Genomic DNA, 72,089 nt, shown 5'->3' with positions numbered 1-72,089 from the left:
TCCGGACCAAGTTCCTGAATCAACCATTGCCACTTCCTCTCTTTTCTTCTTCTCAATCCCTCCTATGCCGCCTTGAATAGCCTAAAAAAACCCCTAAAGTGGGCTACTGGATCACCGTTCCCGTTGTATAGATCGAACTTGGGAATCTTGGAACCGGCCGGTAATTGCACACTTGGGAACAGACATAGGTCCTTGTAGGCCACACTGACTTGCCCTCCTAACCCCCGCATGTCTCGGAATGATTGTTCTAAGCTTTTAACTTTCCTGAACATCTCCTCATGTTCGGTATTTTTTACTGGTTTATCAGCTTCTATTGGGAGGTCAAAGCGAGGAGTATATGAATGGGTTTCTGAAGCTTTGAAAGTAGGCTCTGAAGGGTAGTATTGGTTGTCCTAGGCCTGGAATATAGGCTCGCTAGGAGATTTGTGGAGTGTAGCTGGTGGAGGTGCTACGAAGATAGGAGTTACTGGTGGAGGAGGGTATGGAATTGGTTTAGGGGGTGGAGATTGTGGTGTATGAGAAGTGGTGCCCCGGTAGTGCTGGTAAATGGGAAAGCTCGGGGATAGATCGGTGGCAGGATGATCCTGAGTTTGAGCCAGTGGTGGGGTGGAAGTAGGGTTAGCAGGGTAAGCTGGGGGTGATTGTCCTTTAGACCAGGCCTGATACATCTCGACCATCTGTTGCTTAAGTTTAAGCATCTCCTCTTTCATTTTACTGACGGCCAGCTCCTCTACCTCAACACTTGTGTCGACATCCAGGATAGACATGATTTCTGGTATTGGTCCTTTTGATCTGGTTTGGTAATGATAATGTGCCAGTATACTCTAGATAAACTAACTTCTTGAATTATCTGGAAAACAACAAACTTGTTAATTTTTAGAGTTTAACACATATGCAATTACACGTTGGGATGCAATGCACCTAGGTAATTAACCATTTTCTATCATGTATTTGATCGGTTGCTTGTGTCATCCCAGCTTTTCCTGATCTTTCCTTTTATTGTCACTCATGCCTATCTTTATTTCCCTCCCCTTTTTCATTTTATTCTTTTCTTTTAGTTGTGGTCGAATCTTATAAAGATTGCCTACGTATCAGGTCCCCGCATGAATCAGACCATGCGTAGTTCTGGCGGAAACAATTATTAATACTATTATATATTTTTTAACAAACGAAACGGTACAAAGACAGAAATGACATTACATTTGGACAACACTTTAAGAAAATGGTTTAAAAGACTTGACACGGACTCAAACTAAAACATAACTATTATATAAAAAGTTCCAACAACTATGACTACGCTCCACTCCACAATCTTTGCTTTCAATCACTGGAATATCTGCTCATGGTGGGGCTTGACCCGGCTGACCTCCTAGTGTACGGTACATTCTTTATAACTCCATTGCAAGATGACGGGCAAAAGTAGGTGCATGCTCTAGAAACCTTTCATAATCCATCCCTTGGCAGTTTACATAACTTTGAGAGGTGTAAACAGCCAAATCATGGATTTGTGCTCTGAAATCTTGGAGATTTTGGTCTTGGTTTTGCAATTGTTGTTGGCAAGTGGTGGCTATATCTCTTATGCGGTCTTCACGATCTAAAGCTGACTCCAATTGAGCTCGAAGTCTGGCCTGATCGAGTCTTGCTTGTGCTCTTTCCCTATCAGTATCTGCATGCTGATGTTCTCTATTGTACCTTCTTATTTCTTCCAATTGTGCATGGAGTTGAGCCTCTGAATGTATCCAATGGTCTTTCTCTCTCTTGAATTGATCCATGTCTTCTTCGAATCTTGTTACTTGGCGTTCCTTACTAGATTTGGCCTCCTCATTTAACTGTATGATTTTTTCCTTAGCTTTATCTAACGCCTTTTCAGTCTTTGTCAAGATGGAGTCATAATCTTGCATTTTTTCCATCAGATTGGCAATGATTTTCTGATCTTTCCAACTTCTCACTGGCGTTTCAGAGTCTTTCTTCATCTGTTGAAACTGAGCGCGGAGAGTTTTATTCTCGCTAATCAGACTCTTCTTTTCAGCTTCTGCTTCTTGTGCTTGTAAGTCTTTCTCCAAATTGAGGTTCCTTAGGCTTTCTTCTAAGGCATGAATAGTTGCTTTGTACCCCTTTTCCTTTTCACCCCAAGCCAATCGTTCTTGGATTTTGTCATAAAAGGTTTGAACATGCGGTCTTTTTATGGGCCTTCTAAGATCAGGTTCTGGTGCATCATCCATGCGGGATCTTTTCTCAAACCACCTAGCATATCCCGGATTTATCTCGCCTTTCGCAGGATCTGGAAATTGAGTATCATCTTTCAAGTATCGACAACCATTCCAAATCTGCTGGATTAAAGCCTCAGGGAGAGTGGCTTCGGGGTGTAGCTCGATCACTTGCACACTCAAATCTTCATCATCAGGCACCACTTGGTATCTCCCTAGCTGTCTTAGAACTCTCTGTGGCGCATACGGCTAGACGCTTCGTAAACCCAACAGCAGCAAATAACTCTTCAAGGTTGACATGTGTATCACCTCTCTTATCGGGAGCCATCCCAAAGTCCACTCAACTTGACTTGCTATTAAAGATCTTAAATGGGATATCCAGGCTTCCACCCCTTCGGGAGATTTATAGTCTTTTATTCTTTCTTCATAACTCTCGATGAAACTGTCCTTGCTTGGACCATAATGCATGAACTTGGGGTGACATCGGAGATGTTCAGTCAACCACATTTGCAACAAAATATTGCATCATTCGAAGAATTTTGCCCCGGATTTACATAAAGTCAATGCCCGATAAATGTCTGAGAGAATGATTGGGGCAAGGGTGTGACGTTCCTTGGTAGTGAGGACTTGTACGACTCTGGCTATGCGAATATCAATCGTCCGCTCTTTGTTTGGGAAAACAATGATTCCCAGAAAAGCCACCATGAAAGCGAAGCGTCGGTGAATCTGCCAGGTGTCCTTGTTTTGTTTGTTGGTAAGGCCCTTTTCATAAATTTCAAATCCATCCAGCTTTCCAAACCTTGAATATAGGATGTTGAAAGAACAACACCCTTTGACAACGTTGCTTTTTCTAATTTGATTACTGACATTCAGAAGACTAAAGAATCAGTGTACTGAGGGAGCCTTTGGGAATATAAGATTCTGGTTTCTCAAATCTACGTCAAAACCGGAATATCCAGCTATTTCTTCCAATATGGGAGTAAGCTCGAAATCAGAGAAGCGAAAGACATTCTGAACAGGGTCCCAAAAAGTCACTAGCGCCGTAATCAAATCATCGCGTGGTTTAACGTTCATAATGTCTGTGAGAGCTCCCAAATACTTAATGACCCATTTCTGACCATCTCCTCCTAACTCATGCAACCACATCTGAAGCCGAAATAGAAACTCATCTACATATATGAACGGTGAGTTTTGGATGGTGCTCATTTTGTACCTATGAGCGATGTTAATTTTAAAAACCCAAAATCAAGACTCATTTTGAAAAACAAATAATTAATATTAAAAAAAATATTTCGATGAAGAAGGTTTAAAGGCTGTGTTTGCTGCCCGGTAAAATATTTTTTTTGAAGAAAAACGACCAAAGACGGCTGTTCTTGCAAAAACAGCCTTCCGGCGCCCTTTAGGGGACATTCGGCATATTTTGGACAAGAATGACATCGCCTTACTTATGACAACATAATGACATTTATGTACCCACACTTTTAATTATTTATTATCTATTTTTTTTTAAAAAAAAAAAATAAATAGTTGGGCCTGATGTGGGTTGCCTACGTATCTTACATCTAGCGAGAATCAAACTTACGTAGTTCGAAATAATAAAACCATTTTTTTAAAAAAAACACGACATTTCCTTTCCTTTTCAGAATTTCAAACTATTTTGGAAATTATAATTATTATTATTTTATTTATTTTTCGAAAACAGCCAATTTTCTCTCTCGGTTCTCACATTGATTTTCCTTTTCTAACTTTTCCTATAAGCTGGTCAACATGCAAATACGAAACAAATGAATGCACAAATAGCAAGTAAGATGCATCAGGATGGTCTTTTCATTTCGGGTGCACCTGTCCTAGACAGACCCAACCCCTGTGTTGAGTCTCCGAAGTCAAATGCACATGATGCAAACAACGTTCCTACTAGGGATCCGGCATGAAGCTGAGTTATTCAAAGTGTAAAACCTGGGGTATATTGTTCTAGACCGAGCTTACCCAAGCGGACATCTTGAGCCGAAGAGGGGGAAACGTACCGGGAGCACGAAAGTCTACCCGGCCTAGTTACTTGTTCCAACTTCGTTCTATTTGGTATGACTTCTAACAGAAAGGTGGGCCACGCGCACGTGTGCACCATAAATTCAGAAGACTCAGAAAGAAGAAGGGTTTCGTAGCAGTTTTATATATACAATTCAGATAATATCAAAGCGGTAAAAAGCAACATTTAGCACATTAGACACAAACATGTAAAAATCAAATAATAAATAAAGCCAAATAATACAATTATTTTAAGCTCGAATTCTTGAACCCTATACCAGAGATTCTGGGTTAGGTCCCCAGTAGAGTCGCCAGAGCTGTCACACCTCCTTTTTTCCTACACCCGAAGGTAGGGGTGTAAGTGGAGTTTTTTCAATTAAAGGACAATCGAAATGGGATTATTTATTTATTAAAAAATCAGAGTCGCCACTTAGGATAATTTATGGTGTCCCAAGTCACCAGTTCAAATCCCGAATCGAGGAAAGGATTGACTCTGTTTACAGCCAGCGAGCCAGAAATCTAGGTAAGGAATTCTGTTAACCCGGGAGTAGGTGTTAGGCATTCCCGAGTTCCATGGTTCTAGCACGGTCGCTTAACAATTTATACTTGGCCTAATTATCTGACTTATCGTGTATTTTTAGCTTTTATAACCGCTTTTAGCTTAATTATAGAATTGTCTTGAAACGAGTCACGCGTACGTATATTCGTTTTATTTTTGTATGTAAGGAATCATGTCACGCGTACGTGTACATAATTAAATTAATAACATTTTTTATTATAAAAATGAATTTGGCAGAAGTTGCGCGTGCTTAAAACAAACTACGAACATTTGTCATTTTGTATGATTAAATGGTAGGCGGCGCCCCTCGGACTATATGAGCTAAATTAATTTAATAACCTCCGAAAACCCATTTTTATTGAGAAGATTTGCTCGAAGTTGCGCGAACGCATACCCCGAATTGTCTTTAGAATTGTAATCATGTCACGCGAACGTGTCCACAACCACACTAATATTTTATTGAGATTAAGATTGTTTCGCCCGATGTTGCGCGAACGTATACTCTGATTTTTTTTTTCTTTCAAGAAATCGTAACCGTGTCACGCGGACATGTCCACAATCACGATAATATTTTAAATGGCCCTAAAGGTTTCTCTACAAATGTTTATTATTTTATATCTATATTAATACGAGAGCCATGGGAATTCGCTGAATGGCGCGCCTCGATTTCCAAACGATCAAGATTTCATTAAGTGATGGCCATAGGTTATATTATTTAAATGTGTGAATGGCACGCCTCAAAACTATTAAACTAGAAGAATTAAGGAGATAATTAAAACTAATTTAAATTAAAAATCACAACCACACCGCGAAAACATTATCCGTTATTTAATTATGTGCCTAGAGCTTGATCACCATATTCACAAGTTGTTTGTTCTCTTCCTATGCTTGAGACCAATTGTATGTGTTTTAAAACTTGCAAAGTGGTTTACGTGTAAAGTTGGGAGAAATTTAGCTGATATGCATACCATTTGTTTTATGAAATAGCCGTCACTCCAACCGGAGCAAACTCAACTTTGTATATCCTCTACTTAAAATGCCGAAATCAATACTCATAAACCCAATCCTCTCCTAGCATTTATTTTTTAGTCCAAGTCCTAATTATTCTGTTAATTCGCTTATGACGATTGAGTTTTAGACGAACAAAATCAAACTAATTATTGTCCAAACTTGTGAAAACTATTTACAACTACCAAATCTACATCTTGTAATACTGTTGACATTATTTTTGTGATAAGAAATGGGCTAATAGCACTCCTAAGTTAAAATAGGCAATTTATTATTAAGAAAGAACACTAGTTTACAAATTGATTTGATAGACAAATTCACACTACATATACCATGAATACACAACTGAACCTTTCAGAATACTCCAATACTTTAAGCATAATGGATTATATCAATTTACCTCTAACTTATGGTTATCCCAATAGTTGTTATCATACAAGATTACATACAAACAAGAACACTTATTTCAACTAGAATTAAAACAAAATTCCGATGTTTGACGAAATATACTATTGTGGTTTCCTGGTATTTCCATACTACCATGCACTTAGTTAACAGGGCTTAAACACAAAATTTAACTAATGGTCAACCTTCTACCAAGTTCCCCATCTCAGCAGTTCGAAAGCAGCCATAACCAATGAGCTTCAGAAATAAGTAAAATTACTGTAGAGCTTATACTAACTTCAACAGAGGCAAGTTGACTAATAGCTCCCATGTCTAGCATATGATATGTTAATTAACTACAAAAAAACAAAACTAAAACTTAAACTAATATATTTAAATGAGCAGAAGACATATTTGGAACTCCGGATTGCATTTCATTGCGATATCGAAACCTTGTATGAGATAAATCTAAAAACATATACCTGGAAATGAGAGTAAAAAAGGGTAAGATTCAGCAGTAGCAACAGCAAGACCCAGCAGCAGAAATACACCAAGGAAAACCAATTTTTGAGCCAAATTCAAACCAGTAGAAAGATCAAATGATGATCAGTTAATCAAAAATGCAGCCAACACTTGAACCAAACACTTGAAAACCAACAAGTTCAAATCATTTTTTAACATCTGATTATTCAGGAATTATTTTAGAAATGAAAAGCCTTAAGAATTTCAGAAATTTTAATGGAACAGTAATATTTTGTATCCTTTCCTGTATTTTCCTGAATATTTTTCTTTGTCTTTTCCCAGTACCCCCTTTCTAACTCTTAAACTCTATCTTTGTATCTTTTTTTCTATCTCCCTCCCTCTCAGAATGTTCCCTTAGAATGTCCTAGCCTTTTCCAATGTTTTTCTTTTTTCCGAATGCCCTCTCTCTCTCTGAATGTCTCCCCTCTTATACAGACCAGCCTTACCTTTTAAAACTACTGCCCGACCCCTTTTTCCCACTAAAATCTGAATTTTGTTCACTTAAACCCCACTAAGGAAAACTTTTCCTTATTTTCAGCCTCCATTTCCTTTTGTTCCCCATTACCATATTAATCTGAAGACATTAATATCCCACTAACAAAACACTAACATTAAAATATTATCCTAACTGTTTCATTCCCAAATCACCCTTAAAACCCTTTAATATTACCGCCTCTAATACAATTATTCAACTGTATTTAAACTTTTAATTCTGAAATCTGTTCAAGCTAACAAAGATTTAAAAACTAAATCTGACTAATAGCTATAACCAAAAGTATTGACAAATGAATGACTAAGGTTGAGTTCCCATTGAATCCCATGGACTGAATTTAAATCACAACACAGAACTTAACAAAATCATTATAACTGAAACTAAAAACTGAATTAAAAAATGAACATGAATGCAGATTCATTGTCAGCCTATTGACAATGCCCTGAAGCTAAGTGTCCACAGATCAAGCATACACAACAACCATTTGACGAACTTATTGGTTTACAAACAAGAACGAATTAATCGACGAAAACTAATTAACCGATTACCTACAACAAGTGATAACAATCAATATGAAAATAGATAATCAGGCAATTTCAATCGGCATTGACAAGAACAGAGGCTTATAATAAAATAACTAATCGACGAACTTATTCGAATCGATTACACAGCCTATAATTATTCACAACAAAGAACAAAAACAAATTCGACCAAATAAGAAGGTCTGATGGAGAAGGATGAATAATCGATAAAAAGACAAATTCCAACTCATATTAAACAGAAAAACAACAAAACATGAAAAACAAACAGAGAAACAGAAGAAATACCTCCAAACTCAGACCTATATCTCACTCGCTCTGCTCGTAACTCCGACTTGAGCCTTTTAGGGTAAAAACGGACATTAATCAAGTGTTCTCGACTAAGAACACTCGACTAAAGTCGATTGAGACCCCAATTTCTTTTTTTTTCTTTTTTTGTTTTCTTTTCGGACAGACTCCAGGTTTGGACTTTTAGGGTTCTGTTTGTTTGATTTGGGATTAGAATAGTTCTGGCAAGGTTCGATCCAAACCAAGGGCGTTTTAGGCACGAGGGAGGTCAGGTGGATAGCTGGTGTGAGTTTGGGGTTCATTAGATGAACTAGGGTTTTGGGTCCTGAGCTTCGATCGAAGATTCGAAGAAGCCGGTGATGATTCGAGGACAACGGAGTGGGGATTCAGGTTGAGGGTGGTTAGAAGGCTCAGGGGTGTTAATTTGGGAAGGATTGGAGTCGGAGCCGCCACCGAAAGGCTGTGGTGAATGGTGGAGGTTGCTAGGGTTCGTCCCTTTAAATCTAGATTCGAACCGTTCTAGGGATGTTCGAGGGAAACTAACTACGGAGTATGAAAGAGGGGATCAAGGGGGTTCTGGGGGGTGAGTTTGGTGGCGAACGGAGCCGGCGCTGCCGGCGACAACCAGTGGAAATTAGGGCAGCGGACCTCTAGGGTTTGGGGAATTTGAGAGAGACGATGGTGACTGAGAGGGGGTGGGGTCTGTTTGGTACAAATATATACTGGGGTGAGATTGGATCCAGGCCATTTGATCAAATAAGATCAACGGCTTGGATCATCTGACTAATTGGAACGACGTCGTTTGAGTGATGTAAAGACCGGATTGGTCTTAGATGAAGTGGGTCGGGGTCGGGTAATGGGCAAAGCTTTGGGACTGTTTGATCGGCTGAGATCAACGGTCCAGATTGAAACGTGTCCAAGCGATGTCGTTTGGTTCTGGTGGGTGTCGACCAGGTATGGTAAACGGGTCTGGGCTGGTTTGGCGTGGGTTTGGACGGATTTTGTTTGGGCTTGAGGATCTTCTGGCCCAAATTTGATTTCCTCTCTTTTTATTAACTCTTTTCTTTTCTTTTCTTCTTTTTCTCTCAAAAATTAAACTTAAAGATCCTAAATTAAATTATAGAAGACCTAAGTTAACTTAAAAATATTAATTAACTTTAAATAACACCCATCACAAACAATTAAACACTTAAATTAAAAGAAAATCACACAATTTGACCAAAATATAAATAATATGTTATTTTTGTGAATTTTCATTTTTTGTAAAACACCTAATTATTAATTAATTCCAAAAATATAAAAATCTAATTCTAAATGCAAATGCTATATTTTTTGTATTTTTAATGCATTAATAAAATTAAACATGCACACAGATCTATGTAAACAAATAGAAAAATCACACAATATTTCCTAAAAATAACACATAATTAAAGAAAAGACCTAATTTTGGGAATTATTTTGGAGTAATTCGTATGAGGCAAAAATCACGTGCTCACAGCTGCCCCTCTTTGTCCAAAAACACGAAGAGTTTTCGTGCAAAGATAAAGTGAGCGGATACGAGCGATTTTTGCCTGTTTGAATACTCCGTGGGAAGCATTTTTGAAAGATTTGACCGAACCTCTGCTTCAAAGGTTTCCTACATATCCTTGGCTATAAAGGAATCAGGTCAATGTAGTTCGGGATGTTTTGGATAGCTGGGACTCCCAGGGGACTGCCTTTTGCTATTACTGTTGTTGCTGCTGATGTTACCTCTTACTGACCTCCTTATTACACCTTGACGAAAGATAAAGAAGTTATACTAAGCTATGATCTATGCATTACAAAAATTTATTCTCAAACTTGGTCATATGACTGGTGTTGCCTCGTTGCCTTGTGTTTCCTCTGATGTTGCTTTTACTTCTGACTTGACTTGTATTCTCCCTTGATCTCCGATCTCGAACTGTTTATTTCCTTCACGTTATTTTCCTTCGAATCTTGAACTGCCTTCCTATGCTGGGGATTTTTGTTGTTTCCCGCTGCTTTACTGATTTCAACGACAATTACTTCTTAAAATATAGCACCTCCATTCTCCAGGCGGGCTCCTGACTTCGATATAACTTCTTAAAGATAGCATCTCCATTCTCCAGATGGGCTCCTGATTTCAACAACTCCTTGAAATGTAACATCTCCATTCTCCAGGCGGGCTCCTGACTTCAACAACTCCTTAAAAATACAACACCTCCATTCTCCAGGCGGGCTCCTGACTTCGACAAACTTCTTAAAAACAACACCTCCATTCTCTAGGCGGGCTCCTGACTTCGACAAACTTCTTAAAAATACAACACCTCCATTCTCCAGGCGGGCTCCTGACTACTTGAAATTTGAATTGTATTCCCTTGTTCTCTAGGTGGACTCCTGATTGCTGAAACTTCAACTGTTGTTCCTTGTTCTCCAGGTGGACGCCTGATTGCTGAAACTTGAATTGTATTCCCTTGTTCTCCAGGTGGGCTCCTGATTGCTTAAACTTGAGTTGTATTCCCTTGTTCTCCAGGTGGGCTCCTGATTGCTGAAACTTCAACCGTTGTTCCTTGTTCTCCAGGTGGACGCCTGATTACTGAAACTTGAATTGTTGTTCCTTGTTCTTCAGGTGGACGCCTGATTACTAAATCTTTAACGATTGTTCCTTGTTCTCCAAGTGGACGCCTGATTGCTGATACTTCGACTATTCTTCCTTGTTCTCCAGGTGGACGCCTGATTGATGATACTTCAACTATTCTTCCTTGTTCTCCAGGTGGACGCCTGATTGCTGATACTTCAACTATTGTTCCTTGTTCTCCAGGTGGACGCCTGATTGCTGAAACTTGAATTGTATTCCCTTGTTCTCCAGGTGGGCTCCTGATTGCTGAAACTTGAGTTGTATTCCCTTGTTCTCCAGGTGGGCTCCTGATTGCTGAAATTTGAATTGTATTCCCTTGTTCTCCAAGTGGGCTCCTGATTGCTGAAACTTGAGTTGTATTCCCCTGTTCTCCAGGTGGGCTCCTGATTTCAACAAAATAGACAAAAGCAAAGAAAATTTTCTGCCCCAGTTTGGTAGTTGGGGACGGATGTGATTGTAAAACTAAATCATATTACCAAATATTATTAAGAATTTGAAAGTTATGTCCCATTATCCAGGGGGGTCCTGACAACTCTTAACTAAATGACAATTTTAAATCTAAGCTATATCTTTTAAAGGCATGACTTCTGCTAAATCTTGTTATCTAAACAAGTTTTAAACTATGTCCCATTATCCAGGAGGGTCCTGATAACTCTTACGCGAACTTTGAAGCCAACTTATATTCCCTTTGGTGCACATTTGTCCTACATTTACTACGTATGATTGTTTTAGGGTTTAACCTAGGTCCCATTTTCCAGGAGGGTCCTGAAGTTTCTAATGAGTCTTGTCTTAAAAAATTCAAACCAACTTATCACGAAGTAGAGTTTATGCCAGATCTTGTATTCATGAATGTTTTAAATTAAGGCTAAGTCCCATTTTCCAAGAGGGTCCTGAGAATTTATACGATCAAACCTGCATGGTACTTGCTTTCCTCACAGGGTGCTTCCTGAAACAAATGTCGTCTTTGCCCCTGTTTTCAAATCATAGAAAATCTTGTCAGTTTAGTTGTGGCATTCTTGCTGGGGAGGGTTTTCTCTTTGCCCTGCTTTGCTTCATCAAACTGCCTTGAACCGGTCGGAAGGACTGTTTTGACCTCATGATTGATCCTTAACTGTAGGATCCCCAACTGTTGTTTTCACTTCTGACCCTTCTATTCGTAACCATACATCTCTCATGACATTACTGAACCATTTCACCGATTTAACTTTTGCTTACACCCTATGTCTCATTTTTCATCATATTACCTCCAGCATATCCTAGCCGTATTTTGCCTTGTGCAATTTTGAATCTTGGTAGTATACCTTGACATTCCTTCTTATTTGTTGGAACAAGGCTAACCTCAGAAGAGCTTTAGAGGAGTAAAAATTAACAGTAATGAAATATGGCGATTTTGAAAATTAAGAATAAAGAAGAAAATCCAAATTTGGATGATTGTTGGAGATAGGAACGAGGAACTTATCTGAGTGGAGTCACTGGCACTAATGATCATTGTATGCATTTTGGATTAATCAGCCCAGTCTATTTAACCAATCTCCTTTCCAATTGTTTTACTTTGTTCTCCAAGATTTCCACAACCCAATTTTACTTTCCGCCAACTTACAGACCTTGTTCGACTTGCAGTGCCCTGAAGGGTTTTCACCGACAAACCTCTCCCATTCATTTGTTCCTCAGTTCCTTGTCGCCTTATGGTGTCCGCGAAGGTTTTCAGCGATAAGACGCTCTCATTTTTACTTTCTCTCAACTTTTGCCCCATGGTGCCCATGAGGGTTTTCACCAATAAGACTCTCTTATTTTCATTACTTTCTCTCAGTTTTCGCCCCATGGTGCCCATGAGGGTTTTCACCAATAAGACTCTCTCATTTTCATTACTTTTCCTGCTTGGACCAGAGTGTTATCCTGATATGAATCACCTTTATTTGCTCAACTTGGCATCTCTCGAAGATTGATCGGAAGGTCTTTCTTTGGACCGTAATGTGGGCTTTTGGATAGGGTTAGAAAGAAAGGGTATCAAAGGCTCAAAGCAATTTGACATGAGTTCAAAATTACAACTCTTGGAATCACATTTCTTATTACAAGTACAACTTCTACCCCAGTTTCTTGCTTGGGGATCTTTTGATATTTTATTTTACTATGACTGAGCCATGAGGCTGCCTACGTATCCTTAACAGGAATCAGGTCAAACGTAGTTCACAACTGAATTTCCTTGTTGTTATACTCTCTCTTTTCACTTCTTTTCTTTTCTCTTTTTCTTTCTTTTCCTTTTCTTTTTGTTATTGATTCCGAGAGTGGGGTATGAAAGAAATAAATGCGGCTCAAAAGGGGGAACAAAGGGTAAAGTGTTTAGATAGCAAAAAAAATTGTCTTCGTCATTCCAATCTTTGAAACAATGCCAAGTACAAACAATCAACAATTATAACAAAGAAATCATACATAATATCTCTTGACCGCGTCGGAATTGATGGCCATGTCTATGCATTTTCCTTCAAAATTTGTTAAACATAAAGCGCCATTGGATAATACTCTGGTCACAATGAATGGCCCTTGCGAATTCGGGGCGAACTTGCCTTTTGCTTCAACCTGATGTGGAAGAATATGTTTCAGCACTTGCTGACCCACTTCAAACTTTCGGGGACGCACCCTTTTGTTGTATGCTCTTGCTATTCTTCTTTGATATAACTGGCCATGACATACTGCTGCCAATCGTTTTTCATCAATCAAGTTCAACTGCTCCAAATGGGTTTTGACCCACTCATCATCATCAATTTTAGCCTCAGTGACAATTTGAAGGGAAGGGATTTCAACTTCTGCAGGTATTACTGCTTCAGTGCCATATACCAACAAATAAGGAGTTGCACCTACCGAAGTGCGAACAGTAGTGCGATATCCCAACAACGCAAATGGTAATTTTTCGTGCCATTGCCTTGAACCTTCTACCATTTTCCGAAGTATCTTTTTTATGTTTTTGTTGGCTGCCTCGACTGCTCCATTTGCCTTGGGCCGATATGGGGTAGAATTGCGATGTGTAATCTTAAACTTTTGACATACCTCTTCCATCAAGTTACTGTTAAGATTAGCACCATTATCTGTGATGATCACCTTTGGGATTCCGAATTGACAGATGATATTTGAGTGAACAAAATCGACCACTGCTTTCTTGGTCACCGATTTGAATGTTTTGGCCTCAACCCACTTGGTGAAATAATCAATGGCTACCAGAATGAACCTGTGCCCGTTGGATGCTGCTGGCTCAATTGGTCCAACGACATCCATGCCCCAAGTGACGAAGGGCCATGGTGCCGACATTGTGTGCAATTCCGATGGTGGAGAATGAATCAAATCTCCATGTATCTAGCACTGATGACATTTGCGCACAAAATTGATACAATCTCGCTCCATGGTAAGCTAATAATAGCCTGCTCGGATAATTTTCTTTGCCAACACTAATCCGCTCATATGTGGTCCGCAGACTCTCGAATGTACTTCGGACATGACAACCGTAGCTTGTCTAGCATCTATGCATCTTAATAATCCAAGGTCCGGTGTTCTCTTATACAAAACTCCTCCACTTAAGAAGAATCCATTTGCCAACCGTCTAATTGTTCTCTTTTGATCCCCGGTGGCTTGCACTGGATATATCCCCATTCTGATGTATTACTTGATATCGTGGAACCATAGTTCACCATCAAGTTCTTCTTCAATCATGTTACAGTAAGCGTGCTGATCTCGGACTTAAATATGCAGTGGATCCACATATGCTTTGTCCGGATGGTGCAACATTGATGCCAGGGTAGCCAATGCATCGACGACCTCATTATGGACCCTTGGAATATGCTTGAACTCCACTGATCGAAACCGTTGACAAAGATCATGTAAACATTGTTGGTACGATATGATGTTCAAGTCTCGCGTTTCCCATTCTCCTTGAATTTGATGTACCAGAAGATCCGAGTCTCCCAAGACCAAGATTTCCTGGATATCCATGTCTGCAGCTAGCCTTAGACCCAAAATACAGGCTTCATACTCAGCCATATTGTTGGTGCAATAAAACTGCAGCTGAGCTGTAACAGGATAGTGATGCCCTGTTTCAAAAATAAACACAGCTCCTATCCCGACTCCTTTCATGTTGGTAGCCCCATCAAAGAAAAGTTTCCAGCCTGGTTTTTCAATTTGCTCCAGTTCATCGATATGCATCACTTCTTCATCAGGAAAATAAGTTCTTAATGGCTCGTAATCTTCGTCGACCGGGTTTTCGACTAAAAGATCGGCCAATGCTTGGGCTCTCATTGCAGTCCGAGTCACATAGATGATATCAAACTCTTTGAGAAATATCTGCCACTTCGCAAGTCTCCCTGTCGGCATAGGCTTTTGAAAGATATACTTCAACAGATCCAAACGCGAAATGAGGTAAGTAGTGTAGGATGACAAATAATGTTTCAATTTCTGAGCTACCCAAGTTAGGGCGCAACAAGTCCTTTCCATATGAGTGTACTTAACCTCATAAGCCGTGAACTTCTTGCTAAGATACTAGATGGCATGTTCCTTTCTTCCGGTGATGTCATGTTGCCCCAGTACATAACCAAATGAATTTTCCAAGACTGTCAAGTAAAGAATCAAAGGTCTTCCTGGTTCTGGCGGAACCAGCACGGGTGGGTTTAACAAGTATCCTTTTATCTTATCAAACGCTTCTTGACACTCATCAGTCCACTTGACCGCAGCATCCTTCTTCAGCAATTTGAAAATAGGCTCACAAGTTGTCGTGAGCTGAGCAATAAACCTGCTGATGTAGTTCAACCTCCCTAACAGACTCATCACTTTAGTCTTGTTCCTCGGAGGTGGCAATTCTTGGATGGATTTGATCTTTGATGGGTCCAACTCGATGCCTCGTCGGCTGACTATGAATCCCAACAACTTTCCAGATGGAACACCAAATGCGCACTTGGCAGGGTTAAGCTTGAGGTTGTACCTGTGAAGTCTCAGGAAGAATTTCCTCAAATCCCCAACGTGGTCAGCCTGATGCTTTGATTTTATGATCACATCATCCACATATACCTCAATCTCCTTATGTATCATATCATGAAACACTGTAGTCATTGCTCTCATGTAAGTTGCCCCGACGTTCTTCAAACCAAATGGCATTTCCCGGTAGCAATAAGTTCCCCACGGCGTGATGAATGCTGTCTTTTCTGCATCTTCATCATCTATTAGAATATGATGATACCCGGCATAGCAATCCACAAAAGATCCTATCTCATGCTTGGCACAATTATCGATCAAATATGGATATTGGGTAATGGGAAGTTATCCTTCGGACTTGCTTTGTTGAGATTGCGGTAATCGACACATACTCTGATCTTGTCGTCTTTCTTTGGCACATGCACGACATTAGCCAACCAAACAGGATATCGAGTGACCCGAATTACCTTTGCGTCCAACTGTTTGGTGATTTCTTCTTTAATTTTTACACTCATATCAGTTTTGAACTTCCTCAACTTTTGCTTGATGGGAGGAAATATTGAATCAGTGGGAAATTTGTGCACCACTAAATCAGTGCTCAAGCCCGGCAGGTCGTCATATGACCATGCAAAAACATCTTTGAATTCGATGAGTGCTTTGATCAACTCTTCCCGGATCTTTGGCTCGAGGTGGACACTTATTTTAGTCTCTCGGATATTATCTGTATCTCCTAAATTGATGGCTTCTGTATCATTCAGGTTGGGTTTGGGTTTTTCTTTGAAGTGAATTAAATCCTTACTAATCTTTTCGGAAGCCTCATCCTCATCGTATTCTGATTCGTAATCACAATCTACTTCTTGCACTATTATTTCGGAATAAGATTGATTTTTAAGACTGGGCTGAGGATTCCTTATGCACGACATATCACTAGAGCAAGCGTAAAAAGAACTGTACAGAAAAGAAAAGAAAAATAAAAGAAAAACTATCAGGAATAATAAAGAAAGGGTAACTGCATTTCATTGAATGATGAAAGATAACAAGGTTTGCACACTTCAAACAGACTGAAAGATAAAAATCTGGATTACAACCCTGGAATAACCCAAGCAAACTGAAGGAAAATCAAAATAAACTACCAAGACTCCTTTCGAATGGGGAGAGGAGTGGCTTTCCAATTATTAAGCTTTGTTTCTAGCCCAACGAATTGAATTTCTGCGTTGCTAGGACCTTCACCACTTTCCACCATGTTCACACCGTCAAACAACTTTTCAAATCTTTCAATTAACTCCTCGTCAGGATTAATCATAGAATTAGGAATTGTTGTTACTGGGCGATTTCTGGTACCGGACTTGAAAAAAGATTTGGAAAGACATGGGACTGGCTTTGGAAGGACCCATGCCTTCTGTTTTAGCTTTATGGCCTTTCTTATGTCTGCGGCAGTGGGCTTGAATCCCAAACCAAATGTTCCTAAGTTTTCGGGAAGAGACACCGGTTGTATGATGCCTTGCAAAGATGAGCCAAAACCTTTACCGAGTACAAAACCATTCTTCAATATCTCATAGGCTACCATGACTGATGCAGCGGTTATCATTGGATTTGGAATGTATTTCCCCTCCGGAACTTTCTCTACCAACATCGTGTCAGAAACTTGGTAGACCCACAGTCCCTGGTCATTTTTCACTTCAGTGACTGGTACAATGGCGTTGCTGTGAGCACATAAGCTCTCTTCCCCATGCACAACAAATTCTTGTCTATCCCATTCAAATTTGACTACCTGGTGTAGTGTTGATGAGACTGCTTTAGTGGCGTGGATCCATGGTTGACCCAACAGTAAATTATAGGAAACAGCTATATCCAGCACTTGAAACTCCATTGTGAACTCAACTAGCCCTATCGTCAGCTCCAGCACTATGTCCCCAACTAAATCTTTACTTCCGCCGTCAAATCCCCGCACGCAAATACTGTTCTTATAGATCCTCTCCTCTTCTATTTTCAACTTGCTTAGAGTGGAGAGAGGACAGATGTTTGCGCTTGACCCGTTGTCAACCAATACCCGGGTCACCACAGAGTTTTCACATTTTAATGTGAGGTAAAGAGCTCTGTTGTGCTCAGTACCTTCTACAGGCATTTCATCATCAAAAAACGTGACTTTGTTTGCCTCAAAGATTTTGTTGGCTATTTTTTCCAAGTGATTCACGGAGATCTTATCGGGAACGTGTGCCTCATTCAAGATCTTCATTAAAGCTTGACGGTGCTCGTCCGAATGGATCAGTAATGACAATAGTGAAATTTGAGCGGGCGTCTTTCTTAATTGTTCCACGATAGAATAGTCATGCAGCTTCATCTTCCTCAAGAATTCTTCTGCTTCTTCTTTAGTTACGACTTTTTTCATTGGTGTTGGATTATTTTTAGCTCTTCTTAACTCCTCGGAAGTAAAACACCTTCTCGAGCGAGTCAAACCCTGTACTTCACAGATTTCTTCCTTGACTTCCTTCCCTTTGTACATCACCGTTACTCGTTCGTAATTCTATAGAATAGCCTTGTTGTTGATTACTGGTAGCTGGGTTACTGGCTTATTAATAACTCGATCTAAGCGGGCTCCTTCCACGATTATGATGGGTTTGCTGGCCACTCCCGGTACAATCACCTTTACCCCTTCCTGTTTCGTTGCAACTTTGCTTAAAGACCCCTTCTCAACTGCCACAGATGGCTTAACACTCTTTTTGCTCTACTTGAGCACCAACTTCTCATCTGCTAATTGTTCATCTGTCTTGGCTCTACTAGACCGAATCATCATGACGGTTTGTGATGGCTTCTTGGGTTCCCCCTCCGCATGCACTATTTCGATCATATTTGCCTCCTGATGGGCTGGCATCGGATTCCTGTTGATGTTGGGTGCTTCGGGAGCTTGAACTTCAATTCTATTGGTATCAATCAGCTCCTGTATCGCACTTTCCAAGTGCCAGCACCTTTCTGTATCATGACTCGGAGTACCAGAACAATATTCACAGCTGACAGTATAGTCAAGATTCTTTGGAGGAGGATTTGGCAGTTTGGACTGTATCGGCCTTAGCATATCTAGCTGTTTTAGCCTGTGGAACAGACTAGTGTAGGATTCTCCCAACGGAGTAAAGGTTTTCTTTTTCTGCAACCTTTTACCCTTGAGTGTTTGGCTAGGCCTGAAACTTGGTCCGGGAGTGTTTTGGTAGGCTCGTGGATGTGGATAAGTATTTGGTAGGACAGGAGTACGCCATTGAGTGTGGGCAGGAGGTTGGTTGTATGCTTGTGCATGGTGGACGGAAAAATGAGGTTCTGGTGGGGGATAGTAGTGTTGGGGTGGATTATGGTGATAGGTTTGTTGGTGGGGTCGAGGTTGATTGTAGTAGTAAGGTGAACCTCTGGATCCGGACCAAGTTCCTGAATCAACCATTGCCACTTCCTCTCTTTTCTTCTTCCCAATCCCTCCTATGCCGCCTTGAATAGCTAGAGTAGTCACTTTGATAGCCGAATAGCTCATGATTTTATTTGACTTGAGGCCTTCTTCTACCATTCTCCACCATGCCCCCCATCTTTACTACTTCGTTGAATGACTTTCCCACAGCTGAGACCAAATGGCCATAGTAAGTGGGTTCCAAAGCCTGTAGGAAGTAATCTACCATCTCACTTTCCTTCATTGGGGATCCACCCTTGCTGCTTGTTCCCTCCACCGGAAACCATATTCTCTAAAGCTTTCACTGTACTTCTTCTCAAATTTAGTCAAGGATAGTCGATCTGGATTGATCTTAAGATTATATTGGAAGTGACAAGCAAATGCTTGCGCCAGATCATCCCATGTGTACCATCTCCCATGGTCTTGGCGGGTATACTATTCCAATGCTGATCCACTCAAACTCTGACTGAAGTAAGCCATTAACAATTCGTCTTTTCCTCCAGCTCCTCTCATCTTGCTGCAAAAACCCCTCAAGTGGGCTACTGGATCACTGTGCCCGTTGTATAGATCGAACTTGGGCATCTTGAAACCAGCCGGTAATTACACATTTGGGAATAGACATAGGTCCTTGTAGGCCATACTGACTTGCCCTCCTAATCCCCGCATGTCTCGGAATGATTGTTCTAAGCTTTTAACTTTCCTGAACATCACCTCATGTTCGGTAGTTTTGACTGGTTTATCAGCTTCTATTGGGAGGTCAAAGTAAGGAGTATAATTTGAGCGGGCGTCTTTCTTAATTGTTCCATGATAGAATAGTCACGCATCTTCATCTTCCTCAAGAATTCTTCTGCTTCTTCTTCAGTTACGGCTTTCTTCATTGGTATTGGATTATTTTTAGCTCTTCTTAACTCCTCGGGAGTAAAACACCTTCCCGAGCGAGTCAAACCCTATACTTCAAAGATTTCTTCCTTGACTTCCTTCCCTTTGTACATCACCGTTACCCGTTCGTAATTCCATGGAATAGCCTTGCTGTTGATTACTGGTAGCTGGGTTACTGACTTGATAATAAACCGATCTGAGCGGGCTCCTTCCACGATTATGATGGGTTTGCTGGCCACTCCCGGTACAATCACCTTTACCCCTTCCTGTTTCGTTGCAACTTTGCTTAAAGACCCCTTCTCAACTGCCACAGATGGCTCAACACTCTTTTTGCTCTGCTTGAGCACCAACTTCTCATCTGCTAATTGTTAATCTGTCTTGGCTCCACAAGACCGAATCATCATGACGGTTTGTGATGGCTTCTTGGGTTCCCCCTCCGCATGCACTATTTCGATCATATTTTCCTCTTGATGGGCTGGCATCGGATTCCTGTTGATGTTGTGTGCTTTGGGAGCTTGAACTTCAATTCTATTGGTATCAATCAGCTCCTGTATCGCACTTTTCAAGTGCCAGCACCTTTCTGTATCATGACCCGGAGTACCAGAACAATATTCACAGCTGACAGTATAGTCAAGATTCTTTGGAGGAGGATTTGGCAGTTTGGACTGTATCGGCCTTAGCATATCTAGCTGTTTTAGCCGGTGGAACAGACTAGTGTAGGATTCTCCCAACGGAGTAAAGGTTTTCTTTTTCTGCAACATTTTACCCTTGAGTGCTTGACTAGGCCTGAAACTTGGTCCGGGAGTGTTTTGGTAGGCTCGTGGATGTGGATAAGTATTTGGTAGGATAGGAGCACGCCATTGAGTGTGGGCAGGAGGTTGGTTGTATGCTTCTGCATGGTGGACGGAAAAATGAGGTTCTGGTGGGGGATAGTAGTGTTGGGGTGGATTATGGTGATATGTTTGTTGGTGGGGTCGAGGTTGATTGTAGTAGTAAGGTGAACCTCTGGATCCGGACCAAGTTCCTGAATCAACCATTGCCACTTCCTCTCTTTTCTTCTTCCTAATCCCTCCTATGCCGCCTTGAATAGCCTGAGTAGTCGCTTTGATAGCCGAATAGCTCATGATTTTATTTGACTTGAGGCCTTCTTCTACCATGCCCCCCATCTTTACTACTTCATTGAATGACTTTCCCACAGCTGAGACCAAATGGCCATAGTAAGTGGGTTCCAAAGCCTGTAGGAAGTAATCTACCATCTCACTTTCCTTCATTGGGGATCCACCCTTGCTGCTTGTTCCCTCCACCGGAAACCATATTCTCTAAAGCTTTCACTGTGCTTATTCTCAAATTTAGTCAAGGATAGTCGATCTGGAATGATCTCAAGATTGTATTGGAAGTGACAAGGATATGCTTGTGCCAGATCATCCCATGTGTACCATCTCCCATGGTCTTGGCGGGTATACCATTCCAATGTTGATCCACTCAAACTCTGACTGAAGTAAGCCATTAACAATTCATCTTTTCCTCCAGCTCCCCTCATCTTGCTGCAAAAACCCCTCAAGTGGGCTACTGGATCACCGTGCCCGTTGTATAGATCGAACTTGGGCATCTTGAAACCTGCCAGTAATTGCACACTTGGGAATAGAAATAGGTCCTTGTAGGCCACACTGACTTGCCCTCCTAACCCCCGCATGTCTCGGAATGATTGTTCTAAGCTTTTAACTTTCCTGAACATCTCCTCATGTTCGGTATTTTTTACTGGTTTATCAGCTTCTATTGGGAGGTCAAAGCGAGGAGTATATGAATGGGTTTCTGAAGCTTTGAAAGTAGGCTCTGAAGGGTAGTATTGGTTATCCTGGGCCTGGAATATAGGCTAGCTAGGAGATTTGTGGAGTGTAGCTGGTGGAGGTGCTACGAAGATAGGAGTTACTGGTGGAGGAGGGTATGGAATTGGTTTAGGGGGTGGAGATTGTGGTGTATGAGAAGTGGTGCCCCGGTAGTACTGGTAAATGGGAAAGCTCGGGGATAGATCGGTGGCAGGATTATCCTGAGTTTGAGCCAGTGGTGGGGTGGAAGCAGGGTTAGCAGGGTAAGCTGGGGGTGATTTTCCTTTATACCAGGCCTGATACATCTCGGCCATCTATTGCGTAAGTTTAAGCATCTCCTCTTTCATTTTACTGACGGCTAGCTCCTCTACCTAAACACCTGTGTCGACATCCAGGATAGACATGATTTCTGGTATTGGTCCTTTTGATCTGGTTTGGTAATGATAATGTGCCAGTATACTCTAGATAAACTAACTTCTTGAATTCTCTGGAAAACAACAAACTTGTTAATTTTTAGAGTTTAACACATATGCAATTACACGTTGGGATGCAATGCACCTAGGTAATTAACCATTTTCTATCATGTATTTGCTCGGTTGCTTGTGTCATCCCAGCTTTTCGTGATCTTTCCTTTTATTGTCACTCATGCCTATCTTTATTTCCCTCCCCTTTTTAATTTTATTCTTTTCTTTTAGTTGAGGTCGAATCTTATAAAGATTGCCTACGTATCATGTCCCCGCATGTATCAGACCATGCGTAGTTCTGGCGGAAACAATTATTAATACTCTTATATATTTTTTAACAAACGAAACGGTACAAAGACAGAAATGACATTACATTTGGACAACACTTTAAGAAAATGGTTTAAAAGACTTGACACGAACTCAAACTAAAGCATGACTATTATATAAAAAGTTCCAACAACTATGACTATGCTCCACTCCACAATCTTTTGCTTTCAATCACTGGAATATCTGCTCATGGTGGGGCTTGACCCGGCTGACCTCCTAGTGTACGGTACATTCTTTCTAACTCCATTGCAAGATGACGGGAAAAAGTAGGTGCATGCTCTAGAAATCTTTCATAATCCATCCCTTGGCAGTTTACATAACTTTGAGAGGTGTAAACAGCCAAATCATGGATTTGTGCTCTGAAATCTTGGAGATTTTGGTCTTGGTTTTGCAATTGTTGTTGGCAAGTGGTGGCTATATCTCTTATGCGGTCTTCACGATCTAAAGCTGACTCCAATTGAGCTCGAAGTCCTGGCCTGATCGAGTTTTGCCTGTGCTCTCTCCCTATCAATATCTGCGTGATGATGTTCTCTATTGTACCTTCTCATTTCTTCCAATTGTGCATGGAGTTGAGCCTCTGAATGTATCCAATGGTCCTTCTCTCTCTTGAATTGAGCCATTTCTTCTTCACATCTTGTTACTTGGCGTTCCTTACTAGATTTGGCCTCCTCATTTAACTGTATGATTTTTTCCTTAGCTTTATCTAACGCCTTTTCAGTCTTTGTCAAGATGGAGTCATAATCTTGCATTTTTTCCATCAGATTGGCAATGATTTTCTGATCTTTCCAACTTCTCACTGGCATTTCAGAGGCTTTCTTCATCTGTTGAAACTGAGCGCGGAGAGTTTAATTCTCGCTAATCAGACTCTTCTTTTCACCTTCGGCTTCTTGTGCTTGTAAGTCTTTCTCCAAATTGAGGTTCCTCAGGCTTTAAGGCATGAATAGTTGCTTTGTACCCCTTTTCCTTTTCACCCCAAGCCAACCGTTCTTGGATTTTGTCATCAAAGGTTTGAACATGTGGTCTTTTTATGGGCCTTCTAAGATCAGATTCTGGTGCATCATCCACGCGGGATCTTTTCTCAAACCACCTAGCATATCCCGGATTTATCTCGCCTTTCGCAGGATCTGGAACTTGAGTATCATCTTTCAAGTATCGACAACCATTCCAAATCTGCTGGATTAAAGCCTCAGGGAGAGTGGCTTCGGGGTGTAGCTCGATCACTTGCACACTCAAATCTTCATCATCAGGCACCACTTGGTATCTCCCTAGCTGTCTTAGAACTCTCTGTGGCACATACGGCTGGACGCTTCTTAAACCCAACAGCAGCAAATAACTCTTCAAGGTTGACATGTGTATTATCTCTCTTATCGGGAGCCATCCCAAAGTCCACTCAACTTGACTTGCCATTAAAGATCTTAAATGGGATATCCAGGCTTCCACCCCTTCTGGAGATTTATAGTCTTTTATTCTTTCTTCATAACTCTCGATGAAATTGTCCTTGCTTGGACCATAATGCATGAACTTGGGGTGACATCGGAGATGTTCAGTCAACCACATTTGCAACAAAATATTGCACCCTTCGAAGAATTTTGCCCCGGATTTACAGAAAGTCAATGCCCGATAAATGTCTGAGAGAATGATTGGGGCAAGGGTGTGACGTTCCTTGGTAGTGAGGACTTGTACGACTCTGGCTATGCGAATATAAATCGTCCGCTCTTTGTTTGGGAAAACAATGATTCCCAGAAAAGCCACTATGAAAGCGAAGCGTCGGTGAATCTGCCAGGTGTCCTTGTTTTGTTTATTGGTAAGGCCCTTTTCATAAATTTCAAATCCATCCGGCTTTTCGAACCTTGAATATAGGAAGTTGAAAGAACAACACCCTTTGACAACGTTGCTTTTTCTGATTTGATTACTGACATTCAGAAGACTAAAGAATCGGTGTACTGAGGGAGCCTTTGGGAATATAAGTTTCTGGTTTCTCAAATCTCCATCAAAACCGGAATATCCAGCTATTTCTTCCAATGTGGGAGTAAGCTCGAAATCAGAGAAGCAAAAGACATTGTGAACAGGGTCCCAAAAAGTCACTAGCGCCGTAATCAAATCATCGCGTGGTTTAACGTTCATAATGTCTGTGAGAGCTCCCAAATACTTAATGAGCCATTTCTGACCATCTCCTCCTAACTCATGCCACCACATCTGAAGCCGAAATAGAAACTCATCTACATCTGTGAACGGTGAGTTTTGGATGGTGCTCACTTTGTACCTATGAGCGATGTTAATTTTAAAATCCCAAAATCAAGACTCATTTTGAAAAAAAATCATTAATATTAAAAAAAACATTTCGATGAAGAAGGTTTAAAGGCTGTGTTTGCTGACCGGCAAAATATTTTTTTTGAAGAAAAACGACCAAAGGCGGCTGTTCTTGCAAAAACAGCCTTTCGGCGCCCTTTTGGGGACATTCGGCATATTTTGGACAAGAATGACATCACCTTACTTATGACAACACAATGACATTTCGAAATGTGGGTTGCCTACGTATCTTACATCTAGCGAGAATCAAACTTACGTAGTTCGAAATAATAAAACCATTTTTTTTAAAAACACGACATTTCGTTTCCTTTTCAGAATTTCAAACTATTTTGGAAATTATTATTTTATTTTTTTTTCGAAAACAGCCAATTTTCTCTCTCGGTTCTCACATTGATTTTCCTTTTTTAACTTTTCCTATAAGCTGGTCAACATGCAAATACGAAACAAATGAATGCACAAATAGCAAGTAAGATGCATCAGGATGGTCTTTTCATTTCGGGTGCACCTGTCCTAGACAGACCCAACCCCTGTGTTGAGTCTCCGAAGTCAAATGCACATGATGCAAACAACATTCCTACTAGGGATCCGGCATGAAGCTGAGTTATTCTAAGTGTAAAACCTGGGGTATACTGATCTAGACTTGGCTTACCCAAGCGGACATCTTGAGCCGAAGTGGGGGCAACGTACCTGGAGCACGAAAGTCTACCCGGCCTAGTTACTTGTCCCAACTTCGTTCTATTTGGTATGACTTCTAACATAAAGGTGGGCCACGCGCACGTGTGCACCATAAATTCAGAAGACTCAGAAAGAAGAAGGGTTTCGTAGCAGTTTTATATATACAATTCAGATAATATCAAAGCGGTAAAAAGCAACATTTAGCACATTAGGCACAAACATGTAAAAATCAGATAATAAATAAAGCCAAATAATACAATTATTTTAAGCTCGAATTCTTGAACCCTGAACCAGAGATTCTGGGTTAGGTCCCCAGCAGAGTCGCCGGAGCTGTCACACCTCCTTTTTTCCTACACCCGAAGGTAGGGGTGTAAGTGGAGTTTTTCCAATTAAAGGACAATCAAAATGGGATTATTTATTTATTAAAAAATCAGAGTCGCCACTTGGGATAATTTATGGTGTCCCAAGTCACCAGTTCAAATCCCGAATCGAGGAAAGGATTGACTCTGTTTACAGCCAGCGAGCCAGAAATCTAGCTAAGGAATTTTGTTAACCCGGGAGAAGGTGTTAGGAATTCCGGAGTTCCATGGTTCTAGCATGGTCGCTTAACAATTTATACTTGGCCTAATTATCTGACTTATCATGTATTTTTAGATTTTATAACCGCTTTTAGCTTAATTATAGAATTGTCTTGAAACGAGTCACGCATACGTATATTTGTTTTATTTTTGTATGTAAGGAATCATGTCATGCGTACGTGTACATAATTAAATTAATAACATTTTTTATTATAAAAATGAATTTGGCCGAAGTTGCACGTGCTTAAAACAAACTACGAACATTTGTCATTTTTGTACGATTAAATGGTAGGCGGCGCGCCTCATACTATATGAGCTAATTTAATTTAATAACCTCCGAAAACCCATTTTTATTGAAGATTTGCTTGAAGTTGCGCGAACAAATACCCCGAATTGTCTTTAGAATTGTAATCATATCACGCGAATGTGTCCACAACCACACTAATATTTTATTAAGATTAAGATTGTTTCGCCCGATGTTGCGCGAACGTATACTCTGATTTTTTTTTCTTTCAAGAAATCGTAACCGTGTCACGCGGACATGTCCACAATCACGATAATATTTTAAACGGCCCTAAAGGTTTCTTTAAGAATGTTTATTATTTTATATCTATATTAATACGAGAGCCATGGGAATTCGCTGAATGGCGCGCCTCGATTTCCAAACGATCAAGATTTCATTAAGTGATGGCCATAGGTTATATTATTTAAATGTGTGAATGGCACGCCTCAAAACTATTCAACTAGAAGAATTAAGGAGATAATTAAAACTAATTTGAAATTAAAAATCACAACCACACCGCGAAAACATTATCCGTGATTTAATTATGTGCCTAGAGCTTGATCACCATATTCACAAGTTGTTTGTTCTCTTCCTATGCTTGAGACCAATTGTATGTGTTTTAAAACTTGCAAAGTAGTTACGTGTAAAGTTGGGAGAAATTTAGCTGATATGCATACCATTTGTTTTATGAAATAGTCGTCACTCCACCCGGAGCAAACTCAACTTTGTATATCCTCTACTTAAAATGCCGAAATCAGTACTCATAAACCCAATCCTCTCCTACATTTATTTTTTAGTCCAAGTCCTAATTATTCTGTTAATTCCCTTATGACGATTGAGTTTAAGACGAACAAAATCAAACCAATTATTGTCTAAACTTGTGAAAACTATTTACAACTATCAAATCTATACCTTGTAATACTGTTGACATTATTTTTGTTATAAGAAATGGGCTAATTGCACTCCTAAGTTAAACTAGGCAATTTATTATTAAGAAAGAAAACTAGTTTACAATTGATTTGATACACAAATTCACACTACATATACCATGAATACACAACTGAACCTTTCAGAATACTCCAATACTTTAAGCATAATGGATTATATCAATTTACCTCTAACTTATGGTTATCCCAATAGTTGTTATCATACAAGATTACATACAAACAAGAACACTTATTTCAACTAGAATTAAAACAAAATTCCGATGTTTGACGAAATATACTATTGTGGTTTCTTGATATTTCCATACTACCATGCACTTAGCTAACAGGGCTTAAACACAAAATTTAACTAATGGTCAACCTTCTACCAAGTTCCCCATCTCAGCAGTTCAAAAGCAGCCATAACCAATGAGCTTCAGAAATAAGTAAAATTACTGTAGAGCTTATACTAACTTTAACAGAGGCAAGTTGACTAATAGCTCCCATGTTGAGCATATGATATGTTAATTAACTACAAAAAACAAAACTAAAACTTAAACTAATATATTTAAATGGGCAGAAGACATATTTGGAACTCCGGATTTCATTTCATTGCGATATCGAAACCTTGTATGAGATAAGTCTAAAAACATATACCTGGAAATGAGAGTAAAAAGGGGTTAGATTCAGCAGTAGCAACAGCAAGACCCAGCAGTAGAAATACACCAAGGAAAACCAATTTTTGAGCCAAATTCAAACCAGTAGAAAGATCAAATGATGATCAGTTAATCAAAAATGCAGCCAACACTTGAACCAAACACTTGAAAAACAACAAGTTCAAATCATTTTTTAACATCTGATTATTCAGGAATTATTTCAGAAATGAAAAGCCTTAAGAATTTCATAAATTTTAATGGAACAGTAATATTTTGTATCCTTTCCCGTATTTTCCTGAATGTTTTTCTTTGTCTTTCCCAGTACCCCCTTTCTAACTCTTAAACTCTATCTCTGTATCTTTTTTTCTATCTTCCTCCCTCTCAGAATGTTCCCTTAGAATGTCCTAGCCTTTTCCATTGTTTTTCTTTTTTCCGAATGCCCCCTCTCTCTCTGAATGTCTCCCCTCTTATACAGACCAGCCTTACCTTTTAAAACTATTGCCCGATCCCTTTTTCCCACTAAAATCTGAATTTTTTTCACTTAAACCCCACTAAGGAAAACTTTTCCTTATTTTCAGCCTCTATTTCCTTTTGTTCCCCATTACCATATTAATCTAGTGACATTAATATCCCACTAACAAAATACTAACATTAAAATGTTATCCTAACTGTTTCATTCCCAAATCACCCTTGAAACCCCTTAATATTACTGCCCCTAATACAATTATTCAAATGTATTTAAACTTTTAATTCTGAAATTTGTTCAAGCTAACAAAGATTTAAAAACTAAATCTGACTAACAGCTATAACCAAACGTATTGACAAATGAATGACTAAGGTTGAGTTCCCATTGAATCCCATGGACTGAATTTAAATCACAACACAGAACTCAACAAAATCATTATAACTGAAACTGAAAACTGAATAAAAAAATGAACATAAATGCAGGTTCATTGTCAGCCTATTGACAATGCCCTGAAGCTAAGTGTCCATAGATCAAGCATACACAACAACCATTTGACGAACTTATTGGTTTACAAACAAGAACGAATTAATCGACGAAAACTAATTAACCGATTACCTACAACAAGTGATAACAATCAATCTGAAAATAGATAATCAGGCAATTTCAATCGGCATTGACAAGAACAGAGGCTTATAATAAAACAACTAATCGACGAACTTATTCGAATCGATTACACAGCCTATAATTATTCACAACAAAGAACAGAAACAAATTCGACCAAATAAAAAGGTCTGATGGAGAAGGAAAGAATAATCGATAAAAAGACAAATTCCAACTCATCTTAAACAGATAAACAACAAAACATGGAAAACAAGCAGAGAAACAGAAGAAATACCTCTGAACTCAGACCTATATCTCACTCGCTCTGCTCATAACTCCGACTTAAGCCTTTTGGGTTAAAAACGGACTTTAATTTGTTTGATTTGGGATTCGAATAGTTCTGGCAAGGTTCGAGCCAAACCAAGGGTGTTTTAGGCACGAGGGAGGTCAGGTGGATAGCTGGTGTGAGTTTGGGGTTCATTAGATGAACTAGGGTTTTGGGTCCTGAGCTTCGATCGAAGATTCGAAGAAGCCGGTGATGATTCGAGGACAACGGAGTGGGGATTCAGGTTGAGGGTGGTTAAAAGGCTTAGGGGTGTTAATTGGGAAGGATTGGAGTCGACGCCGCCACCGGAAGGCTGTGCTGAATGGTGGCGGCTGCTAGGGTTCATCCCTTTAAATCTAGATTCGAACCGTTCTAGGGATGTTCGAGGGAAACTAACTACGGATTATGAAAGAGGGGATCAAGGGGGTTCTAGGGGGTGAGTTTGGTGGCGAACGGAGCCGGAGCCGCCGGCGACAACCAGTGGAAATTAGGGCGGCGGACCTCTAGGGTTTGGGGAATTTGAGAGAGACGAGGGTGACTGAGGGTGGGTGGGGTCCGTTTGGTACAAATATATACTGGGGTGAGATTAGATCCAGGCCATTCGATCAAACAAGATCAACGGCTTGGATCATCTGACTAATTGGAACGACGTCGTTTGAGTGATGTAAAGACCGGATCGGTCTCAGATGAAGTGGGTCGGGGTCGGGTAATGGGCAAAGCTTTGGGACCGTTTGATTGGCTGAGATCAACAGTCCAGATTGAAACGTGTCCAAGCGGCGTCGTTTGGTTCTGATGGGTGTCGACCAGGTATGGTAGACGGGTCTGGGCTGGTTTGGCCTGGGTTTGGACGGATTTTGTTTGGGCTTGAGGATCTTCTGGCCCAAATTTGATTTCCTCTCTTTTTATTAACTCCTTTTCTTTTCTTTTCTTCTTTTTCTCTCAAAAATTAAACTTAAAGATCCTAAATTAAATTATAGAAGACCTAAGTTAACTTAAAAATATTAATTAATTTTAAATAACACCCATCACAAACAATTAAACACTTAAATTAAAAGAAAATTACACAATTTGACCAAAATATAAATAATATGTTATTTTTGTGAATTTTCATTTTTTGTAAAACACCTAATTATTAATTCATTCCAAAAATATAAAAATCTAATCCTAAATGCAAATGCTATATTTTTTGTATTTTTAATGCATTAATAAAATTAAACATGCACACAGATCTATGCAAACAAACAGGAAAATCGCACAATATTTCCTAAAAATAACACATAATTAAAGAAAAGACCTAATTTTGGGAATTATTTTGGAGTAATTCGTATGAGGCAAAAATCACGTGCTCACAGCTGCCCCTCTTTGTCCAAAAACACGAAGAGTTTTCGTGCAAAGATAAAGTGAGCGGATTCGAGCGATTTTTTCCTGTTTGAATACTCCGTGGGAAGCATTTTTGAATGATTTGACTGAACCTCTGCTTCAAAGGTTTTCTACATATCCTTGGCTATAAAGGAATCAGGTCAATGTAGTTCGGGATGTTTTGGGTAGCTGGGACTCCCAGGGGACTGCCTTTTGCTGTTACTATTGTTTCTGCTGATGTTACCTCTTACTGACCTCCTTATTACACCTTGATGAAAGATAAAGAAGTTATACTTAGCTATGATCTATGCATTACAAAAATTTATTCTCAAACTTGGTCATGTGACTGGTGTTTTCTCGTTGCCTTGTGTTTCCTCTGATGTTGCTTTTACTTCTGACTTGACTTGTATTCTCCCTTGATCGCCGATCTGGAACTGTTTATTTCCTTCGCGTTATTTTCCTTCGAATCTTGAACTGCCTTCCTATGCTGGGGATTTTTGTTGTTTCCCGCTGCTTTACTGATTTCAACGACAATTACTTCTTAAAATATAGCACCTCCATTCTCCAGGCGGGCTCCTGACTTCGATATAACTTCTTAAAGATAGCACCTCCATTCTCCAGGCGGGCGCCTAATTTCAACAACTCCTTGAAATGTAACATCTCCATTCTCCAGGCGGGCTCCTGACTTCAACAACTTCTTAAAAATACAACACCTCCATTCTCCAGGCGGGCTCCTGACTTCGACAAACTTCTTAAAAATACAACACCTCCATTCTCCAGGCGAGCTCCTGACTTCGACAAACTTCTTAAAAATACAACACCTCCATTCTCCAGGCGGGCTCCTGACTACTTGAAATTTGAATTGTATTCCCTTGTTCTCCAGGTGGACTCCTGATTGCTGAAACTTCAACTGTTGTTCCTTGTTCACCAGGTGGACGCCTGATTGCTGAAACTTGAATTGTATTCCCTTGTTCTCCAGGTGGGCTCCTGATTGCTTAAACTTGAGTTGTATTCCCTTGTTCTCAAGGTGGGCTCCTGATTGCTAAAACTTCAACTGTTGTTCCTTGTTCTCCAGGTGGACGCCTGATTATTGAAACTTGAATTGTTGTTCCTTGTTCATCAGGTGGACGCCTGATTACTGAATCTTTAACGGTTGTTCCTTGTTCTCCAGGTGGACGCCTGATTGTTGATACTTCGACTATTCTTCCTTGTTCTCCAGGTAGACGCCTGATTGTTGATACTTCAACTATTCTTCCTTGTTCTCCAGGTGGACGCCTGATTACTGATACTTCAACTATTGTTCCTTGTTCTCCAGGTGGACGCCTGATTGTTGAAACTTGAATTGTATTCCCTTGTTCTCCAAGTGGGCTCCTAATTGCTGAAACTTGAGTTGTATTCCCTTGTTCTCCAGGTGGGCTCCTGATTGCGGAAATTTGAATTGTATTCCCTTGTTCTCCAGGTGGGCTCCTGATTGCTGAAACTTGAGTTGTATTCCCTTGTTCTCCAGGTGGGCTCCTGATTTCAACAAAATAGACAAAAACACAGAAAATTTTCTGCCCCAGTTTGGTAGTTGGGGACATATGTGATTGTAAAACTAAATCATATTACCAAATATTATTAAGAATTTGAAAGTTATGTCCCATTATCCAGGGGGGTCCTGACAACTCTTAACTAAATGACAATTTTAAATCTAAGCTATATCTTTTAAAGGCATGATTCTGCTAAATCTTGTTATCTAAACAAGTTTTAAACTATGTCACATTATCCAGGAGGGTCTTCATAACTCTTACGCGAACTTTGAAGCCAACTTATATTCCCTTTGGTGCGCATTTGTCCTACATTTACTACGTATGATTGTTTTAGGGTTTAACCTAGGTCCCATTTTCCAGGAGGGTCCTGAAGTTTCTAATGAGTCTTGTCTTAAAAAATTCAAACCAACTTATCACGAAATAGAGTTTATGCCAGATCTTGTATTCATGAATATTTTGAATTAAAGCTAAGTCCCATTTTCCAGGAGGGTCCTGAGAATTTATACGATCAAACCTGCATGGTACTTGCTTTCCTCACAGGGTGCTTCCTGAAACAAATGTCGTCTTTGCCCCTGTTTTCAAATCAAAGAAAATCTTGTCAGTTTAGTTGTGGCATTCTTTCTGGGGAGGGTTTTCTCTTTGCCCTGCTTTGCTTCATCAAACTGCCTTGAACCGGTCGAAAGGACTGTTTTGACCTCATGATTGATCCTTAACTGTAGGATCCCCAACCGTTGTTTTCACTTCTGACCCTTCAATTCATAACCATACATCTCTCATGACATTACTGAACCATTTCACTGATTTAACTTTTGCTTACACCCTATGTCTCATTTTTCATCATATTACCTCCAGCATATCCTAGCCGTATTTTGCCTTGTGCAATTTTGAATCTTGGTACTATACCTTGACATTCCTTCTTATTTCTTGGAACAAGTCTAACCTCGGAAGAGCTTTAGAGGAGTAAACATTAACAGTAATGAAATATGACGATTTTGAAAATTAAGAATAAAGAAGAAAATCCAAATTTGGATGACTGTTGGAGATAGGAACGAGGAACTTATCTGAGTGGAGTCACTGGCACCAATGATCATTGTATGCATTTTGGATTAATCAGCCCAGTCTATTTAACCAATCTCCTTTCCAATTATTTTACTTTGTTTTCCAAGATTTCCAAAACCCAATTTTACTTTCCACCAACTTACGGACCTTGTTCGACTTGCAGTGCCCTGAACGGTTTTCACCGACAAACCTCTCACATTCGTTTGTTCCTCAGTTCCTTGTTGCCTTATGGTGCCCGCGAAGGTTTTCACCGATAAGACGCTCTCCTTTTTACTTTCTCTCAACTTTTTCCCCATGGTGCCCATGAGGGTTTTCGCCAATAAGACTCTCTCATTTTCATTACTTTCTCTCAGCTTTCGCCCCATGGTCCCAATGATGGTTTTCACCAATAAGACTCTCTCATTTTCATTACTTTTCCCACTTGGACCATAGTGTTATCCTGATATGAATCACCTTTATTTGCTCAACTTGGCATCTCTCGAAGATTTATCGGAAGGTATTTCTTTGGACCGTAATGTGGGATTTTGGATAGGGTTAGAAAGAAAGGGTATCAAAGTCTCAAAGCAATTTGACATGAATTCAAAATTACAACTCTTGGAATCACATTTCTTATTACAAGTACAACTTATGCCCCAGTTTCTTGCTTGGGGATCTTTTGATATTATATTTTACTATGACCGAGCCGTGAGGCTGCCTACGTATCCTTAACAAGAATCAGGTCAAACGTAGTTCACACCTGAATTTTCTTATTGTTATACTCTCTCTTTTCACTTCTTTTCTTTTCTCTTTTTCTTTCTTTTCCTTTTCTTTTTGTTATTGATTCCGAGAGTGGGGTATGAAAGAAATAAATGCGACTCAAAAGGGGGAACAAAGGGTAAAGTGTTTAGATAGCAAAACAAATTGTCTTCGTCATTCCAATCTTTGAAACAATGCCAAGTACAAACAATCGACAATTATAACAAAAGAAATCATACATAATATCTCTTGACCGCGTTGGAACTGATGGCCATGTCTATGCATTTTCCTTCGATATTTGTTAAACATAAAGAGTCATTGGATAATACTCTGGTCACAATGAATGGCCCTTGCCAATTCGGGGCGAACTTGCCTTTTGCTTCAACCTGATGTGGAAGAATACGTTTCAGCACTTGCTGACCCACTTCAAACTTTCAGGGACGCACCATTTTGTTGTATGCTCTTGCTATTCTTCTTTGATATAACTGGCCATGACATACTGCTGCCAATCGTTTTTCATCAATCAAGTTCAACTGCTCCAAACGGGTTTTGACCCACTCATCATCATCAATTTTAAGCTCATCGACAATTCGAAGGGAAGGGATTTCAACTTCTGCAGGTATTACTGCTTCAGTGCCATATACCAACAAATAAGGAGTTGCACCTACCAAAGTGCGAACAGTAGTGCGATATCCCAAAAACGCAAATGGTGATTTTTCGTGCCATTGCCTCGAACCTTCTACCATTTTCCGAAGTATCTTCTTTATGTTTTTGTTGGCTGCCTCGACTGCTCCATTTGCCTTGGGCCGATATGGGGTAGAATTGCGATGTGTAATCTTAAATTGTTGACATACCTCTTCCATCAAGTTACTGTTAAGATTAGCACCATTATCTATGATGATCACCTTTGGGATTCCGAATCGACAGATGATATTTGAGTGAACAAAATCGACCACTGCTTTCTTGGTCACCGATTTGAATGTTTTGGCCTCAACCCACTTGGTGAAATAATCAATGGCTACCAGAATGAACCTGTGCCCGTTGGATGCTGCTGGCTCAATTGGTCCAACGACATTCATGCCCCAAGCAACGAAGGGCCATGGTGCCGACATTGTGTGCAATTCCGATGGTGGAGAATGAATCAAATCTCCATGTATCTGGCACTGATGACATTTGCGCACAAAATTGATACAATCTCGCTCCATGGTAAGCCAATAATAACCTGATCGGAGAATTTTCTTTGCCAGCACATATCTGCTCATATGTGGTCCGCAGACTCCCGAATGTACTTCGAACATGACAATCGTAGTTTGTCTAGCATCTATGCATCTTAATAATCCAAGGTCTGGTGTTCTCTTATACAAAACTCCTCCACTTAAGAAGAATCCATTTGCCAACCGTCTAATTGTTCTCTTTTGATCCCCTGTGGCTTGCACTGGATATATCCCCATTCTGATGTATTCCTTGATATCGTGGAACCATGGTTCACCATCAAGTTCTTCTTCAATCATGTTACAGTAAGCGTGCTGATCTCGGAATTGAATATGCAGTGGATCCACATAAGCTTTGTCCGGATGGTGCAACATTGATGCCAGGGTAGCCAATGCATCGGCGACCTCATTATGGACCATTGGAATATGCCTGAACTCCACTGATCGAAACCGTTGACAAAGATCATGTAAACATTGTCGGTATGGTATGAGCTTCAAGTCTCGCATTTCCCATTCTCCTTGAATTTGATGTACCAGAAGATCCGAGTCTCCCAAGACCAAGATTTCCTGGATATCCATGTCTGCAGCTAGCCTTAGACCCAAAATACAGGCTTCATACTCAGCCATATTGGTTGTACAATAAAACCGCAGCTGAGCCGTAACAGGATAGTGATACCCTGTTTTAGAAATAATCACAGCTCCTATCCCGACTCCTTTCATGTTGGCAACCCCATCAAAGAAAAGATTCCAACATGGTTTTTCAATTTGCTCCAGTTCATCGATATGCATCACTTCTTCATCAGGAAAATAAGTTCTTAATGGCTCGTAATCTTCGTCGACCGGGTTTTCGACTAAATGATCGACCAATGCTTGGGCTCTTATCGCAGTCCGAGTCACATAGATGATGTCAAACTCTGTGAGAAATATCTGCCATTTTGCAAGTCTCCCTGTCAGCATAGGCTTTTGAAAGATATACTTCAACGGATCCAAACGCGAAATGAGGTAAGTAGTGTAGGATGACAAATAATGTTTCAATTTCTGAGCTACCCAAGTTAGGGCGCAACATGTCCTTTCCAGATGAGTGTACTTAACCTCATAAGCCGTGAACTTCTTGCTAAGATAGTAGATGGCCTGTTCCTTTCTGTCGGTGATGTCATGTTGCCCTAGTACACAACCAAATGAATTTTCCAAGACTGTCAAGTAAAGAATCAAAGGTCTTCCTGGTTCTGGCGGAACCAGCATGGGTGGGTTTGACAAGTATCCTTTTATCTTATCCAACATTTTTTGACACTCATCAGTCCACTTGACCGCAGCATCCTTCTTCAGCAATTTGAAAATAGGCTCACAATTGTCGTGAGCTAAGCAATAAACTTACTGATGTAGTTCAACCTCCCTAACAGACTCATCACTTCAGTTTTGTTCCTCGAAGGTGGCAATTCTTGGATGGCTTTGATCTTTGATGGGTCCAACTCGATGCCTCGCCAGCTGACTATGAATCCCAACAGCTTTCCAGATGGAACACCAAATGTGCACTTGGCAGGGTTAAGCTTGAGGTTGTACCTACGAAGTCTTAGGAAGAATTTCCTCAAATCCCCAACGTGGTCGGCCTGATGCTTTGATTATATGATCACATCATCCACGTATACCTCAATCTCCTTATGTATCATATCATGAAACATTGTAGTCATTGCTCTCATGTAAGTTGCCCTGACGTTCTTCAAACCAAATGGCATTACCCGGTAGCAATAAGTTCCCCACGGCGTGATGAATGTCGTCTTTTCTGCATCTTCTTCATCCATTAGAATCTGATGATACTCGGCATAGCAATCCACAAAAGATCCTATCTCATGCTTGGCACAATTATCGATCAAAATATGGATATTGGGTAATGGGAAGTTATCCTTCGGACTTGCTTTGTTGAGATTGTAGTAATCGATGCATACTCTAATCTTGCCGTCTTTCTTTGGCACAGGCACGACATTAGCCAACCAAACAGGATATCGAGTGACCCGAATGACCTTTGCATCCAACTGTTTGGTGATTTCTTCTTTAATTTTTACACTCATATCAGTTTTGAACTTCCTCAACTTTTGTTTGACGGGAGGAAATATTGTATCGGTGGGAAATTTGTGGACCACTAAATCAGTGCTCAAGCCCGGCATGTCGTCATATGACCATGCAAAAATATCTTTGAATTCGATGAGTGCTTTGATCAACTCTTCCCTGATCTTTGGCTCGAGGTGGACACTTATTTTAGTCTCTCGGATATTATCTGTATCTCCTAAATTGACGGCTTCTGTATCATTCAGGTTGGGTTTGGGTTTTTCTTCGAAGTGAATTAAATCCTTACTAATCTCTTCGAAAGCCTCATCCTCATCGTATTCTGATTCGTAATCACAATCTACTTCTTGAACTATTATTTCGGAATCAGATTGATTTGTAAGACTAGGCTGAGGATTCTTTATGCATGCCATATCACTAGAGCCAGCATAAAAAGAACTGTACAGAAAAGAAAAGAAAAACAAAAGAAAAACTATCAGGAATGATAAAGAAAGGGAAACTGCATTTCATTGAATGATGAAAGATAACAAGGTTTGCACACTTCAAACAGACTGAAAGATAAAAAATCTGGATTACAACCCTGGAATAACCCAAACAAACTGAAGGAAAATCAAAATAAACTACCAAGACTCCTTTTGAATGGGGAGAGGAGTGGCTTTCCAATTATTAAGCTTTGTTTCTGGCCCAACGAATTGAATTTCTGCGTTGCTAGGACCTTCACCACTTTCCACCATGTTCACACCGTCAAACAACTTTTCAAATCTTTCAATTAACTCCTCGTCAGGATTAATCATAGAATTAGGAATTGTTGTTACTGGGCGATTTCTGGTACTGGACTTGAAAAAAGATTTGGAAAGACATGGGACTAGCTTTGGAAGGACCCATGCCTTCTGTTTTAGCTTTATGGCCTTTCTTATGTCTGCGGCAGTGGGCTTGAATCCCAAACCAAATGTTTCCATGTTTTTGGGAAGAGACACCGGTTGTATGATGCCTTGCAAAGATGAGCCCAAACCTTTACCGAGTACAAAACCATTCTTCAACATCTCATAGGCTACCATGACTGATGCAGCGGTTATCTTTGGATTTGGAATGTATTTCCCCTCCGAAACTTTCTCTACCAACATCGTGTCAGAAACCTGTAGATCCATGGTCCCTGGTCATCTTCCCACTTCAATGACTGGTACAATGGCGTTGCTGTGAGCACTTAAGCTGTCTTCCCCATGCACAACTATTTCTTGTCTATCCCATTCAAATTTGACTACCTGGTGTAGTATTGATGGGACTGCTTTAGCGGCGTGGATCTATGGTCGACCCAACAGTAAATTATAGGAAACAGCTATATCCAGCACCTGAAACTCCATTGTGAACTCAACTAGCCCTATCGTCAGCTCTAGCACTATGTCCCCAACTAAATCTTTACTTCCGACGTCAAATCCCCGCACGTAAATATTGTTCGTATGGATCCTCTCCTCTTCTATTTTCAACTTGCTTAGAGTGGAGAGAGGACAGATGTTTGCGCTTGACCCATTGTCAACCAATACCCGGGTCACCACAGAGTTTTCACATTTTAATGTGAGGTAAAGAGCTCTGTTGTGCTCGGTACCTTCTACAGGCATTTCATCATCAGAAAACGTGACTCTGTTTGCCTCGAAGATTTTGTTGGCTATTTTTTCCAAGTGATTCACGGAGATCTTATCGGGAATGTCTGCCTCACTCAAGATCTTCATTAAAGCTTGATGGTGCTCGTCCGAATGGATCAGTAATGACAATAGTGAAATTTGAGCGGGCGTCTTTCTTAATTGTTCCACGATAGAATAGTCATGCAGCTTCATCTTCCTCAAGAATTCTTCTGCTTCTTCTTCAGTTACGGCTTTCTTCATTGGTGTTGGATTATTTTTAGCTCTTCTTAAATCCTCGGGAGTAAAACACCTTCCCAAGCGAGTCAAACGGTGTACTTCACAGATTTCTTCCTTGACTTCCTTCCCTTTGTACATCACCGTTACCCGTTCATAATTCCATGGAATAGCCTTGTTGTTGATTACTGGTAGCTGGGTTACTGACTTGATAATAACCCGATCTGAGTGGGCTCCTTCCACGATTTTGATGGGTTTGCTGGCCACTCCCAGTACAATCACCTTTACCCCTTCCTGTTTCGTTGCAACTTTGCTTAAAGACCCTTTCTCAACTGCCAAAGATGGCTCAACACTCTTTTTGCTCTACTTGAGCACCAACTTCTCATCTGCTACTTGTGATGGCTTCTTGGGTTCCCCCTCCACATGCACTATTTCGATCATATTTGCCTCCTGATGGGCTGGCATCGGATTCCTGTTGATGTTGGGTGCTTCGGGAGCTTGAACTTCAATTCTATTGGTATCAATCATCTCCTATATCGCACTTTTCAAGTGCCAGCACCTTTCTGTATCATGACCCAGAGTACCAGAACAATATTCACAGCTGACAGTATAGTCAAGATTCTTTGGAGGAGGATTTGGCAGTTTGGACTGTATCGGCCTTAGCATATCTAGCTGTTTTAGCCTGTGGAACAGACTAGTGTAGGATTCTCCCAACGGAGTAAAGGTTTTTTTTTTCTGCAACCTTTCACCCTTGAGTGCTTGACTAGGCCTGAAACTTGGTCCGGGAGTGTTTTGGTAGGCTCGTGGATGTGGATAAGTATTTGGTAGGGCAGGAGCACGCCATTGAGTGTGGGCAGGAGGTTGGTTGTATGCTTGTGCATGCTGGACGGAAAAATGAGGTTCTGGTGGGGGATAGTAGTGCTGGGGTGGATTATGGTGATAGATTTGTTGGTGGGGTCGAGGTTGATTGTAGTAGTAAGGTGAACCTCTGGATCCGGACCAAGTTCCTGAATCAACCATTGCCACTTCCTCTCTTTTCTTCTTCCCAATCCCTCCTATGCCGCCTTGAATAGCCTGAGTAATCGCTTTGATAGCCAAATAGATCATGATTTTATTTGACTTGAGGCCTTCTTCTACCATGCCCCCCATCTTTACTACTTCGTTGAATGACTTTCCCACAGCTGAGACCAAATGGCCATAGTACGTGGGTTCCAAAGCCTGTAGGAAGTAATCTACCATCACACTTTCCTTCATTGGGGATCCACCCTTGCTGCTTGTTCCCTCCACCGGAAACCATATTCTCTAAAGCTTTCACTGTGCTTCTTCTCAAATTTAGTCAAGGATAGTCGATCTGGAATGATCTCAAGATTGTATTGGAAATGACAAGCAAATGCTTGCGCCAGATCATCCCATGTGTACCATCTCCCATGGTCTTGGCGGGTATACCATTCCAATGTTGATCCACTCAAACTCTGACTGAAGTAAGCCATTAAAAATTCGTCTTTTCCTCCAGCTCCCCTCATCTTGCTGCAAAAACCCCTCAAGTGGGCTACTGGATCACCGTGCCCGTTGTATAGATCGAACTTGGGCATCTTGAAATCGGCCGGTAATTGCACATTTGGGAATAGACATAGGTCCTTGTAGTCCACACTGACTTGCCCTCCTAACCCCCGCATGTCTCGGAATGATTGTTCTAAGCTTTTAACTTTCCTGAACATCTCCTCATGTTCGGTATTTTTGACTGGTTTATCAGCTTCTATTGGGAGGTCAAAGCGAGGAGTATATGAATGGGTTTATGAAGCTTTGAAAGTAGGCTCTGAGGGGTAGTATTGGTTGTCCTGGGCCTGGAATATAGGCTAGCTAGGAAATTTGTGGAGTGTATCTGGTGGAGGTGCTACGAAGATAGGAGTTACTGGTGGAGGAGGGTATGGAATTGGTTTAGGGGGTGGAGATTGTGGTGTATGAGAAGTGGTGCCCCGGTAGTGCTGGTAAATGGGAAAGCTTGGGGATAGATCGGTGGCAGGATGATCCTGAGTTTGAGCCAGTGGTGGGGTGGAAGTAGGGTTAGCAGGGTAAGCTAGGGGTGATTGTCCTTTAGACCAGGCCTGATACATCTCGGCCATCTGTTGCTTAAGTTTAAGCATCTCCTCTTTCATTTTACTGATGGCCAGCTTCTCTACCTCAACACTTGTGTCGACATCCAGGATAGACATGATTTCTGGTATTGGTCCTTTTGATATGGTTTGGTAATGATAATGTGCCAGTATACTCTAGATAAACTAACTGCTTGAATTCTCTGGAAAACAACAAACTTGTTAATTTTTAGAGTTTAACACATATGCAATTACACGTTGGGATGCAATGCACCTAGGTAATTAACCATTTTCTATCATGTATTTGCTTGGTTGCTTGTGTCATCCCAGCTTTTCCTGATCTTTCCTTTTATTGTCACTCATGCCTATCTTTATTTCCCTCCATTTTTTCATTTTATTCTTTTCTTTTGGTTGTGGTCGAATCTTATAAAGATTGCCTACGTATCATGTCCCCGCATGAATCAAAACGTGCGTAGTTCTGGCGGAAACAATTATTAATACTCTTATTTATTTTTTAACAAACGAAACGGTAAAAAGACAGGAATGACATTAAATTTGGACAACACTTTAAGAAAATGGTTTAAAAGACTTGACACGGACTCAAACTAAAACATGACTATTATATAAAAAGTTCCAACAACTATGACTACGCTCCACTCCACAATCTTTTGCTTTGAATCACTGGAATATTTGCTCATGGTGGGGCTTGACCCGGCTGACCTCCTAGTGTACGGTACATTCTTTCTAACTCCATTGCAAGATGACGGGCAAAAGTAGGTGCATGCTCTAGAAACCTTTCATAATCCATCCCTTGGCAGTTTACATAACTTTGAGAGGTGTAAACAGCCAAATCATGGATTTGTGCTCTGATATCTTGGAGATTTTGGTCTTGGTTTTGCAATTGTTGTTGGTGAGTGGTGGCTATATCTCTTATGCAGTCTTCGCTATCTAAAGATGACTCCAATTGAGCTCGAAGTCTGTCCTGATCGAGTCTTGCCTGTGCTCTTTCCCTATCAGTATCTGCGTGCTGATGTTCTCTATTGTACCTTCTCATTTCTTCCAACTGTGCATGGAGTTGAGCCTCTGAATGTATCCAATGGTCCTTCTCTCTCTTGAATTGAGCCATGTCTTCTTCGAATCTTGTTACTTGGCGTTCCTTACTAGATTTGGCCTCCTCATTTAACTGTATGATTTTTTCCTTAGCTTTATCTAACGCCTTTTCAGTCTTTGTCAAGATGGAGTCATAATCTTGCATTTTTTCCATCAGATTGGCAATGATTTTCTGATCTTTCCAACTTCTCACTGGCGTTTCAGAGGCTTTCTTCATCTGTTGAAACTGAGCGCGGATAGTTTTATTCTCGCTAAACAGACTCTTCTTTTCACCTTCTGCTTCTTGTGCTTGTAAGTCTTTCTCCAAATTGAGGTTCCTCAGGCTTTCTTCTAAGGCATGAATAGTTGCTTTGTACCCCTTTTGCTTTTCACCCCAAGCCAACCGTTCTTGGATTTTGTCATCAAAGGTTTGAACATGCGGTCTTTTTATGGGCCTTCTAAGATCAGGTTCTGTTGCATCATCCACGCGGGATCTTTTCTCAAACCACCTAGCATATCCCGGATTTATCTCGCCTTTCGCAGGATCTGGAACTTGAGTATCATCTTTCAAGTATCGACAACCATTCCAAATCTGCTGGATTAAAGCCTCAGGGAGAGTGGCTTCGGGGTGTAGGTCGATCACTTGCACACTCAAATCTTCATCATCAGGCAACACTTGGTATCTCCCTAGCTGTCTTAGAACTCTCTGTGGCGCATACGGCTGGACGCTTCTTAAACCCAGCAGCAGCAAATAACTCTTCAAGGTTGACATGTGTATCACCTCTCTTATCGGGAGCCATCCCAAAGTCCACTCAACTTGACTTGCCATTAAAGATCTTAAATGGGATATCCAGGCTTCCACCCCTTCTGGAGATTTATAGTCTTTTATTCTTTCTTCATAACTCTCGATGAAATTGTCCTTTCTTGGACCATAATGCATGAACTTGGGGTGACATCGGAGATGTTCAATCAACCACATTTGCAACAAAATATTGCACCCTTCGAAGAATTTTGCCCCGGATTTACATAAAGTCAATGTCCGATAAATGTCTGAGAGAATGATTAGGGCAAGGGTATGACGTTCCTTGGTAGTGAGGACTTGTACGACTCTGGCTATGCGAATATCAATCGTCCACTCTTTGTTTGGGAAAACAATGATTCCCAGAAAAGCCACCATGAAAGCGAAGCGTCGGTGAATCTGCCAGGTGTCCTTGTTTTGTTTGTTGGTAAGTCCCTTTTCATAAATTTCAAATCCATCCGGCTTTCCGAACCTTGAATATAGGAAGTTGAAAGAACAACACCCTTTGACAACGTTGCTTTTTCTGATTTGATTACTGACATTCAGAAGACTAAAGAATCGGTGTACTGAGGGAGCCTTTGGGAATATAGGATTCTGGTTTCTCAAATCTCCGTCAAAACTGGAATATTCAGCTATTTCTTCCAATGTCGGAGTAAGCTCGAAATCAGAGAAGCAAAAGACATTGTGAACAGGGTCCCAAAAAGTCACTAGCGCCGTAATCAAATTATCGCGTGGTTTAACGTTCATAATATCTGTGAGAGCTCCCAAATACTTAATGACCCATTTCTGACCATCTCCTCCTAACTCATGCCACCACATCTGAAGCCGAAATAGAAACTCATCTACATCTGTGAACGGTGAGTTTTGGATGGTGCTCATTTTGTACCTATGAGCGATGTTAATTTTAAAATCCCAAAATCAAGACTCATTTTGAAAAAAAATCATTAATATTAAAAAAAACATTTCGATGAAGAAGGTTTAAAGGCTGTGTTTGCTGACCGGCAAAATATTTTTTTTGAAGAAAAACGACCAAAGGCGGCTGTTCTTGCAAAAACAGCCTTTCGGCGCCCTTTTGGGGACATTCGGCATATTTTGGACAAGAATGGCATCGCCTTACTTATGAAAACACAATGAAATTTATGTAGCCATACTTTTAATTATTTATTATCTTTTTTAAAAAAAATAAAAATAGTTGGGCCCGATGTGGGTTGCCTACGTATCTTACATCTGGCGAGAATCAAACTTACGTAGTTTGAAATAATAAAACCATTTTCTTTTAAAAAAACACAACATTTCCTTTCCTTTTCAGAATTTCAAACTATTTTGGAAATTATTATTATTATTATTATTTATTTCGAAAACAGCCAATTTTCTCTCTCGGTTCTCACATTGATTTTCCTTTTCTAACTTTTCCCATAAGCTGGTCAACATGCAAATACGAAACAAATGAATGCACAAATAGCAAGTAAGATGCATCAGGATGGTCTTTTCATTTCGGGTGCACCTGTCCTAGACAAACCCAACCCCTGTGTTGAGTCTCCGAAGTCAAATGCACATGATGCAAACAACGTTCCAACTAGGGATCCGGCATGAAGCTGAGTTATTCTAAGTGTAAAACCTGGGGTATACTGTTCTAGACCTGGCTTACCCAAGCGGACATCTTGAGCCGAAGTGGGGGCAACGTACCGGGAGCACGAAAGTCTACCCGGCCTAGTTACTTGTCCCAACTTCGTTCTATTTGGTATGACTTCTAACAAAAAGGTGGGCCACGCGCACGTGTGCACCATAAATTCAGAAGACTCAGAAAGAAGAAGGGTTTCGTAGCAGTTTTATATATACAATTCAGATAATATCAAAGCGGTAAAAAGCAACATTTAGCACATTAGGCACAAACATGTAAAAATCAGATAATAAATAAAGCCAAATAATACAATTATTTTAAGCTCGAATTCTTGAACCCTGAACCGGAGATTCTGGGTTAGGTCCCCAGCAAAGTCGTCAGAGCTGTCACACCTCCTTTTTTCCTACACCCGAAGGTAGGGGTGTAAGTGGAGTTTTTCCAATTAAAGACCAATCGAAATGGGATTATTTATTTATTAAAAAATCAGAGTCGCCACTTGGGATAATTTATGGTGTCCCAAGTCACTAGTTCAAATCCCGAATCGAGTAAAGGATTGACTCTATTTACAGCCAGCGAGCCAGAAATCTAGGTAAGGAATTCTGTTAACCCGGGAGAAGGTGTTAGGCATTCCCGAATTCCATGGTTCTAGCACAGTCGCTTAACAATTTATATTTGGCCTAATTATCTGACTTATCGTGTATTTTTAGCTTTTATAACCGCTTTTAGATTAATTATAGAATTGTCTTGAAACGAGTCACGCGTACGTATATTCGTTTTATTTTTGTATGTAAGGAATCATGTCACGCGTACGTGTACATAATTAAATTAATAACATTTTTTATTATAAAAATGAATTTGACCGAAGTTGCGCGTGCTTAAAACAAACTACGAACATTTGTCATTTTTGTATGATTAAATGGTAGGCGGCGCGCCTCGGACTATATGAGCTAATTTAATTTAATAACCTCCGAAAACCCATTTTAATTGAGAAGATTTGCTCGAAGTTGCGCGAACGCATACCCCGAATTGTCTTTAGAATTGTAATCATGTCACGCGAACGTGTCCAAAACCACACTAATATTTTAATAAGATTAAGATTGTTTCGCCCGATGTTGCGCGAACATATACTCTGATTTTTTTTTTCTTTCAAGAAATCGTAACCGTGTCACGCGGACATGTCCACAATCACAATAATATTTTAAACGGCCCTAAAGGTTTCTCTACGAATGTTTATTATTTTATATCTATATTAATTCGAGAGCCATGGGAATTCGCTGAATGGCGCGCTTCGATTTCCAAAGGATCAAGATTTCATTAAGTGATGGTCATAGGTTATATTATTTAAATGTGTGAATGGCCTCAAAACTATTCAACTAGAAGAATTAAGGAGATAATTAAAACTAATTTGAAATTAAAAATCACAACCACACCGCAAAAACATTATCCGTGATTTAATTATGTGCCTAGAGCTTGATCACCATATTCACAAGTTGTTTGTTCTCTTCCTATGCTTGAGACCAATTGTATGTGTTTTAAAACTTGCAAAGCGGTTTACGTGTAAAGTTGGGAGAAATTTAGCGGATATGCATACCATTTGTTTTATGAAATAGCCGTCACTCCACCCGGAGCAAACTCAACTTTGTATATCCTCTACTTAAAATGCCGAAATCATTACTCATAAACCCAATCCTCTCCTACGCATTTATTTTTTAGTCCAAGTCCTAATTATTCTGTTAATTCGCTTATGACGATTGAGTTTTAGACGAACAAAATCAAACCAATTATTGTCCAAACTTGTGAAAACTATTTACAACTACCAAATCTATATGTTGTAATACTGTTGACATTATTTTTGTTATAAGAAATGGGCTAATTGCACTCCTAAGTTAAAATAGGCAATTTATTATTAAGAAAGAACACTAGTTTACAAATTGATTTGATAGACAAATTCACACTACATATACCATGAATACACAACTGAACCTTTCAGAATACTCCAATACTTTAAGCATAATGGATTATATCAATTTACCTCTAACTTATGGTTATCCCAATAGTTGTTATCATACAAGATTACATACAAACAAGAACACTTATTTCAACTAGAATTAAAACAAAATTCCGATGTTTGACGAAATATACTATTGTGGTTTCTTGATATTTCCATACTACCATGCACTTAGCTAACAGGGCTTAAACACAAAATTTAACTAATCGTCAACCTTCTACAAAGTTCCCCATCTCAGCAGTTCGAAAGCAGCCATAACCAATGAGCTTCAGAAATAAGTAAAATTACTGTAGAGCTTATACTAACTTCAACATAGGCAAGTTGACTAATAGCTCCCATGTTGAGCATATGATATGTTAATTAACTACAAAAAACAAAACTGAAAATTAAACTAATATATTTAAATGGGCAGAAGACATATTTGGAACTCCGGATTTCATTTCATTGCGATATCGAAACCTTGTATGAGATAAGTCTAAAAACATATACCTGGAAATGAGAGTAAAAAGGGGTAAGATTCAGCAGCAGAAATACACCAAGGAAAACCAATTTTTGAGCCAAATTCAAACCAGTAGAAAGATCAAATGATGATCAGTTAATCAAAAATGCAGCCAACACTTGAACCAAACACTTGAAAACCAACAAGTTCAAATCATTTTTTAACATCTGATTATTCAGGAATTATTTCAGAAATGAAAAGCCTTAAGAATTTCAGAAATTTTAATGGAACGGTAATATTTTGTATCCTTTCCCGTATTTTCCTGAATGTTTTTCTTTGTCTTTTCCCAATACCTCCTTTCTAACTCTTAAACTCTATCTCTGTATCTTTTTTTCTATCTCCCTCCCTCTCAGAATGTTCCGTTAGAATGTCCTAGCCTTTTCCAATATTTTTCTTTTTTTCGAATGCCCCCTCTCTCTCTGAATGTCTCCCCTCTTATACAGACCTGCCTTACCTTTTAAAACTACTGCCCGACCCCTTTTTCCCACTAAAATCTGAATTTTTTTCACTTAAAACCTACTAAGGAAAACTTTTCCTTATTTTCAGCCTCCATTTCCTTTTGTTCCCCATTACCATATTAATCTAAAGACATTAATATTCCACTAACAAAACACTAACATTAAAATATTATCTTAACTGTTTCATTCCCAAATCACCCCTGAAACCCCTTAGTATTACTGCCCCTAATACAATTATTCAACTGTATTTAAACTTTTAATTCTGAAATCTGTTCAAGCTAACAAAGATTTAAAAACTAAATATGACTAACAGCTATAACCAAACTTATTGACAAATGAATGATTAAGGTTGAGTTCCCATTGAATCCCATGGACTGAATTTAAATCACAACACAGAACTCAACAAAATCATTATAACTGAAACTGAAAACTGAATCAAAAAATGAACATGAATGAAGGTTCATTGTCAGCCTATTGACAATGCCCTGAAGCTAAGTGTCCAAGATCAAGCATACACAACAACCATTTGACGAACTTATTGGTTTACAAACAAGAACGAATTAATCGACGAAAACTAATTAACCGATTACCTACAACAAGTGATAACAATCAATCTAAAAATAGATAATTAGGCAATTTCAATCGGCATTGACAAGAACAGAGGCTTATAATAAAACAACTAATCGACGAACTTATTCGAATCGATTACACAGCCTATAATTATTCACAACAAATAACATAAACAAATTTGACCAAATAAAAAGTTCTGATGGAGAAGGAAAGAATAATCGATAAAAAGACAAATTCCAACTCATCTTAAACAGAAAAACAACAAAACATGAAAAACAAACAGAGAAACAGAAGAAATACCTCCGAACTCAGACCTATATCTCACTCGCTCTGCTCGTAACTCCGACTTGAGCCTTTTGGGGTAAAAACAGACTTTAATCGAGTGTTCTCGACTAAGAACACTCGACTAAAGTCGATTGAGACCCCAATTTCTTTTTTTCTTTTTTTGTTTTCTTTTCGGACAGACTCCAGGTTTGGCCTTTTTAGGGTTCTGTTTGTTTGATTTGGGATTCGAACAGTTCTGGCAAGGTTCGAGCCAAACCAAGGGCGTTTTAGGCATGAGGGAGGTTAGGTGGATAGCTGGTGTGAGTTTGGGGTTCATTAGATGAACTAGGGTTTTGGGTCCTGAGCTTCGATCGAAGATTCAAAGAAGCCGGTGATGATTCGAGGACAACGGAGTGGGGATTCAGGCTGAGGGTGGTTAGAAGGCTTAGGGGTGTTAATTTGGGAAGGATTGGAGTCGGCGCCGCCACTGGAAGGCTGTGGTGAATGGTGGCGGTTGCTAGGGTTCGTCCCTTTAAATCTAGATTCGAACCGTTCTAGGGATGTTCGAGGGAAACTAACTACGAATTATGAAAGAGGGGATCAAGGGGGTTCTGGGGGTGAGTTTGGTGGCTAACAGAGCCGGCGCCGCTGGCGACAACCAGTGGAAATTAGGGCAGCGGACCTCTAGGGTTTGGGGAATTTGAGAGAGACGAGGGTGACTGAGGGGGGTGGGGTCTGTTTGGTCAAATATATATTGGGGTGAGATTGGATCCAGGCCATTCGATCAAACAAGATCAATGGCTTGGATCATCTGACTAATTTGAACGACGTCGTTTGAGTGATGTAAAGACCGGATCGGTCTCAGATGAAGTGGGTCAGGGTCGGGTAATGGGCAAAGCTTTGGGACCGTTTGATCGGCTGAGATCAACGGTCCAGATTGAAACGTGTCCAAATGACGTCGTTTGGTTCTGGTGGGTGTGGACCAGGTATGGTAGACGGGTCTGGGCTGGTTTGGCATGGGTTTGGACGGATTTTGTTTGGGCTTGAGGATCTTCTGGCCCAAATTTGATTTCCTCTCTTCTTATTAACTCTTTTTCTTTTCTTTTCTTCTTTTTCTCTCAAAAATTAAACTTAAAGATCCTAAATTAAATTATAGAAGACCTAAGTTAACTTTAAAATATTAATTAACTTTAAATAACACCCATCACAAATAATTAAACACTTAAATTAAAAGAAAATCACACAATTTGACCAAAATACAAATAATATGTTATTTTTGTGAATTTTCATTTTTGTAAAACACCTAATTATTAATTAATTCCAAAAATATAAAAATCCAATCCTAAATGCAAATTCTATATTTTTTGTATTTTTAATGCATTAATAAAATTAAACATGCACACAGATCTATGCAAACAAACAGGAAAATCGCACAATATTTCCTAAAAATAACACATAATTAAAGAAAAGACCTAATTTTGGGAATTATTTTGGAGTAATTCGTATGAGGCAAAAATCACGTGCTCACAGGGTGTTTGTTATTTGGGTTAATTTTATGGTTTAATAAAGGATTGATGATTGCAAACATTGATTCTAGCGTAGTGGGTCTTGACTCTTCTTGAGAAAGAGAGTCTATGATCTCAAAGTTGACCCAACAAGGAATTAGGGTGGACCCATGAGAAATGGTAGTCTCAATTAACGGGTTAAACCTCGAGAGAGTAATCACCCTACTTGAACCCTAGTTGCTTGGTCTAATTGGCCTACCCAATTGGTCTCGCGAGAGTCAATTGGGCAAAATCGCTCTCACTACTGAGAGGTGTGAGAGTGGGTATAGTTGTGCAACGGTTATAACATTGATCCCAACTCTGTCAATCTATTATTAGTAGTCTCTACCTGTTAGTTAACCACCTAGGTGATGCCACGACCCTAGTGCCTTCCTCTATATTAATCACAACTTAGAACATACCCCTTTAGCATAAAATAGCCTAAATTTGTAGTTGATAATAGTAGTTATTAAACAAAAACCTCAAAAAAATTTAGAAGTAAAATTAGGATCAAGCACGCATTCCTAGTCTGAACAAATACGCAACTCCATTCCAAGCTCCCTGTGGAAATTGACCCCGATACCACTATCGGGTAAAAGTCTTAGCGCCCGCTCTTCCTACCGTTGTGTGAGGTTGAGTTTGCTGCGATCAAACATCAGAATAAGAGATTGGATTGAAAGAGCGCCTGGGTCTTGTTGTGCAAAAGAGCAAAGGCCGCATCAAGGCTATCAACTCACCACCCCAGACATTGGGTGGAACAACTACAAATGTCCCAGTGAAACTTGGCCCATACAAAGGAAGCATCGACCTGCGCATCGCAATCATAGATGACTTCGACATCATAGTGGGTTTGGAGTTCATGAGGCAAACCAACACCATACCGGTACCATATGCCAACATGCTCCTGATGATGGGAGGAAATGGGGCCAAGCCCTGCACTATACCATGTTTTCCCATAAAGATGGCCGCTGAAAACATCTCGGCCATGCAGTTGGAGAAGGTAGTCAACAGACATGAACCCCTGGTTCCGGCTACCCTTCGCAGCAACAATCAGCCATCATGTCATCGGCCTCAAAAGACTGGTGACGCTCCTCAGCGTGTGAAGACTTGTCAGCCATGCCACAAGGACAAGTCGGATCACTCATCACAGACGGGACCCTCGCAGCCATTACATGTCCCACAGAGACCATGGGAAAGTGTTTCCCTCATATTCATCACGGGATTGCCCCAAGTCGGTAATCTTGCATCCATCATGGTTGTCATAGATCAATTTCCAAACTATGCAACCTTCATAGCAGCCCCGCAAAACGCATCAGCAGAAGATACAGCTCGACTCTTCTTCTCGCACATTGTCAAACATTGGGGCCTGCCCAAAGACATTGTTAGTAGGCGCGACTCACGCTTCACTAGCAACTTTTGGACCCATCTCTTTAGGTGCTTTGGGTCAACATTGAGTCACAACTCAGACATCCATCCACCATTGGATGGCCAGACAGACCGGTTCGATGACATGCTGGAGGAATATCTCCGCAACTTTGCAACCGGATCACAGAAGCATTGGGTGAAGCTCCTGGATGCTGCTCAACTGTGTTTCAATTCTCAAAAGAGCCATCATACAAACAAAAGCCCTTTTGAAATTGTTATCGGCAGCAACCGCTTCTCCCGCAAACGGTGAATGCATCAACCATGCCAAAATCTCCTCGAGCTGCCAACTTCTCGAGCGAATGGGAGCGCAACATGGGGATAGTGCGGAGCTATCTCGTCAAAGCCCAAGAGCGGGCAAAAAGATTCACCGAACAAAATCTTTGCTTTGCCCAACATCAAACAGGGGACAAAGTAATGTTATGCATCCCAAAGCGGTACTTGTTTGCAGAGGGGACCCATGACCCTCGCCTACAACAAAAATACATTGGGCCCCTGCCCATTGAAAAACGCATTGGGAAGTCCACATACCAAGTGAAAACTCCATCCTGGCGGAAGATCCATCCAGTCTTCCATGTCAGCTGCATGAAATCATTGCGTCGCTACAACAGCAAGCTCACAGAACAGAGGGGCGCAGACCTCCCATCCAACAACCACCAGAAGCATCATCATCATAAGGCTCCGAGGACGGTGCCAACTCAGGTGGGGGAGAATGTCATGAACTGCTTTCCAGACACGCCACATGACCCTTTGGCCGTGCCCCATGGAGGCCTAGCAAGCTTCACAATGCCTAGCGCCATGGTCGGCCCCGTGGTCTTGGCTGCGCCAAGTGACAAGCGCGCATGCGCCTCTGTCGCCCCACCGATGCCTCTCGCCAACGCCCAAGGGCTAGCCAATGACAACAGCGTCGCGCGCCCTGACAATGCCGCGCGCGCAGATCCTGATGCCTCGCCAGCGCCCAGCTGCAGGCCCATTCCAGCAGCGCCTCGCGCACAGACCCTGATGCCAAGCACCAGCGCCCAGCCTCAGGCCAACACAGCAAGTGTCGCGCGCGCCCACAGCAACGCGCGCGCAGACCCTGACCCGCAAGACAAAGTTGCTGCCATCGGACTTAGTTCTACCTTGTAATAAACTAAGTCCTTTTCATCGTAATTATAGGCTAGTTTACATCATTTCCATTCAGTGTGCTTCTACAGCTTTATTAGGACTAGTCATGTAATGTTGGTTTATTTTTTTTAAGGATTATTAAGGGGGACCAAACAATCAAACATTTTCAAACAAGCCATTTTCTGGTGTCTCTCCCCCTCGACACCGCATCTTTTGTAATCAGCATTTCAGTCATCAATAAAATCATCATCATCATTCAAAACCCAATTCTCTCTCAGCTTCCGCAATTGCTCGTGACATTGGTTTTCCCGCACGGCACTGACAATCTAGTCTAGCGTGCGGAGGGGACCTCATTGGCGGACAGCAATCGCACTGACATCGGTTGCTTAGCCTTACGTTGCCCTTCCAAAGAACATCAGGAAGGCGTTGTGTAACATATCTAATATATCTACGTATAAATAGCTTGAATGCATGTTGGCATATTGCATTTAAGTTTCGCTAATTTGGTCTGCATATGTTGATCGTGGTAAATTAATAATATTTGTGTAACCATTAGATGCAAATAAGTTTTTGCCCATCACTAGATTGCCCCGAAAGCTCCATTTTTGAAAGTTTTTCTTGCCTTCCCACTTGATATCACGAGATTATATAATACCAAAATATGCTTTTGTAAGTTACCCGCATGTCATCTGGAAGTCTAATAGATGTTCTTTGAATTGATGACAAGGCAAAGCACTGTCAGTTTATATCCTTAAACCATTTGTTTGACGTTTATGTACTAGGAACGGAGTGTCGTTTCATAAAATTCTAAAGAGTACAGGTAATTTACAGCAAAGAGTGACAAAACTAATACTAGTAATTTGCTGGCAAAATCTCACCAACTCTTCAAATAAGAATGAATTTACTGGTGCTGATTTATTACATATATGTGAGCCAGCAGAGTTTCATTACAGTGGAAAGCTGATCAACACAATAAACTTGTATCCTAATTAAATGTTGTCAAATTTTAAGAACCAAAGCAGCAGCACCCAAGCACAAGGAATCAAGTCCATTTAGACTATATCACGAGAAAATTACCTCTAGACACTATCTGTTGACATAAAACTAATGATGCTAAAACAGTCAAAAATGAACATGACTTATATTTTGAAGTATTTCAGAAGATCACGCTAGAACAGGTTTTAAACACCCCCTAGACACTACATTTAGGAAGAAACAAAAAAGTAACCAGATTTGGAATTAGTTTTTGTGGAGTCCACCTGGAAGTACTATATATGGGACTGGTAATATCCTGCCCAAATTATTTAAAAGTGAGGAGGGTGAAACGAAGATAGAAGAAGAGAAGACTTCTAGAGGAATTAGAACCCTACACTTAAGTAGTATACGAGAAGTTGCAGCTATTAAACTGTAACTCATATCATCCACTTGTCTGTAAACTATGAAACCTTACTCCATATGATTTATATTTAGTTTTTCCGCCACTAAGGAAAGTCAGCAAGCATACCAATATCTGGCACTTTAATTCACAAAACAAAGTTTCCCACTGTAAAATGTCAGGAAACCTGATCCATTGTTGCATCTCAGTATATATTTCTCCACACTATTGAAATTGAAAGATCTCCCGACTTCAAAACCTGGAAAACCAATTTTTTTAAGAATTCAGCTTTTGATATCTCAGGTTATTGGATGTAAATTTTGTGGCTTACGTGAACATCTGTGGTCGGTTGCGTGAGAGCTGAGGTCTCTTAATTGGTGAAAGGATGAGATTCCTAAGGGTCTGTGAGGGATTGCTTGCTCCAGTTCCAACACCAAGCATAGGACGTGCACTTGCTCTTCTATTTCCAGTATCCACTGGTATTGCTGATTGTCTTGCAGGGGATCCACTCGAGATATCGAAAGGGCCAGAGTTGGAACTATTCTTTCTTGCTGGAGGCCATATGTCTTCTCTTGGTCCTGGAGTTTCAGGAGTGACCGACCAATCTGCGACAAATGAGTCAACTAATACTTTGCTCAAAGGTTAGTGCAGTTTTGAGAGCAAAATATCCAAAATTCGAAGTATTTTGACAATTGAGTGTTCAAATACTAAGTAGAATTCATCTTTTAAATGCAAAGAATTTTGTCAATGAGTATTCATACACTAAGAAGAACAAATCTAGTTTGCCAAACTGCACCAACCTCACATATGCCATGTGATTATTCTTAAAATAAAATGATTACCTTTTCCCATATGATCTCTGTTGTCCATCATATTAGCAGGATTTGCGAACATATCAGGCTCTGTCCTTGAAAAGAAATTACTTGGCTGAATGGCCGAGCGCTTTACTGAATCATATTCATTTCTCAACTGATCATACATTTCATCAAGTTTTCTCTTTTGCCTGACAACATGGACTTATGTTAATTCTGAGAGCATGTGCCAAAGATAGTGGATTCCAGTAGTAAAGCACCGCACACTTTGCAACCTCCTCAGTCAATAGATTATAGTGGATAACTTGAGCACACTTTTGCAGTTCCATTGGAATTCTTTTTTTTTTCTTGGACAAATAGAATCTCTGTTAAAAACTGTAAGAACCTGGATTTCTCAGCAAACTTTTCTTGGAGTTCCTGCTTGTCTTTAGATAAGCTCTCGATCTCTTGTTCAAGCATTTGGCACTTTTTAGCCGCTTTCTGGTATGCAGTACGCACTTGCTCAAACTTTTCAGCGAATTTCTCTTGCATCATCTCACATTTCTGTTGGTATTGAGCGACTAACTTGTTCACCTTGAATTGCATTTCCAATTCCTTTTGCCCAATGTAGAACGTCACACTTTTGTAGGCACTCTTCATTACTGGGTATGGTTAAGGAGAAAATAATGAAGCTAATGTAAATACCATTTCTGAAAGGTGCTATTACGCTAAATCCAATTTGCAAAGTAGTACGTTAATTTAACTAACCCAACTTCACTATGTTTTAAAAGTAAAACTGAATATTACATATGTTGCAACACAGCACTATGAAGGATACATATCTGTGGTGATATTCCAGTCATGACCATCTGCATGAGAGTGAACAAATTTTAACTAGGATGCTGATGATGAAATGTGTGAGAAACAAATATGATTAGGTCACAGGAACTATAAAAGTGATAAAGGAGCAATCCTTTCATGGATGTATGCTTACATTTGTCCATTCATCACTTGGATTGACATCCACAGGTTTCATGAGACTGAGGCAAAAACGTCAGATAATTAATTACATGATAGCCAATTCGACAAAATGCCACACATTACTTTGAGTGATTAGATAATGCTAGTAAAAGCAAAAGAAAACCAATTACCATACCAAATTTAGCAGTGGAAAACAAAAACAATTTTCTGGAAGTGTCATAAGCCCCACCCCCTCCCGACAAAAAAGGAAGGAGAAAGAAAAGATCTAGAATAATGAATCAAAAGAAGAAAGGGACAAGAAGCTAGAGAAGAAGCAAATTTAGGATATAGTTATATACCTTTTGCGAAATCATCGTCTTTAGGTGACCAAAACAAAACTTCAACCATAAGGTGATATTAGATAGGACTAACCTTTTAGACAGAACTTGATCACAGATAGGACAAGCTGCATCATTGCCGAGAATCTTACTAGCATCATTCGGGCCTATTAACATTGTTAAGGAATCATAGCAGTTGTACACCAAAATCATATCCATGAGGAAACTGCACAAAAAATATATTTCTGCATGGAAAACAAAATTTCTTTCTCTTTTAGGATAATGGTGGTACCAGGCCAGATTCCACGCATCGAATATGCCATCAGTACATGCTACCTCCCACTAATATAGGTAACGGATAATTCTGCCACCAAGAGATTGGAAGAATGGAAGAATTCACTTAGTGTCACCTCTGTTGGATTCAGAACTTGATTCCCAAGATTGTAACTCTAGTTCTTGGACAGCTAAGACATTCTCTTGGGGGCTGGAACACACACAGAACATATGCATGTCTATATGGAATACATATAAAACTAGGATACAGAACACGTGGCCACAAGTGGTGGTGATGGCCTGTCCTTCCAGTTCTCGCCAGCAAGCATTGCATCTCATCTCAACATTCAAAGATGATTGTCAATTTCATAGCACTACAAAGTTCTGGAATCATTCAAAATTCGGAGCGTAACATTCTGATCCAATGCATTCTATGGATATAGACACAGAATAGTCAATAAGAAATGACTAAATTATCCCTACAGCAAAGTCGACAACATTGCAGAACAGCCTTTGCATCTCAAGTTACAGAAAGATACAATCCACTAACAGCCAGCTATAGCTGGCTAATCCAATTTCAAATATTCTTGATTTGAAAGAAGAACTGCCTAATGGCAGCTAGAATATCCAATAACTGAAACCTCTAGCTGAAGTAAACTAACTGGGAACACAAAAATGACAAAACTAGTTTTGATAACTGGCATAGACTAGCTAACTATCACTTGAAATTGCCTGCTGCTTATGTGTTGAAAAATCAGAGTTTATCATGGTGATGAATACTCAAATTTCTATAAAGAAAAACATTATGATTACGCATGAACCAAGATAACTAAAGAATTCAGGTAAACAGAAGTATTAGCCAGAATGCAGTTGCACAGCAAATTCTTCAAAAATGGTAGAGAAAATATTTTAAACTATCTGGTGCTTAAAACCAACTAAAGCCAACTAATAGGTAACTGTATATAATAGATATAAATTGACAAACTGTAAAAGATATTAACCAGCTATCAACTAAACTACATCGGTAGTGTAAAACGCTCTCAGTTTACAACAACTACAACTACTACTATTACTACTACTACTACTATGTCTCAGAACCAAACAAGTTGGAAATATGATCTCAACGCCTCAGTCCTATACTTTTCAAACCGCGAAACAGATAATAAGAATATCAAGTGCTTAGGCAAAAAAATTTCACCTTCAGATGAGCTCAATAACTGGCTTATCCACAATACTTTTGATCAGAAACCTGAAAATGAAGCAGAAATATTACCATAATAATAATAATAATTTAAAAATAAATAAAAACACAGATAGTGAGATTCATTTTGCTTCATATTTACGAAATTTGAAATACTCCTGAATAATCAGAACAAAACAAACAAGCATCAGAACCTAGAAGAAATATATACGTAAACAACAAAATATTACCCAAAACACACACACACACACACACACAGCGAGAATTCTGCTTCGCACTTACAGAATTTGAAATGCTCTTTAATAACCAGAAGAAGACAAACAAAAACCGGAACCTAGAAGAAATATATACGTAATCAACAAAACATTACAGAAAACACACACACACAGCGAAATTCATTTTGCTTCGTACTTACAAATTTGGAATACTAGCAAAATCGGAACTTAGAGTTTATAAATCGGCGATGAGTATCTCAAGCGTAGGAATAACCTGAAAATCAGAGACGAAGAAATAACGCATTTGAAATTAAATTCAAATCGTAAATCCAAATCGCGACGTACGAAACCTATATAAAGCTGTACAAATTCCACAAAACCTTCCACGACTTCGAAATCTGGCAGCGGCGAAATGTAAGTTTCCTAAGGAATTGAACGCTAGCACGTATTTTCCGTGTTGAAGCTTCTCTCTCGATCACATATTCATCTGCTACTGATTTCTTATTTGAATTTTATTGAAATAGCGGCAAAATTTCGGCATTTATATAGAATCTCCTGACCCGACCCGAGCAGTTCTATTTTTCCGACCCGCTCTATGCAAATGAACTACCGTCCCAATTCCCAATTAAACTTTTGTTCTTTTAATTTTCTTATTAACCGTGTGAAAAAGAAAAAAAAACACATTTTACTTTCTATTGAGAAAAGGAAAAGAGCATTTTAAAATATTCCACCAGAAATATGATAGCTTATTAATTAATGGTTAACATACACCAAAATAGAAAGCTCTTTTACCTCAAGTCCTCAGCCAATGGTTCAAACAAATAAATAAATAAAGTCCAGTCATAACAGGGAACGATTTGTTCTTTAAATTTGTAGTTCGTTGGCTATTTAGCTTTTCTAAATGAATTTAATTTTAAATAACAAAAGATTTTTTACACTATTATATGACTTAGAAGCTTACTATGGATTGTTGTTTATAGGAAGCATAAAATGATAATTGAAAAAAATGGTGAGTAACTTGTTAAATTAATTAAGTTAGTTTAACACTATCAATATGTTTAAACTTAAATAATTGATTTAAATCTTTTATGGCGCACCTAAAATGAATCTTTTTCTTTTCTCTTTGATTAATGTTGTTAATTGACCTTTTTTTGTAGTAATTGAGACCAAGACTTTCAATAATACTGTTTCAATATTCTTTGTAAGTACATACACGAATTAGCTTGAGTCATGATGGGCACTGTCCTAAGAAACTATTTCAGCAGTGTGAAATGTTTCTCCAGGATTAAACAAGCATACCTCTATTTTATTTAGAGGATACAGGAATCGGCAAAATATTTATATTACAATAATCCAACAAGATTGAAAAGAGAATAAAACAAAAAAAAATACAAGAAAAATTAGAAATAAGAGAAACTAAGAGAGAAAGAGAAGAAGGCTAAGTAGAAAAGCACTTATGATGGTGGATGAATTGTGCAGCCAAATGATGGCCATTTATAATTGTAATTGCATGTAACTTTGTTGTGCATGGCAAGAAAGTGGTTGATCAAGTTTGCCACTTTTTACACTTCTTTTGCCACTTATCATAGCCTTCTAAAATGACTAAGACACTTGTCCAAAACTTTTAAAATATTGCCACATTTTTTCCTCTGTTGGAATTGAAAGAAAAATAAACTTGTTGAATTTGTATGGTCCAAATGTAATAGGTTTGGTGTCTTCTGGACTATGAACCAAACTTAGACCAATAAAACTTAACTTACAAAACTACTGGTAAAATGTAATATTTCTATGAACCAATAATTCTTATTATAAGTCAGAGATTTTATCAATCACATTTTGACCCACGGTAATTTTGTTGTTCAACGCGGTTTTGCGCCCAATAGGCCATGCGCGTGCCTGGTTATTCATGAAAGCTCTAAAGACTAGGCCAACATCTCATAGGAGCGGCCCACTCCACTCTCATATAGGTGAATTCATCAAGTGTATACTGCTTTTAAATACACTATTCATAAGGACTATGAATTTCATTAAGAGTTATAACTCTGCCTCTCAATTAGTAGCAGTCAAACACTCTCTTTTAGTGCTTCAGTGACAATATCGACTTGTTATTACCCATATGAACCTACTTCATGGGATCTCCAATCACATAGGTTGGGTTGTCATCTCTATTGACAGCATGCCGTCCTTAACCCCATCTCTTTTGAGGTTTAAAGAATTAATTTTCTTCCCACGGGTTTAGTTAGAGGATCGGTCAAATTTATCTCTGACTTCACATAGTCAATGGAAATTATTCCATCTCTCAACAACTGTTTTATGACATCATATCTCAATTTCATGTGTCTACTTTTACAATTATAAGATTTATTCTTTGCAATAGCTATTGCCGCTTGACAATCACTTTGCATAGATACATGAGGCAATGCGTCCTTTATTAAAGGGATATTAGCTAAGAAGTTTCTTAGCCAGTTGGCCTCAAAACTAGCTAACTCCAGAGCTACAAACTCTGATTCCACAGTCGATCTAGCAATGATTGTCTGTTTAGCTGATTTCCACGATATTGCACCACCACCAAGGGTGAATACATAACCACTAGTGGATTTTGTCTCATCTGAATCAGAGATCCAATTTGCATCATTGTACCCTTCTAAAGTAGAAAGAAATCCACTATATAGGATACCATAATTCATGGTTCCTCTCAAATATTTCATTAGTCTAGCTAATGCAGACCAATACTCTTTGTTAGGATTATAAGTATATCTACTCAGTCTACACACTGCATAGGCTATATCAGGCCTTGTAAAATTTATTAAATGCATCAGACTCCCAATACTATGCACATATTTAGACTGAGCAACTAGGTCACCATTATTCTTTTTCAACTGAGAATTAGCATCAAAAGGAGTGCTCACTAGTGTGACATTAAAATATTCAAACTTTGTAAGAAGTCTCTCAACATAATATTATTGTGACAACATTATGCCGTCTTCACTCCTTATAACTTTAGCTCACAGTATCATATTTACTTCACCCAGATCTTTCATATCAAAATTAGCAGACAGAAATAATTTAGTACTTTGCACAATATTTAAAGTTGTACCAAATACAAGCATGTCATCAACATACAGACATATTATCACATATTCATGTCTACCACTTTAGTATAAACACATTTATCTACCTCAACTGAAGAAAAATCATCTCTCAGTAAGACTTGTTTAAATTTCTCATACCACTGCTTAGGAGCTTGTTTAAGGCCATAAAGAGATTTAATTAATTTACAAATTTTATTTTCTTGTCCAGGAATGACTCAGCCTTCAGGTTGAACCATATAAACCTCTTCTTCTAAATAACTATTTAGAAAAGCAGTTTTCACATCCATTTGGTGGATAAAAAGCTTACGGATTGAAGCTAAGACAATTAAAACTCGAATAGAAGAAATTCTAGTCACTGGTGCAAATGTATCAAAATAATCTATATTTTATTTTTGAGAAAATCCTTTTGCTACTAATCGAGCTTTATATTTATCTAAAGATCCATCAGGATTAAATTTTCTTTTGAAAATTTATTTACAACCAATAGGTTTTGCGCCAGGAGGTAAATTAGTTAAAATCCATGTATTATTTTTTCTTAATAGAATCAATTTCAATTTTTATTGCCTCTTTCCAATATTTAGCATCTGAAGAAGATATAACTTCAAAACAATTTGATGGTTCATTATCGACAAGAAAGTTTGAAAATCATTTCCATATGAAAAATATTCTTTCTTATGTCTTTTACTCCTTCTCAGTTCCTCATTATAGGTAATTTCACTATTTGTTTCAACAGGTGTATGAGAAATTTTATCAGACAATGGATAAATATATTCAAAGAACTCAGCATTCTTTATCTCAATTATAGTGTTGTAATCAAGCACATCACTTTTTAAAACAAGAAATCTATATGCAGCACTATGTTCAGCATATCCAATAAGCATGCAATCGGCAGTTTTAGAACCTATTTTTCTCTTTTTAAGTTCAGGCAAAAGAACTTTAGCAAGGCACCCCCATACTTTTAAATATTTCAAGTTAGGTTTATAACCCTTCCACAATTTATAAGGAATTTTTTCAGTTCTTCTATGTGGTATTCTATTTTGTAAGTAACAAATAGATAAAATAGCTCCACCCCACAAATTATCAGGAGCATTAGAAGTAACTAACATAGAGTTCATCATCTCTTTCAATGTTCTATTTTTCCTTTCAGCTATTCCATTTGACTCAGGTGAATAAGGCGGAGTTACTTCATGAACTATTCTATTCTTCTCACAAAAATCATTTAAAGATAAATATTCTCCACCTCTATCAGATCTAATTCTCTTGATTTTTCTACTAAGTTGATTTTCAACCTCAGTTTTATAAGACATAAAAGCATTAAATGCATCATCTTTATTTCTAAGCAAATACAACTTAGTAAATCTAGAAAAATCATCAATAAAGTCACATAATATCTTTTACCACCTCTAGTCATAGTCTGTTTTAAATCACCTAGATTCGTGTGAATCAAGGATAATAATTCAGTTTCTCTATTTACAGAAAAACAAGTCTTGTTGGTACTTTTAGCTTCAACATATATTTCACACTTGTCAATATTATTTGAGTCTAAACCAGATATTAATCCTAGTGACTGCATTTTCTTTATATACGCGACATTAACATGTCCAAGTCTAGCATGCCATAGAGAAATAGACTCAACCATATAAGCAGAAGTAGGTACATTTCCATTGATAACATCAGAAATATTAAGTACAAAGAGACCTTGGTTACAATAGCCCTTTCCCACAAACACATTATTTTTGGTCATTATGATCTTATCATATTCAAATGACACTTTCACTCCGGCTCTTTCCAACAAGGATATAGAGATCAAGTTTGCCCTCATAGTAGGAACATGCAGCACATCAACAAGGGCTAAAGTTTTTTCTGAAGTGAGTTTGAGGAGAATTTTACCCTTACCTAAGACTTTGGTAGTACTTGAGTCTCCAAGGTAGACCTCTTCTCTATCATCCTCTACAGAAGTATAAAAGGAAAATGCTTCTCGATTTGCACAAATGTGCCGAGTAGCCCCAGAGTTTATCACTCATTCTTTTGCATGTGCTACAATGTTTACTTGAGAAATGACTGCTGTAATAATATCACCTCCTTCGGCTAAGTTAGCCTTAGGAGTATTAGTTTTTCCGTTGTCATTTCCTGCTCTGTACCTACATTGTGAGGCATGATGGCCTAGTTTTCCACAAACAAAACAAGAGCCTTGTTTTCTTTTAAGGTTAGAATTTTTAGGCTTGTAACCTTGAGACTTATTCTCATACCTTTTTGTGGTTTTTTCTTATTTGCACTAAGTTTGCTTTAAGAGTTGTCATTCTAGCTTTGGCAGATGCTTTTCTGTTGGAATCTTCAATTAAAATGTGGGTCATAATTTCCTCAATAGTGAAATTTTTCTGTTTGTGCTTTAAGTTGTTTTTGTAATCACTCCATGAGTCAGACAACTTCTCAATTAGCACTCCAACAACAAACTTTTCTGGTAAAGACATCCCCTCGGCCTTCAAGTCTTCTAACAATTTTTGAAATTCGTTGATTTGTACGTTCATCTCTTTATCATCTCTCATGTGCCATTGATAAAATTTTCCTACTACAAATTTTTATTTTGTAGCATCTTCAGCAGTGAATTTTTTTATTAAGGCTTCCCATATAGCTTTTGCTTCTTTATAACTGTGATACACGTCAAACAGTTCATTAGAAATAGTTTGCAATATGGTATGACGGCATACCTTGTTGGTGTGTTGTCATGATTCCACTATTTTATTAACAGCGTCTACACTAGGTTGTGGATGCAACAGTACATGTGAAACACCATGGACATCAAGCAGTGAGAAAATACGTTCTTGCCAACGCTTGAAATTTTCATTGGCGGAAATTTCAATATTTGACACATCTAGAAATGGCCTGGCATATGGCAGTGCAACTGGTGTTGTAATAGGCCCAATATTGGCGGTATCTGTAGTATTTTCAGCATCAGTGTTATTTTCCATAGTTTCTTAGATTGTAGTAATTGAGAGCAAGAATTTCAATAACACTGTTTCAATATTCTTTGTAAGTAGATACACGAATTAGCTTGAGTCGTGCTGGGCACTGTCCTAAGAAACTATTGCAGCAGTGTGAAATATTTCTCCAGGATTAAACAAGCTTACCTCTATTTTATTTAGAGGATACAGGAATCAGCAAAATATTTATATTACAATAATCCAACAAAATTGAAAAGGAAATAGGACAAAGAAAATTTATAAGAAAAATTGGAAAAGAGAAGCTAAGAGAGAAAGAGAAGAAGGCTAAGTAGAAAAGCACTTATGATGGTGGATGAATTGTGCAGCCAAATGATGGCCATTTATAATTGTAATTGCATGTAACTTTGTTGTGCATGGCAAGAAAGTGGTTGATCAAGTTTGCCACTTTTTACACTTCTTTTGCCACTTATCATAGCCTTCTAAAATGACTAAGACACTTGTCCAAAACTTTTAAAATATTGCCACATTTTTTCCTCTGTTGGAATTGAAAGTTGTTCTTTTTACATTTGAAAATGCGTAGCATGAGGCATGATTTCTTCATATAAAGTTTAAGATTGATCAAAGCAGCTTATTTTACGACATTTATAATAAGACAAAATATTAAAATAGACAAATTTTAACCTTGATCGGCACTGCTTCATTACAATTTTCTTTATATTTATGTAGGTAAATATGCATATATACAATGGACCGATACTGATTGTGAATAATACTAAAATAAATATTAACTTGGGATTGGGAGGAAAACCTTAAAAGTTAAAACCATCATATTTCTAGACTCAAACACACTTACAATGACAAATTGCGATAATAATACAAATTTCAGAGTCCGCCACTATGATTGTAGAACTATGTTAGTATATGGACAAAAAGATTTGAACTCCATATAGCGAAAAAAAACTTAATAGGAGAGGCTAGCTCGAGCTACGTAAGGAAAAAGATCGAAGAAATACTCATCAACCATTGCAAAATTGAGAAATAAAATCACTAACAAAACCAAAATTGTTATATCTGAAGATCACATCTGCTTGAGAATCACCTTAAAGAAGCTCTATTTTCATATCTATGTCACCTTTTAATCTCATTGAAGGTAATGTCTCAATTTATGTGATGCATTTTTCTTTTTAGTATGTCTAATTTTTTATATTTAAAAATAATTTAACTTTAAATTTATCATTTTATCCTATAGATAATATTAAAATTGAGAGTCCCTAGTCCTTACCTTCTTTCTCCCTTAGGTCTTATGATATTGTTGTGGGTTGTTGGATCCCTTCTAGTTCCCCCAGTACACCTTTAAATGAGCAATATATGTCTATTTCGTCAGCCAATGGTCTTGTTTTACCCTAAAAACGGATAACAATTGAATTTATACCGTGGTTTTAACGACACGTGATCTTACTTGATATAAACTGAGAGAGAATGTAAATAGATATTCAAATTAAATAAAAATAAAGCGAACTGAACGAGATGTCTATCTTTGATCCTCGAGCTAGGTCACCCTCGAATCAGATAAGTATTTTACTGGAAAGTATGAATAGAATACCAAAGTATTGAGAGCTTACGAAGATGATATATTGCTTTATGTAACGTGAATATGATGATCTTTACAAATGATCAGACCCCCTTTATATAGTACGGGAGTCCTATTCTTGGTACAATTCTAAATACAGTAAAAAATCCCATGATTCCCTAATTAATCGGCCTCTTCTTGATATGTGTCGAGATTCCGCCGTAATCCTCGCCTGACTGCAGATATTTTAGTTTTTTGTTATTTGGCTCGGTAAGCTTTCTTCGATCTTGCTCGATCTCTATCCTACCTGGCTACGATCTTAACGGACCTCGATCTCAATCGGTCTTTGGGTCTCGAGCTCGGCAGTCTAACTTTACATCGTGGTCCAATATAATGTAGGGTCGAACCTTGGTCTACTTCATTCCAGGTCAAGCCCGATTCTGACCGTATACAAATAGTCCCCTCATTTCTCGGAGAGAAGGCGACGAGAAACGATATGATCATTTCCAATCCCATCTCGATGGGTCATGACGTAAGCGACGAACCCTACCATGATGTTAGCAACAAGTGGATACTAAAACATCCCATCAGTTCGGATATCGAGGCATTAAATGCCTATCAATTGTTGTCGGCCACTACCGGTTCTGAACCGTTGTCTTCAACCTATAAATGTATCTTTCTTCTTTTGCCCAAACTTTACTTTCAAATCTTCTTTGCTCTAATCTCTAAAATCCTGTGCCTCCCTAAAAGCTCTGAACTTTCAGATCTTTGGTGTTTCTTCACCTCTTTCATCACAAAATACCAAGCATCTCTCTTTAGTTTCCATTGTTCTTTACTCGCAAAAGTAAAATGGCTAAGACTTCAAAACCGTTCCCCAAAAGGAAGCTGCTTTCTCATCCCGGGCGACTAGCGAACAACTAGCGGCGGAGTCATGCCCTGAAGAATTCTTTCCCGGAGGGTGCATCATTAACTCTGACTTCAAAGTTGAAAAGACCCCCTCGTTTACGGGTCGATGCAAGCCAATGTCGAGGTATATATGCACGATCACCAGTAATCTCCTCGACCAAGTTAAAGAGGACTACAACTAGGTCGACAAGCACGTGGTAGTGCCCTCGCCTGAGGAATTAATCACTATCCATATAGAAGGGTTTCTAAGTGTTTACACTTACCCTTTCACATTGGGTCCTCTGGATCCGGTCATTATAGACCTCTGCAATAAGTACGAAGTGACCCTGGGTCAGATTCACCCCTCTTTCTGTAGGATAATAATATTGCTTCGTTTCTACGTGAGCCAAGTCGATGGGCTTCTCTTTACTCTCGACCACCTCATACGCCTATATAGCCCCCGACTCTATCGAGGAGGATTAATAAAGCTTCAACGTCGGGCCTCCAAGGCACCTTTCTCGAGCATAGATGAAGACAAGGATCGGAGCTGGATGGGTCGATTTATCCGAGTGAAGACCTCGGACTCGATCTCGACTGAGAGTATGCCATTTCCTTAGAAATGGAATATGAGACATAAGTATAACTCTGTTTTTAATTTCTACTTATTTGTCTTTATTTTTTCATCCTTCCTTATTAGGGTTTTACCTGATGCAGCCATTGCCTGGATGTCGGGTGCGGTTCCCCAACTCGAGAACTGGTTCAGGAGCCTAGTATCGAAATCAACACATGCTGAGCGTGCATGGCAAGATTTGTCGAAGGGTCGATGTGAGGCATGTAACCATGGTAAGTTTCCTTTGTGATTTAACAATTTGGGCATTGTTCGAATTCCCTTTGATCTTACTTATCTTTCTTTTGCAAGTCTCGAGAAGGATGTGCCAATGAGGCCCCCATATGGTGATGAAGAAATCCTTCCCCAACCATCTACTCCGAAGAAGAAGAAAGAGCGAAAGAGGAGAGGGGCTCCGAGTTCCACGAAGTTGGATGAGAAGAAGCCCAAAAAGAGGCGAACCCATAAGCCCAAGGGAAATATCATCCCTCTAACAATGGGCTCAGTCCGTCGGCTACTAGATGAGTCCAAAGATGATGAAGAAGAAACCGAGTTGGAGGCCCGAGCGCGGGCCAGTGCTGATGCTCAAAAAATCTCTGAGATAGGAGGAGCTAAAATTGCTCCGCCTTGACTTGAAGAGCCCGAGGGGAAGCCTCAGTCGAAGTCCCCAAGCCAAAAAGAGTTGAATTCGCTTCTCCTCGAGGTGAAAAGTCTATCAAGGAGGCAGTGTATGCTGATGTAGAAACCATGTCTGAGGCCCCCCGAGATGAAGGTGGCGCTCCACAAGATTTACTTGGGGCGATAGAGATTAGAGATTCCCCGTCAATGCCTTCATTCTATGATTTGACGATCAAGGATGCTCAGGCGATGAAGGCTTACCACGGTGAAGGGGTCCATGGGGCCGAAGACCCTTTCCATGGTTACTTTGTTAGAGTGGAAGACATCACCGGTCTGGGTGACTTGGAAGTACTGAAGAAGAGCTTGAATGAATCCTCCTCGAGTTTTAAACTAGCCGACCAGTTCCGGATCCCAGCATCGATCCCGGGGCATAAACGATCAATTGTCTTCTCAATCCCGGAGGATGTCAGGTTCTCTCTGCCCTCGTAGAGGTGGTTAGTCACCTCCGATGCTTGGTCACCGAGGAAGACCAAGCCAAGATAGATGAGGTGGGAACACCTTGTCTAGTCAACGAAGCCCAACAAGCTCTGAACCGGGTAATTCCAGATCTCCCTGCCGATGTCAATTTTCATATTTAGATTTTTATCCTTTTATATAATTTCCTTTTCTGTTTTTGTAGGCTTTTGTGCTTCATCATGAGGCTTTCCTCCGATTTCGAGGGGAGTTGAGCCAGTATGAGGTCGAGATCCGAGGGCTTACTGAAGAAAAGGATGCGTTCAAGCTTCTCATCGAGCAAAGAGAGGGGGAAGCTAAAGGCCTCCACGTTGAGCTAGAAACGGCCAAAAAAGACCACGTCGAACTGGTCGAGCAAGTAAGAAGAATATTTAAAGTTAGTGATAGTGATTCAGGCATGGTAGCTAATGGATCGAACCCGCAGGTCTAACAAAATCTTGACATGATCAGGCAACTCCGTGAAGAGGCTGATTCACTAAAAATCGAGGTCGAAGGATGGAGGAAAAAAATGGATCGCCTGGCGTCAGAGAAGGAGACTACTCGGGCCCAGCTGGCCTCGGCTGAAAACCAGCTCTGAGGTATGAAAGAGGAAATCTTGGCGCGGGCCAAGCAAGTAGAGGAGCTCCAGTCCCAGTTGGGTTCAGCAGTTTCTGCTTGGGAGAATCTGGTTGTGGAGCTCGAAGCGGCCAAATATTAAGTCAAGGCAGCAAGGTTGATGCTGACGCAGTGGTGGCTATTTACCGGGCCGATGCCGAAGTCGCTCAAATTCGAGCAAATGAGGTTGCCGAGGCCTCTCAAGCTCGAGCAAAGAAGGTTGTAGAGCATACCAAATGTCAATCTCTTAGGGAGACCCTCGAGGAAATCCATGCTCGGGGCTTTGATCTCACAACCGAGATTGAGAGTGCTAAGGGCTCGAAGATAAAGCCTAGAGACTAGCTTACCCTATCAATGATGACGAGTCTGGAAGCTTGAGCGAATCTGAAATTGGAGAAGACCCCGAGGGCGGAGATGCCTCTCTCGGAGACGACCAGGCCACTTAGGCTTTTAGATAGTTTTTTTTGAATTTCTATTGAGGTCACTTCAACCTTTGTAAAGAATTTCCATCGGGCCGTGTTGCCTTTGTAAAACGTTTTTGATGAATATGTAAAACCTTTTCCCTTCTATGTATTCTGTGTCTATTGTCTTTTTGATTTATTCAAAGGTCAGAATGCCTTAGCATAAATTTATAATGTTGTCATAAAATGATGTTGCATTCGAAGGTCCAAGATCGAGATAATAAGGACCGATAATAAGTACTGCCCTCGGTCATTTTTTGATCGATAATCCCTGAGCGAGTGTTCGATCTCAAATTAAGATATCCTGTAGTCTTTGAGTAAGGATTTGTTCGAGCTTGATTTAAGGTAGCCCTTAGGCTTTCTAGTGGAGTGAGAATGGCCTCTCAAACTCGAGGTAAAAGTAGCCCTTAGGCCTTTGTATTTTGTATTTGACCGATCTGGCCTTTGTAAAAGATCATTTATGTACATATATAAGTCTTTCTACCCTTTTCGGCTCTCAAGTTTTTTCTTTTGGTTTATCATTCTTATTTACAAAGGTTGGAATGTCGTAGCATAAAGTAATAAGGTTGTTTTCAAGGGTTCGAACAAACATTTCCTTTATTACCTTTCTGGGTTAAGGCGTTATCAGAGTTCAGTGTTACCAAAGTTTTTTCCCCAAAATATCTTAAGTTTAAGATTCTGCCGAGGGTAGCCTTTAGAACCGGTTGTGAAAGAATTTTTTCTTTTTCGAAGGCCTATATTTATTACGGATTTCGGACGTCTCCGAACCGTGTTAAATTGGCCGTAGCCTTTTAGTTTGGGTATAGCCCAGTGGGCTCGCTTTCTCAAGTTATCTAGGCTTGTCTAAGATAATAGTACCCGAGTGGGTATGGCCGTGGCCTTTAAAATTTGAGGATTGCCTAAGAGCTCTTATGCCCTCGATGTTCGATAGTTTTATATGTTCGAGTTTATTTTACGGACGGCACTCCCCGAGTGATTATTCAAACTCTGGATACAATCGGCCCTTGGGCTCGTTTCCATAATAGATCAAAAATATGGGGTTGTAAAGTGGAAATTTTTCCAAGACACTAGATAGTTGCAAGGAAAGTACTTCTCTTTATTCGTTTCAAAAATAGTCACACATGCATACATGTTTTATGTCAGGGCTCGAGAAATCTATGTGGGCACGGTTCGTTTTTACCGTTTGGCCCTTACAATAAATCTTATCTAATGAGACCCTTTCATTTCAAAATAATTTCCTTGCTAGAACAATTCGATATTCGAGGGCAATCCCCCCCTCCCCCAATATTCGAGGTTGATTGCAAAGAAATCTTAGATACTATAAACATAGTCTTTAGTGTTGATTCATGATCAACATTCAATTCTAAGTTAGCACGATCCATTGTTGCTTCATTAAAAACCTTGCCAAAAAACCCAATCGGGACAAAAATAGTTCAAGGAAAAAAGAGTGCAACGCGTGCTTTCAAACCTAAAGGCTTCGTGTTGTTCCTTGTCGATAACCTGTAAATGTTAGTTAAAAAATAAAAAGAATAAAAATAGGGTCGTACCTCAACACTAATACCGTTTGAGATGAGCTACGTTCCAATTATTCGGCAGCTGTTCTCCGTCCATCGTTCCGAGCTTGTAAGATCCTTTCCTCGTGATCTCGAGAATCTAGTATGGTCCTTCTCAGTTTGGACCCAATTTCCCTTCATTTAGATATCGTGTGTTTAGCGTGACCTTCCTCAATACCAAGTCCCCTACATTAAAATATCAAAGGTTGGTCATTTGATTGTAATACCTTTCAATCCGTTGTTTCTATGCAGCCAATCGAACAAAGGCAGCTTCACTTGGTTCATCTAATAGCTCCAGGCTTGTATTCATGGCCTCATCATTTGTTTCATTTGTCGCATATCGGAATTTGATGCTCGGCTCCCGACTTCGACTGGTACTAAATCTTTGGAGCCATAAACCAAAGAAAACAGGGTTGCCCCGGTACTGGACTTCAAAGTTGTGCGATACGCCCAAAGGACTTTGGGTAGGATTTCTCTCCATTTTCCTTTGGCGTCGGTCAACCTTTTCTTGAGGTTTTGTATTATGGTTTTGTTGGTCGATTCGGCTTGCCCGTTTCCACTAGGTTGATAAGGTATCGATAAGATCCTTTTGATCTTAAGGCCTTCGAGAAATTTAGTCACTTTGCTGCCGATAAATTGTTTTCCTTTGTCACATGCAATTTCTGATGGGTATTCCAAATCGACATACAATGTGGTCCCAAATGAAGTCGATGACTTCTTTCTCCCTGACCTTCTAGTAAGCTTGTGCTTCAACCCGCTTAGAGAAATAGCCAGTCACAAATAAAACAAATTGAGTTTTACCTGGTGTCGTTGGTAAAGGGTCGACAATGTCCATTCCCCACTTCATGAACGGCCATGGGGATAAAACTGAATGCAACAACTCCCTAGGTTGATGAATCATCAGAGCATGTCTTTGACATTTATAACATTTTTGCACAAACTCCTTCGCATATTTTTCAAGTAATACCCGACTCTGATTTTAGAACCAATGATTTGGCACCTGAGTGGTTCCCGCATGTGCCTTCATGGATTTCCCTCAAATCATACTCGGTATCTCCTGGTCCCAGACATATTGCTAGTGGACCGTCGAACGTCCTCCTGAGTAAGGTTCCATCTTCGAACAGGCTAAATCGGGTTGCCTTCGTGCGTAGGGCCCTCGATTCCTTTGGATCTATGGGATGTTTTCCGTTCTTCAAATACTCTATGTATTTGTTTCTCCAATCCTAGGTCGGGCTTGTGGAGTTTATCTCAGCGTGGACTTCTTCGACCACTGACCTCATGAATTGTAAGATAGCTCCCAAATTGAGTTCGTTATCTTCGACCGATGACCCTAGGTTTGCAAGGGCATCGCCTTCGCTATTTTGATCTCGAGGCATATGTTACAAAGTCCATTCCTTGAATCGGTGTAGAGTTACTTGTAGCTTATCCAAGTATCTTTGTATTCATTCTTCTAGAACTTTAAAGGTTC

The 72,089-nt window shown here is 39.6% G+C and overlaps 2 protein-coding genes across 13 annotated transcripts; both read right to left on the bottom strand.

Moving 5' to 3' along the window:
* Nucleotides 1-53,901: 53,901 nt before the first annotated feature.
* LOC107827395 (E3 ubiquitin-protein ligase CCNB1IP1 homolog) lies at nucleotides 53,902-58,355 on the bottom strand. Of its 12 annotated transcripts, none has more exons than XM_016654528.2 (12): nucleotides 58,167-58,349; nucleotides 57,987-58,060; nucleotides 57,854-57,905; nucleotides 57,569-57,619; nucleotides 56,640-56,754; nucleotides 56,192-56,264; nucleotides 55,794-55,839; nucleotides 55,638-55,668; nucleotides 55,206-55,461; nucleotides 54,851-55,011; nucleotides 54,340-54,613; nucleotides 53,902-54,267 (listed from the first exon to the last, which is right to left on the bottom strand). In XM_016654528.2, the coding sequence occupies exons 5-12, from the start codon at nucleotides 56,707-56,709 to the stop codon at nucleotides 54,261-54,263; spliced, it is 918 nt and encodes a 305-aa protein (XP_016510014.1). In that variant the 5' UTR covers nucleotides 56,710-56,754; nucleotides 57,569-57,619; nucleotides 57,854-57,905; nucleotides 57,987-58,060; nucleotides 58,167-58,349; the 3' UTR covers nucleotides 53,902-54,260. The 12 variants fall into 12 exon arrangements, with proteins under 12 accessions (XP_016510014.1, XP_075109554.1, XP_075109552.1 ...); XM_075253453.1 differs by having other exon boundaries at nucleotides 56,640-56,709; XM_075253451.1 differs by having other exon boundaries at nucleotides 56,640-56,801; nucleotides 58,167-58,348.
* A 1,638-nt stretch (nucleotides 58,356-59,993) lies between these two features.
* Nucleotides 59,994-63,424, bottom strand: LOC142180744 (uncharacterized). The gene is made up of 5 exons (XM_075252810.1): nucleotides 63,128-63,424; nucleotides 63,020-63,041; nucleotides 62,353-62,828; nucleotides 61,564-61,789; nucleotides 59,994-60,694 (listed from the first exon to the last, which is right to left on the bottom strand). Exons 1-5 carry the CDS (start codon nucleotides 63,422-63,424, stop codon nucleotides 59,994-59,996), a joined length of 1,722 nt encoding a protein of 573 aa, XP_075108911.1.
* Between the last annotated feature and the right edge of the window lie 8,665 nt (nucleotides 63,425-72,089).

Source organism: Nicotiana tabacum, chromosome 5 (assembly GCF_000715075.1).
Source record: "Nicotiana tabacum cultivar K326 chromosome 5, ASM71507v2, whole genome shotgun sequence".
In the NCBI taxonomy this organism is placed as follows: Eukaryota; Viridiplantae; Streptophyta; class Magnoliopsida; order Solanales; family Solanaceae; genus Nicotiana; species Nicotiana tabacum.
Note: the sequence above shows the minus strand (reverse complement) of the source record. Positions and strands in the feature narration are given on the sequence as shown.

Bases quoted from the DNA above. Each gene is read 5' to 3' on its own strand.
- LOC107827395 (XM_075253454.1), bottom strand. From the start codon at position 56,709: ATGAGATGCAATGCTTGCTGGCGAGAACTGGAAGGACAGGCCATCACC. The intron at 56,265-56,639 runs GTATCCTAGTTT...CAATGTTAATAG, and splicing joins CACTTGTGGCCACGTGTTCT to GCCCGAATGATGCTAGTAAG. The intron at 55,840-56,191 runs GTTAGTCCTATC...TTTTTGCCTCAG, and splicing joins GATCAAGTTCTGTCTAAAAG to TCTCATGAAACCTGTGGATG.
- LOC142180744 (XM_075252810.1), bottom strand. From the start codon at position 63,424: ATGAGAGATGATAAAGAGATGAACGTACAAATCAACGAATTTCAAAAA. The intron at 63,042-63,127 runs GTATGAGAATAA...GTGGAAAACTAG, and splicing joins TAAGAAAAAACCACAAAAAG to GCCATCATGCCTCACAATGT. The intron at 62,829-63,019 runs GTACAGAGCAGG...ATACTTCTGTAG, and splicing joins CATCATGCCTCACAATGTAG to AGGATGATAGAGAAGAGGTC.